Source organism: Nyctereutes procyonoides, unplaced genomic scaffold (assembly GCF_905146905.1).
Source record: "Nyctereutes procyonoides isolate TBG_1078 unplaced genomic scaffold, NYPRO_anot_genome, whole genome shotgun sequence".
NCBI classification, from domain to species: Eukaryota; Metazoa; Chordata; class Mammalia; order Carnivora; family Canidae; genus Nyctereutes; species Nyctereutes procyonoides.
The window spans coordinates 35,382,954-35,452,174 of record NW_026575120.1 but is presented as its reverse complement, the minus strand read 5'-3'; the positions used below and the strand labels follow the sequence as shown (position 1 = coordinate 35,452,174).

The window sequence follows — 69,221 nt, the reverse complement described above, 5'->3', positions numbered from 1 at the left end:
TAAACTTTTCATTCCTATTGTTATCTCCACACTACTGAAAAATATGCTTCCATATCTTTATTCATTAATTAAATTTAGACATTATCAATGGAATTTCTGCTACAATAAAGACCTAGAGAGCACCTCCACGCCCATCTTCTCTTCATTTCTATTTTTTTAAGATTTTATTATTTACTTATTTATCTGAGAGAGAGAGAGAGAGAGAGAGAGAGAGAGAGAGAGAGAATGCAGGTGAAGGGAGGGGCAGAGGGAGAGAGAATCTCCCGCAGACTCCCTACTGAGCACAGAGCCAGTAGGGACTCTGCGATCTTGACCCTGAGATCCTGACTGAGCTGAAACTAAGAGTCACACACTTAACTGATGAACCATCCATACACCCCATTTCCTTTCACTTCTATTCTGAAGACTTCAGGGAGCCAGGAAAGGTAGTGAACAGAGAAGCCCTGTGATGACATTTGCATTTAGAAAGACCAGTCCAGAACCATGGAGGGGAGTGGGTCAAATGAGGAGAAACTGGCTTCATGGTAAACTGGACAACAGGGACCATGGGTTTGCATTAAGGAAGTAGCGCTGTGGATTGAGGGAAAGGATTGTGTTTGAGAGAGAACTGGGAGACTGAGTGAACAGGACCCTGAGAATGAGTGTGTCTTCTATTTTACTGTGCCAAACACAATCTTGGTCCCAAAGCCCTTTCAGAAAGGCCACAAATCCCAAAAACCTTTTAATAGAGACAGAAAATCTTGAATGCAGTCTTCAGACAATAAAATTCTCGAAAATTCAAGGGAAAGTTCATTCCCTGCTTGAGTTTAAGATTTAATTCACAGAGATGATTAATGAAAGTGGAGTTCTTTTTTTTTGTATATTTTTTTATTGGAGTTCGATTTGCCAACATATAGTGTAACACCCGGTGCTCATCCCGTCCAGTGCCCAAGGGGGATTTCTTATTATCAGTTCAATAGATATAAATAAGTCATTCATCAAAATTCAATGCTCCTGTCCATTTTAATTTTTTAAAATTAAAAAAAAATTTGTTATTCATTTATTCATGAAAGACACAGAGAGACAGAGAGAGGTAGAGACACAGGCAGAGGGAGAAGCAGGCTCCCTGCGGGGAGCCTGATGTGGGACTCAATCCTGGGACTCCAGGATCACACCCTGAGCCGAAGGCAGACTCTCAACCACTGAGCCACCAGGCATCCCACTCTTATCCATTTTTAAAATGTGAAAATCTGTCTTAACTTTGAAAAGAGTTATTTATTCTAAACTGAAAGGCAACCCTAAATACATTGGTGTGAAACATTAGATTTCTCCTTAAAACCAAAAGAAAAACAAAGTGGTTTAGAAGCCCAATAGTTCCATTACTTATTCATCTTTATTGAGGTATAATTGACAAAGAAAATTGCAAGGTATCTAAAGTGTACATTGCAATGATTTGGAGTATGTATACAGGGTGGAAGGGTTCCCACCATCTAGTTCATTAATACACTCATTACCTCACATATTTATCTTCTTTGTTAGTTTTTGGTGAGAGCAATTAAATTCCACTCAGCAAATTTTTTTCTTAAGATTTATGTATTTATTTTAGAAAGACAGTACAAGTGGCAGGGGCAGAGAGAGAGAGAGAGGGAGAGAGAGAATCTCATTCAGGCTTCCCACTAAATGCAGAGCCCCATGCAGGGCTTGATCTTATGACTCTGAGATCACGACCTGAGTAGAAACTAAGAGTTGGACACTTAACTGACTGAACCACCCCGTGCCCCTCTCTTAGCAAATTTCATTTATATAATAAACTATAGTCATTAAAATGTAACCATTTTACATTAGGTTCTTAGGTCTTATTCATCTTAAAGCTTTAAAAGTTTATACCTTTTTACAACTTCTCCCTATTTCTTCCATCCAATAGGCCCTGGCAACCATTTTTCTACTCTGTTTCTAGGATTTTGTCATTTTTTTTGATTCCACATATAAGTGACACCATACAGTATTTGTCTTTCTCTGTTGGGCTTATTTTACTTAGCATAATGCTCTTAAGGTCCTTCCATGTTGTCACAAATGGCAACATTTCCTGCTTTCTTGGCTGAATAATATTTTATTGTCTATATACACCATATCTTCTGTATCCATTCATCCATTGATGAACACTTAGGCTGTTTCCATATCTTGACTAGTATGAGTAGTGCTACAATGAATATGGGAGTGCAGACATCTCTTCAAGATCCTGTTTTCATTTCTTCTGGATATATGCCCAGAAGTGGGGTTGCTGGATCATATGGCAGCTATATTTTTAATTTTGTGAGGAACCTCCATACTGTCTTCCACAGTGGCTGCACCAATTTGCATTCCTACAGCACAGAAGAGTTCCCTTTCTCTACATCTTCACCGATATTTTTATCCCCTGTTTTTTTTTTTTGATGATATTCATTCTCTCAGGTGTGAGGTGATATATCACTTTGGTTTTGATTAGCATTTCCCTAGTGATTGGTGATGTCGATCACCTTTATATGTCTTCTTTGGAAAAATACTTATTCAGTTCCTCTGACAAGTTTTTAATTAGATCATTTGTTATTTTTCACTATTTAGTTGTAGAAATCACCATTATTTTATTGCAACTTTTACACATATATATTACCTTTTATTTTCCAGAGAGAGCAATTAAAGACAAAACCTCTACATGAGGGTCTTGTATGGTAGTCTTGGACAGCAGCAAGGAAGGGGGCCCTCAGGAGACTATGGCATTGTGTGGCTTGGTTTAGGGGAGAGGACTTTTGAGAACAGAGTTGTGGAGGCATCTACTTTACGGCAGTCAGATCCCAGTGAAACTGTGACAAAGCTTGGGACACCTCTGTTACTCACTGGTGAACTTGTCCAGAATTCCTACTTGGTTTATTTTTGTTTTATTTGAGAGACAGAGTACAAGCCTGGGGCGGGGGAAGCAGAGGAAGAGGGAAAGAGAGAATCTCAAGCAAACTCCCCACTGAGGGCAGAACCCAGTGTGGGGTTTGATCACCCCACCCTGAGATCATGACCTGAGCTAAAATCAAGAGTTAGTCACTTAACTGACTAGGCCACCCAGGCACCCCAGAACTCCAACTTGTAAAGGAATATGTTAAACAATCAGAGGGGTGGTGGTGAGGGGATGCTCCAGGAGGGGGTGGTGACCAAAACTGTCCCCAACTATCTCCATCAGTTGGGGTTTCACCCTTTCATTTCCTGAGGGAATAGCTGATGCCACTCTCCCACTGTCCTCTAGGGGCGCCGTGATCCCCACAACCCTGGGCCGAAGGGTGGTGTCCTTTTACTTAGTTGAGCCAATAAAAGAAAGGTTGGTGGCAGTTTTCCAGACATACTTAACCAAGATACAAACTTCTAAAAAGAATTCAAAATTTTTGTACAAATATATATATATATATGGCACAGATGCAGTTATTTTATTTCTGCATTTAATGTTATTTTGTTTCCATAGTTAACGTACTTATTATTTATACTACTACTTACTCACTACCTGACTCTCAAAAGGAGTTGGAATGTTTTACAATTAGAGATGCTATAGGAACATGAGGGCAAAGAAGAAGAACGAGGCCCATGAACTGAATTTCAAGACAGAGGTGGGGGGATTCAGTTAGCGCTGAGATTAAAAAAAAAAAAAAAAAAACCAAACCGAACCAAACCAAAATAAACAAACAACCTGTGAGCCGCCTTGGAAGCAAGGCAAAAGGGAAACTGCCCATTAGATGATAAAATAAAATTGACCAGTTTGTCAAGAGAGTATCAATTCTTTAAACAACGAACAACAACGAAGTCACTGAAGTCTAGCCACAGATTGTTAGATCACGTAGTTTACCAGGCACATAGATACCAGCTCTTTTTCTGATCTTTCCTGGTCCCATAGGATTTACTTGAAATATTTCTACCCTCTGTTGGTAAGTCTGGTCCTACTCTTTGAAAAAGGCTATATCCTTGACTTTTTCTGAGCTATCAGTTTCCCAGCAACCATTGGGGGTCTTGCTGGTGGTATCTTCTTTATCTCATAGATCATCTCCTACCACATAGCATCTCTTCCTATTTCAAAGCTATGCCTCTCACTGGACCAGTGACTACACACTTGAAGTAGCCTGCTGAGGGATGCTTAGAGGTTCCAATATATCAGCAGAGCAGAGATGATTAGCATTCCTTATGCCTAATGAGGGATGACATCCCTCCTAGCTTAGATCATCAACTTTCTCGCTGGCCCTAGGGACTCTCAATTCTTTTCTTGGGTGCAGTACTCAGAAAGGTAATCTTAGAGAAGAGAGTTCCACAAAATCTAAAGTGTACCTGAATGTGTTGAAATTATTTGTAAGATTTCATGTGGGGATTATATATATCTGAACATAGTTTTCTGGTAAGAGGATCTACAGTCTCAGTGATACTCTTCAATGCACTCATAACCCCCCAAATGTCAAGAATCATTATTGCAGAATTCTATCACTACACATGTGTAATGTTGTAAGACTTTCTCTGTAAAATCACATGTACACAAGGAGGATGGTCTTTTATCTTGACCTTAGGGCTATACCTTCTATACCCACTGCTGAGGATAAGGCAGGGAACTTCCTTAACTAAATTTAAGCTTTGGACCCGTCCAAAACTAAAATCCATTCAGTGTCTCTAACCTTTTGTCCTGACCTTTTCTATGTTGCCAAATCATAATAAAATCACAACGAATAAATACATCTACAGTGCTTTCTGGTTTATAAACTACATCCAGATACATCATCTAGTATAATCTCCATAGTAACACTGGAAAGTAAAGCATTATAGTCTCCATTTTACAGATGAGAGACCTCAGTCCCAAAGAGGTTTAGTGGCTTATTCAAGGTCTTGCTAAAGCTAGTTGGTTCTGGATCCATTCTGGAATCTGAATTCTGTGATATGTTTATAGTCTAGTCTACCTTCCAAGGACCACAATAAGATTGGAAAAGCTGGACTTTCAGCATCGTTGAAACCATCCCAAGCCACTAATATCTCTTCCTGTTGGTTTAGCCTTCTAAGTTGATGCTCTGAAATGTGATCTCAGCCCCTTGGTACACACATCATAAATTACTGCTCACAATATATATTATAGTGACATGCTGGGGGGGGTGGCTCATGTTATTAGCATGTATGACATATATTAAGCCATGGATACATAGACTAATACCCTGATCACTGAGTTAGCTACAATAATAAATACAATGGTGGGGGTGGGGGTGGGGGCGTGATGGTGGTGATAATAAGAGCTTTTCTTTATCTGGGATGGACTTCAGTTGCTTTAGACCACTTGCCCCAAAAAAGATTTGACTCTCAATCCATCAAAAAACTACTTCTTACCCTGAATTTATCCCTTCAGGAAGCCTATGTGACTCAGCAGGATAAAATCCGTCTGGTGGGGGAATTGGTAACCATCACCGGGGCTGTGATCATCCTGCTCCTAGAGGTGAGGTACAATCAGGGTCCAAGCTGAGGTCGTATACTGGGTTTCCAGGATGAACTGTAGTCCACATTGTCTTTATGTTTTACTGGTCTCTTCCCAGATCCCAGACATCTTTAGGGTTGGTGCTTCTCGCTATTTTGGACAGACTATCCTCGGGGGACCATTCCATGTCATCATGTGAGTGTCCCTTCCTTTCAGTCCCCTGCCTTCCCTTGCCAGAACTACTCCAGATCTCCCATTTAGTCTCCAGGACTTGGACCTCAGTTGACTCTCACCTCCAGGGATTTCTCCCCAGTGGGTTCATATGCATGCTTTCAGTGTAAGAAGTAAGCCTGAGTGGATGCCACCCAAGTTTTCACCATCCTTGAGGGGACCAAGAATATTACCTCTCTCACTCCTTGTTCCCTGCCTCCCCACCACGCCTGCAGCATCATCTATGCCTGCATGGTGCTAGTGACCATGGTGATGCGGCTCTCCAACATGAACGGGGAGATGGTGCCCATGTCCATTGCCCTGGTGCTGGGCTGGTGCAGTGTTATGTACTTCGCTCGAGGATTCCAGATGCTTGGTCCTTTCAGCATCATGATCCAGAAGGTCAGTGCTTTCCCCACATCTTCCTCTGGCTTCAGCTGTAGGATCTTCCCAGACAGAGCGAGGAAATTGAAGCAAACAGGAAAACGCTGCTCTGAGTGAATCCTGGGAAACTAGGGGACCTCCAATCTAGCAGGCTGGCTGCACAGAGGCAGGTGGAGAAGGGTCACTCCACCCTGCCTCCCTTTCCCTTTCCTGTAGATGATTTTTGGAGACCTCATGCGTTTTTGCTGGCTGATGGCTGTGGTTATTCTGGGATTTGCCTCAGGTAAGAGCACTGTCCCCTCTTCTACTAGGTCATGGGGTCCAGTTCTCCTCAAAGTTCGCTCAGTCTTGCTCAGTTCTCATTTGTACTCTGTTTTGCTCCCTAGCCCCGGGACCTCTGTGGAAATTGAGTCAAAAAGCACACTCATATCCATAGGATCAGGGTCACTCAGGTTGGCTTAGACCATGTGCTCTGAATTTATGGGCCAATAACATTCATGTTGACTAATCCAATCACTCTGCAAGATCTTTAAAGAAGAGATAGAAGAAGAGCTTTCAAGAGGGAGAGCCATTAAACAGGAAAGACTGGCCAGTTGCGGATCTCAGAAAACTATGTGAGCAAACAGAGACAGTGCAAATTACTGTGTTTACACTTCAGAAAAAGAAACATAGAGATTCAATAACATGGAACACACTTTTGTTTCTACGTGTGATTGAAGTTGGGAGAAAAGGAAAGAATTCAAAGAGGAGGTACTAAAAAAAGATATTGGAGAGTTTGAGAATGAGAGAGGAAAACAGAAGAAAAAAGAGATACAAAGAGAGATTGGGGAAAGAGGGAGCCCGAGCTCAGTCTCAGCCTAAGCCACTGGTGGGGTGAGGGGAGCCTCAGGGTAGAGAGGGGAGCACAGTCAGAAAATAACAACCAGAGAGAGGGCGATGGAGGGTGAGGGCAGTGAATGAGTAGGAGAAAGTTCTTAGGGAAAAGTGCTAGGGGATGGAAGAGGTAAGATTTGGCAACTTGAGTCCAGTCTTTAATGTCTGCAACCAAACATCCAAAAGACAGGGGGATGTCCTAGTCAGTATTTGAAGATCCCTCAACTCTAAAAGACCATGGCTTTTAGTACAGAGGACACTATTCTTATCTGAGGAATTCCCATTTAATAGGGATTCCTACCGAACAGTAGACTAAAAAAGTCCCAAGATCTGAGCTATGGATGAGTAAAACTGTGGTAATCCACCAATTTGGGATATTCCTTATATATTCTTTCTCCCTCCCTCCCCCCCATCTGCACACATCATAAATTACTGCTCATAGTGTGTGTGTAGTTATATAGTATGCATATGTTGCATATGGTATATGTATAGTATATAGTATATGGTATTGTGACTTACCGATTACAAAATTAGATCATGGTGACAGAGTAGCCTTCTGTATATGTCCTATACCCAGAATCTCTTAAGCCATCTCTTCTTGGTTGTTGCACTTGCTTTTTGCTTCAGTAAATAAAAAAGCAATGCTTTGTCAGAGACCCTATTTCCATTCTTGAGATTACTTTGTATTTCAGTTCCCCATACAGACAGGAGTCTTTTAAAGGTTCTAATTCTGTACTAAAGTTCCAGAATGCCCAGTATTGACTAGTAGGCTCCACACTGAGCAGGAAAACCTTCTCCATAATGGTCCGAGTTCACCCAGGGAATCTCAGAGTGATGGGTGGTTATCTAGAGGCCATTGAGATTTTTTTTTAAAGGTGCTTTTCTTTTAGCCATTTCATATATTGGTTCTTTGAAATTGTTGAAGATTCTATGCATTCTTGTAACAAATTGTCTTTTAAATATTCTAAGTTGTAAAAGCAGTTAGGTCACTTATTTTGTGCATACATATATAAAAAATCATATATATATATATATATAACATACATACACACACACACTTTATATACACATTTTGTTAAATGGCTGAGTATTAACATTGTCCAGAGTGATGAACTTGGTCATTTGACATCTCAAGGTTAGCCAGGTCCAAATGTAGAATGGGACTTACATGTATACAGTCACATATGTACATATGTACATTGATGGGCGTATATGTGTGTCTGCAAGTGTGTAAGTATATGGAGCTATGATTAGGCCCATGCTTATTGTGATAACTCCCTGTTTCCCCAACTCCATGCCCACTCTTGGGCGGAGCAGCGTTCTATGTCATTTTCCAGACAGAGGACCCAGCCAATCTGGGGCAATTCTATGACTATCCTATGGCACTGTTCAGCACCTTTGAGCTTTTCCTCACCGTCATTGATGGGCCTGCCAACTACGAAGTGAACTTGCCCTTCATGTTTGGCATTGTCTACTTTGCCTTCACCATCATCGCTACACTGCTTATGCTCAACCTATTCATCGCCATGATGGGTGACACACACTGGCGGGTGGCCCATGAGCGGGACGAGCTCTGGAGGGCCCAGGTGAGTTTATTAGTGTTAGTCTTACTAAGGGGAAGAATATGAAGAGAAAAATCACAATGGAATATGTTATGGTAGACGACTCTTAGAAGAGTCACAGAATAATCCAGTAGGGTTGTCATCTCAACAAAGGAACATTTGGGTAGAGGAAGAGACAAAAGGAGGGTAAAATGGTATGATGGGGTAGATTCAAGGGGAGGTATTGATGACAGGGGCAAAGTAGATCTGACTGACAGTCAACCTTGGGTCCAGTGAGAACTAGAAACCGTCTTAATCTTATATATTCTAGTTTTTATTTTTTAAAATTATTTATTTTTAAAAAAAATTTGTTATTTTTAAGTAATCTCTACACCCAACATGGGACTTGAACTCACAACCCTGAGATTAAGAGTCTCATGCTTTATCGATTAAGCCTGCCAGGTGCTCCTGCATATTCTACTTTTTAATGTAGACCTTATCTTCTATTTGCTTTTCCCTGTTTCTCTATGATTTTTTCTTTATATCATTGAGGATAATACAATTTTAGAGTTGGAAGTACCTTTAGTGGTCCTCTAATTGAGCTCCTACCCAGTGATTAATTGTTCATTGGTCAAAGGGTCATTTAATATCTACTTTAATGCTCATTAGGACCTTATTATATGGATTTGGAGAGTGGTTGGGAAGAGGAGAGATTTTCCATATTCCAAAAGTTTTTGTTGCTACAAATGTCCATGTTGCTTTGAGCTGAAAGCCATCTTTCTACAATTCCATTCTTTAGCCCCAGTCTTTTCTTCTCATATAACACAGAAAACACTCTTCTGTATGACCACCATTCAGACTTTTGGATACAGCCATCATTTATCCCCTCAGACTTTCCATTCACTTAAAAATGATTACTTAGAGGCTATAATGTGTCGGGAAATGTCTAGGAGCTGGGAACGCTGGGATGAACACAACAGATGGCATCTGTGTCATCATGGAGCCTACAGTCTGTTTGGGAACTCTGCCATTAAACAGTGGACTTCCCGGAAGCCTGTACAGTGAAAGTAGTAAAAGTATCACAGAGAAGTAGAAGATGCTAAGAACAGGAAACAACAGAGGAGCATGATAGGAAAGTCAGAAAATGCTTTCCTTTTTTTTTTTTTAAGATTTTATTTATTTATTCATTAGAGACATACACAAAGAGGCAGAGACATAGGCAGAGGGAAAAGTAGGCTCCCTGCAGGGAGCCCGATGTGGGACTTGATTCCCAGGACCCCAGGATCACGACCTGAGCTGAAGGCAGATTCTCAACCACTGGGCCACCCAGGCATCCCAGGAAATGTTTTCCTGATGGAGTGACATTTAAGATGAGTCCCTCAACATTGGTAAGAATTAACCAGGAAAGAAGAATCAGAGAAAGAGATGAAGGTTAGAGGTTGTATCAATCAAGACTCCTGGTTACAGGGACAGAAAACCAAACTCAGACAGACTTGAAAGAAAGGCACTGGGTGGAGGATATGTTGGTTCCCATCACTGGAAAGTTTAAAGAACTAAACTAGCTCTAGGCATATCTGGCCAGAGTCTGTAGCTCTATTTCCCACGTGACATCAGCTTCTCTGTCCTGCTCTCCTATCCAGATTCTCCTAAGTCAGTCTCTCCCATCATGTTGGTGAGATGTCTTCTAGAAGCTCCGAATTCCCAAAGGAAGGAGCAAATGTACTGCACTGCACAATTCCAAGGGCCCCTTTCCTGTTGTATTCTGCATGCCTCCTAATGCTGTGCCATATGTACCCCCTCAGAGAGCATCTTTCTTCTGAGAATCCAGTCTAAGTTCCATCTCATTGCAACAGGTTTGAGCCATAAGTGCATCCCTGAATTTGAGGTGAAGGCCAAGGACTGGAGAGGGGTGATGATGGTGGTGGAGTTTAGGGGAGATTAGGCTAATTAGCCAGGCCTGAGTGCAGTCCAGTCCTCCCTGACTGATGGACAGGGTGGTAAAGGGGTTATGCTCTAAGTGTAAGAGGTTCTGTTACCAGAACAAGGTGGAGGGGCTAACTGATGGCACAACAGGACACATAAATGTCCTTTCCAAAAAATATTTTATTTATTTATTTGACAGAGAGCACATAAGCTGGGGGAGTAGCAGAAGGAGAGGGAGAAGCAGGCTGTCTGTTGAGCAGGGAGCCTGATGGGGGGCTTGATCCCAGGACCCTGGATCTGCATCCTGAGCTGGAGGCAGACACTTAACCTACTGAGCCACCCAGGAGCCCCTTAAATGTCTCCTTCAAGATAAAGAAGGAGAAGAGCTATATAGGGAAAGGGAACAAATGATTGAGCGCTCTGACATTGGCAGGAACTTGGTGCAACTAAGAAATCGAGAAGAAGAATATGACATGGGGAATGGGGCTACTTTAAGCATTACTAATGCCTCCAACTAACCAGGACTGTATATAGTCCTTTCAAAACTAGAGTGGTCCTAATAGGATTGAGGAATCCAGCATAAATCATACCTTTCCTTGCTTTGGACACTACAGTATAAATGGTACCTCAAATTGAGTCAGGTGTCTTAGCAGACATACCATATACCCTTACCAAGGTCATGATCAACTAGAACCCCTGCATCTTTGTTATGCAACTTCATTCGTGAAGCCCCTTTGCTGTTTTCCTGTACTTACACAGGTACTTTGGGTTTAAACATAAACAGAGGACCTCACATTTGGTTCTCTTAAATTTCAGATTATTGGTTTTTGACCAGCATTCCAGTCTAGTGAGATCATTTTTATATTGCTTCTGTCGTCTCACATTTTATATATCCCTCCCCTTTTGTGTCACAGGCATATTTGATAAGCTTGTCTTCTATGTTTCATCTAAGTAATTAATGAGGGCTGGTCAAAGGACAGAACATGTGACGTGCCCCTGGAACTTTCCCTGCCAAGTTTACAGTCATTAACCTACTCTTTTTCTTTGTAGGATATGGGTATTTAATTTGCTGCAAATTCCCTGAACACTGGTAGCATCGCTTCATTCCCCATGATCATAGAGGTTCTGTTTAATCATTTTATTTAAATCAAGATAGCTAGTCTATGGCTTGACTTTAAAAAAGCAAATGAAATGAGTTTGGAGTGACTCATTTTCTATGAATGTGAATAGTAATGTAGGGGTCACAGTTTTATTGAAAACACTCATAAGATATTCTCTCTCCTTTTACGATGAATGATGAGTAAAGCACGTAGCAGGATGCCTGGCATGGGCTAGGGCATGGCTAAAGGACTGTCATCTTCCCAGTCTCTGGTGTCCGTATCTGACAGGTTTTTCTTTGTTCCCTATGTCGGCAGCCTCCAGTGTTCCCTGAAACCTCGTGACTTTCTGAGTCTCCTCTACCTCTCACTCCTCCCAGGTGGTGGCCACCACGGTGATGCTGGAGCGGAAGCTGCCTCGCTGCCTGTGGCCTCGCTCTGGGATCTGCGGGTGCCAGTATGGGCTGGGGGACCGCTGGTTCCTGCGGTGAGTGACTGTGTGTACGTGTGAACTGCCAACAAGTGTGAGGTCATGGGAGTAGGGTGACCAGTTCCACATCTATTACGCACCTTTTCATTCCTAAGATCCCCAACTGGACCCAAAGAAGACATCACTCTATAAAGTGAGACTGCATTAACCTGTTAGGAAAGGTGGGTGGAGCCAACAAGGAGGATGACAAGGATGACAAGACCCCTGATAGCTGATGCCAGGCTCTGGGTACATCAGGGCAGTAATATCTGTGAGGCCATATATGTGTCCGTGCTCAGATGTGGGCATGGGCAACCCAGCTTGCTCTAGGTTTCTTACTACCTGACCCTCGTTTCTAGTATATTGTTGCCTTGAAGCTAACCTTCTCCATACTCTACCTTCAGCTCCTGACCGGCTCTCCCCCCTCTCTCATTTTCTCTTTCATGTTGACTATCACACACACACACACACACACACACACACACACACACACACACGCCCCACTACCCTCCAAATCCTGACTGCTTACCTCTTTGGTCTCTATCCCACGTTACCCTCCATTCTACTGAATTTCCCTCCATTTGATCCTGGGACTCTGGTCCCTTCCTTCCCCTGTCCTCTTGATTATGTTTCTTTCATGCATTCTTTCCACCTCTCCTTCTCATCACGGTCCTTTTCTCTTCACCTCAACTGAGTCCCTTCCTCTTTGCCCTCCTCAGAGTCGAGAACCACCATGATCAAAATCCTTTGCGAGTACTTCGCTACGTGGAAGCTTTCAAGGGTTCAGACAAGGAGGATGGACAAGAGCAGCTTTCTGATAAACAGCCCTCTGTTTCTGTGACTGAAAGTGGGACCCTAGCCAGAGCCTCTCTGGCACCCCCCACCCCTTCCCTGTCCCGGACCACATCTCACAGCAGCAGCCACCGGGCTGGGAGATCCTTCGTCGCAACACCTTGGGACATGTGAATCTCGGGCTGGACCTTGGCGAGGGGGATGGAGAGGACAATATCTATCATTTATGATGAGGACCCGTGTTACTGTTGGCCTGGCAAACAGGTGGGCCTAGATGGGGGGCAGTATCTAATGTTCATGCCTCTTAATCATGGGGAGGGGCTCAACAGAATAATTCTTAAAGGCCATGTCTCACCCTTCACATCAGCATTTCTGGAGATGGGCAGTGGGCATCTGTTGCCCCACATATCTCCCTGGTTCCTGGAAGTCCCACATCTTGAGAAAAGAAGGTATCTCTTCAAGCAAAGTTGGACTTGGCCATCAAAGACAAGAGGTAGGGGTACTAGACTGTCATGTGAACCATCTCTCTCTCTGCCTCACACAGGCACTAGAACCTAGTAAGCTGTGAAGCCTGCCTGGTCCCACAAGGCTTACCGTGGGAAGAGCCAGGTGTGGCACTAAGGTCCGTGGCCCTTCCCTTTGCCTTATACCCCTGTAGGACTCACTCCTTACCTAGCAACCAAACCCCAACTAGAAAACTTCAAGAAGAAATGTTCTTTACCCTTGTCTTATTTTTAAAATAATTCTATTATGGGAAAATACAGATAACATAAAATTTACTGTTTTAACCACTTCCAGGGATACAATTCAGTGACATTAAGTCCACTTATATTGTTGCATCACCATCACTACTCTTCATCTTCAGGACGAGTTCATCATCTGGAACCGGAACTCTTGTACTCCTTAAACATGAACTCCCCACTATCTTCTCCGCACAGCCCCTGAAAACCAATACGCTACCTTGTGTCTATGAATTTGCCTCCTCTAGGTGCCTCATGGAAGTGGAATCATGCATTACTAGTCCTAGTGTGTCTGTTTTATTTCGCTTAGCGTAATATTTTCAAAATCCATCCATGTTGCAGCAGGTATTAGAATTTTATTCCTTTTAAAGGCCAAATAATATTTCACTGTATGGATAGACCATATTTCATTTATCCATTCATCCCCTGATGTCGGGTTGTTTCCACCTTCTGGCTATTGTGAGTAATACTGCTAGGAACATCGGTGTATAATTCCCTTCAAGTCCTTGCTTGCAGTTCCTTTGGGTATATCCCTAGATGTGGAATTGCCGGATCTTATGACAATTACTATTTAATTTTTTGAGGAATTGCCACACTGTTTTTTGTTTTTCTTTTCTTTCTCCGTCTTCTTCTCCTCCTCCCCACCCTCCTCCTCTTTCTTCTTCTTCTTTCGATACTAGCCATCCTAATGGATACGGAGTAGTATCTCATTGTGGTTTTGATTTGTATTTTCCCAATGACGAATGACAATGAACATCTTTTCATACGCTCGTTGGCCCTTTGTATATTTATTTTTGGAGAAATAGCTATTCAAGTGCTTCAGCTATGTTTGAATCGTGTTTTTTGTTGTTTTTGAGTTGTCTTATCCTTGCTTGTTGAGGTTCACAGTCTAAAGTGTTTGTATCTCATGTGTGTTCAGGTGTATGTTTAAATAAGTGTGGTAAATTATGCCTTTCTGTGCTTGAACAGCTCAATCATTTCTTTTATGGGACTGTCCTGGGTATGTCCCTCAGGTGGCTCATTAGCAGCTCATCATCCTTGTGTTAGCAGGCTCCTGGCTCCTGGCTACGTCTCCTGCAGCAGCCAACCTGAATTGGCTCCCCCTGCCCCTGTGCTGAATTGTGGGGTCGCAGCAACAATGCAGGGTGGGCCATCCCTCTCCAGGGTGGAAACTGGGAGCCAGTGTCCAGGGCACCCAGTACCGGGCTTATGGCAGCCTCCCTCTTGTCTCCAGTCCTTTGCACCTCACCCCAGCCCTATCAACACCCTCACGCAAAAGCCATAATATCTTTTAGGAAGACCGTGGTCTGGAATAGCCAAGAGGTAAGTGGGATTTGTGAAATTGCCAGGTTCATGTAGGTACTCCTACAAAGCACAGATGAGTGTGGAACAATGAGGGATCACAGGAATGCACAGGCACAGGGTTCTACACGCTGGACCACAGGCAGGGTTTCTAAAAGTGCTCAGTCATCACGATTCCTCTTATTTTCCTTACAATAGAAGCACTTCCTCTCTTGTGTAAAGAGAACTCCATCTGAGTTCCACATTCAGTTTTCTTTCTCTCTCTTCAGACGGCCATGTCCATCACCATCCTCTTTTGTGTATCTTCTCATTTGTGTATCGCACCCCCTCCCTCTCTGCTAGCCCTGGGGGTCAGCAAATAACCAAGCTCTATTCTTTCCCATCTTCAAAGGAAAGGCAAACACCCTCCCTCAACCCTTCTCCCTCCTTCCAGCTATTGCCCTATCTTTTCTACTCCCTCTTCAGGGCCAAGCTTCTTAGAGAAGCCTCCATTGTCTACTGACCTCACACTGAGTCCTCAAGCCATTGTGATTTGACCTTGCCTCTCCATGCTGCTGCCATCTCTCATGTTATCTACCTCCGGCTAAGCTCGCCAAACAGTTTCAATCTTGCTTGAACTCTCAGTAGCCTTCAGACTGTAGCCGGCCACTCACCACTGTGATCTCACCACCTTAGTGCCACACACTCCTACCACGCTGGCTGCTTCTCTTCCACAAATCCCTTAAATATTTTTGGTCCACAAGGCTCTCTGTTTTTCTCACCACCTGGGCAGTCTCATTTGCTTCTGCAGGTTGTATTAACATGCACATGTTCATGACTCCCCACTCCCTATCTTTGGTTCAGATCTGTCTCCTAAGCTCCAGGCATGAACAGCTTGGATGCCTATCAATTAGACAGCTGAACCTGGATATTTTACAAGCACCTCAAACTCAACATGTCCCAAACTGAACAGCTTTTTTTCCTCACCAAACCTGCTCCTCCACCAGAGTTCCCGACCAAATGGTAGGCAAAGTTGCCTCAGCCAGAATCCGGGCGTCATCTTCAACACATTTCTTTCAACTCTCAGATCCAGTAAATCTCAAATCTTGTGGATTCTGTTCCCTAAAACATCGACCTTGAAAAGAATTCATTTTGATTAGATAATACACGACATAGCACAGAATTCAAAGGGCACATAAGATATACAGGCAAAAAAGGCTTTCCTACCTCTGTCTTGGCCCCTCTGGTATTATCTCCAGGGACATTCATCAACCAAAGTTTATCCTTCTAAAAAGACTCTGTGTATACCCAAGCACATGTATGTAGGTATCCCCCTTAGAAATGCATATAATGGTACAGTTTATTAGAAAACCAATTTTTGCTCTTTTTTTACTTAATACATTTTGAAGACTGTTCCATACCAATATAAAAATCTTCCATTTGTCTCTGCCTCTCAGAACCCTTCTGTGTTCCAAGAGTAGGTTTCTAACTGCTCTCTTTGCCTGCGGTCTCAGTCTTCTTTAACCCATTGTCCACACTACGCCAGGAGGGTTTTTTTGTAAGAGGTGATTCCTGTCCCAAGTGTGGTCTTCTGGAAACCCTCCATAAGCCGACCCTGGGCAACCCTCCAGCCTCCCCACACCTCTCTTCTCTCAAGCTTTTATTTCACTGCCCTGGATTTCTGTTAGTTCCTGGATAGTGCCATGTTCTTCTTCTTCTTGGCCTTCACAATCTCTGGACCTTTCTACCTCCCTGCACCATTCTCCCTTCCATCTTGCTGACTTCCAGTCATCTTGTTGGTCTCAGCCTCATGGTCGTACATCGGTTGTGTGTGCTTGTGTGGGGGTGCTGGCCCGTAGGCTAGTTAGAGTCCATCTGCTTTACGTTTCCAGGCTACCTACATTTTTTTTTGCATATGCATCCTGCGTCTTATCTGTACTTATTTGTTTCAATGTCTGTTTTCTTTAGTAGACTGTAAGCTCCACAAAGACAAAGATGGTGTCTATCTTATTCATCACTGTGTTCCCAAAGTCTGGCATAATTCCTAGTACAATGTAGTGTGCAATAAATATTCATTAACTAGATCTATGAATGATTGACCGGTTTTTATTCTAAGCTCTCTCACTGGCCATGCTTGAGTTTTTTTCCATCTGTCAAAGGTGGTTAAAAAAAAAAAAACAAAAAAAAAAACAAAAAACCTGCCTTTGAGTGGGGTTGTAATAATCAAGGTAAGTACATAATATGGGTAGAAACACTTTGAAAAAGATAAAAACCAATGCAAATGTGATTACTGGGGAAATTTTCAGGTTAAATATACTTCTGTGTGTGTGTGTGTGTGTGTGTGAGAGAGAGAGAGAGAGAGAGAGAGAGAGAGAGAGAGAGAGAGAGAAGAGAGTGGGAAGGAGGAGGAGGCTGAGGAAGAGATGTGGAATATCATAAGGAAGAGGGAAAGGAGGGAAGAACCCCAACAGCAAAGCCCTGGAACAGATCTTACTGAACCTCTGGTATGTGGCACCCTCTGAAAGAAGCATTCAAGGCAATAGACAAGATTCTGCACCTGCCTCTGGAGCCCAGGTGAGAAAGGGGAAGCAGCGTGCACAGACATCGATGTACTGCACAGCAGACGCAGCAAGCGAACTGTGTGCGTGTTAAAATAGTCGGCAGGTGTTTTGTGCTGCCAAGCAGATGCCAGGTTCATTTACAGGCTCCTGGGATGGGAGATGGGGAACAGGGCAAAAGAGATGCTCATGTTCCTGTCTCAGGAATTATTTGGGTACCCCCAAACAGTTCGCATTCTCCTTCCCGTCTCCTCCCGCCCCGGATGTGGAAAACTCTAGCTCCTGGGCACCTTGGAGAGGAGGGGCAGGAAGGCACAGGAGGTTTTGCTGCCGAAGAAGGCATCACTGGACTTTACAAAAGCGTCTTCTAGCTTGTTTGCAAAGCATTTTATTGACAGGTTTCTGGGTTCTGGTAGGAATGGCTGGGTAGCCCTTGAGGAATGGGCCGCCTGCAGCCTTGGAAGGAAGGGCAGAGGTCGGTTCCCTCCCGCCTGCTGGGCTGGAGGACTGCAAGATAAGGTGGGGCGCTGGGACGCAGACGGGGCGGGGAGAGCCCCAGCACAGATGAGGGAAGTAAGTGCTGGCCCCAGGGTCCTGGAGGGCGGATGCTCCGGGTGTCGGAGAAGGGGCCCTGGAGGAGGGGTGGACTGCAGCGTCCTCTGGGCCCTGCCCCCCCCCACCGGAGATCACTCAGTGGGTAGCTGAGAAAATGCCTCCATGGGGTGTCAAGAAGCCTAATGAAGGTGAAAATGAGAAATGTGCAAGGAAAGGAATACTTGAACCTGTATCACCCCAACAGGAGAGGCTGGCCCCCTGTCTCCGCTAGGGAGAGGGGGGTGCGGCCAGGTAGAAGCCACCTGGGGCAGGACCGGACACACCTGCCTTTGTTTGTGCCACTTCTCTGTTAACCCTGGCACTGAGGAGGCGGCGGTTATGGCCACTGGGGCCCGAGGGAGGGAGGCTTGTGCAAGGCCTGGCTGCAGCTGGAGGGACGGAGCGTGGGTCCCCAGCATCCCCAGGCCGTGCAGGGCTTCTGTGAGGGGGGATCTGAGCCTGCGCTCGTGCCCGGTGATGGGTGATGGTTGCAGCCCCGCAGGGCTTCGGCTTCTTCCCATCTGCTGCTGGATGTGCTCCAGAACAGCCTCGTGCCCGGGCTGTGGAGCCCTTTAGGGATGACAGGTGCAGGTAAAACCCAATTTCAGTTCCCGCACTCCGCTGCAGTATTAGCTGAGGCCTTCTGCGTCGTCCACCTGCCGCGGTTGTGACAATAGTAGCGGCACACGCCTGAAAGCACGTGGGCCACCGAGGTCTTCCTGATGTTACAAGTTGGCATGGCAGTTGTCTCGCTTCTCTCATGCTCTCACTCCCTCTGCTGTTCCTCAACCCTCACCGAGTGCCTCCTCCTGCTTCAGAGACAAGAAGGTAAGGGAGAGAGAGAAATTGGTGACTGTGGCTCCATTAGGTGACTGACCTCTGACCAAGTCCTCAGAGACTCCACCCGGGGTCAGAGAGCATCACTCCCAGATGGATGAGGGCTAGTCCCTCCTCCCAAGGACTCCCAGACTCCAGCCCTTCTCACCACGTAAACCAGGCCCAGAGAGGACAGTGGCAAATTGTTCTTCCTTTGCCCAGACATGAGGAACTGTCTGCCTCTTCACCTTCCCTGCCCCTCCTCGTGTGAACCTGGTGGACAAGAAGACAGCTCCCAGGCCCCGTGGCTTCTGTCCCAGACCTTCTGGGTCTTAGGTCAGGGGTCACTGCCTCCCCCGGGGTCCTGGGCCAGCCAGGAAGGGGTCCTCAGGATAGGAGGGTGGGCTGGAGGGAGCGGGGACAGCCCTAGGTGCTTCAGTGTACACCCCCGCCCCGAAGCTGCTCACTTCACCTTCCAAGGGCAGTAGTCATTCTCTCTGTGGTGTGCGCTGGGGATTAACAAATACCCCCTTTCCTCCCAGGGGACACACACACACACACACACACACACACACACACGTGCAGGGTCCCCTGCCACCTCCCGTTGTTCCCCTGTCACCTTCTGGGCCGCTCTCCTGCACACCGACCCACCTTTCCCTTTGGGGCCTAGGAAAGAAAATGTACCCACTATCTTCAGTTTCCTGGGCGCAGATCATTCTCCATAAAACACAATTCAACATACACTCTACACCAGCTGCTCTGATGGGGACAAAGAAGACACGATGTGCTTTGACCTCTTCCTGTGAGGCTCCGCCAATGGGGGAGATAGGCAGGTAAGGGGACAATGTTAATGCCGTACTCTTGCTCCGCACAAGGGCACAAAGAAGGGAGATCGGGCACAGAAGAGGCGGGACCAGGCCCCACAGAGTGACGGGGGGTATAGGGGGAAGACAAGAGACGATGGGATTTTGACTTCCGCTTCAAGGGATGAGCTGGAGCCTGTGAGCCAGATAATTAATCTGAGGCCTCTCCTGAACTGGGGCAGGATTGTCGTGGTCACGGGGCCTGGTGTGAGGGAAATGCCACAGACCCTATTTCCTCCCTACTCAGTTCAGTGGTGAGCCAGGCAGTTCAGTTTGATGAAACTGCCTCTTTGGGAGGGACAAGGGGTGAGGTCTATGAGATGAACCATATGGAAACCCATCCTGTGCGGGCGGCAACAGGTCAGCTCTGCTCTGGTCCCATGAGGGGGACTGGCCCATGGGAGGGTAAGCTGGTTACTGAAAGGGCTCCAAGACACAAAAGCAGCAGCAGAAGAGAGGGACAAAGGGCTAGAAACAGAGGCTCTGACTGTGCATTTGCTGTGGGCCAGGAGCCTCACGCGGGTCACCTCCTCACGAGGGAAGGGGAGCTCCTTGCCTGAGGTCACATGAGTATGACTCTGCTCATTTGGTGGACAGGAAGCTGAAGCCCGAGCGGTGGCCTCCTTTGCCTGAGCTCAACTAGTAACCAGCAGGGTCTGACTTCAAACCCAAATGCATTTGGTCTCGAGGCACGTGCTCCTTCCCCTACAAGATTCGGGGTCCCTGAAGCAAGAGAGTCTAACATTTCTACCAGAAAGTGATTTCCTGGCTGTTTCAATTTCAAAGACTCCCACCCAAGCAACAATGATAAAGCAAATGACTTGTATTCATGCGACACTGTACATAGCGTCTTCTGAGTCCATTATCCTCTCTAAGCCAAAGAACCACCCTTTAGAGTAAATAGGGCAAGATTTCTATCCTCACTTTACAGATAAGGAAGCCACTTCTTGGAGAGATTGTGTGATGGAGGTTGCTGATCTCTCCAATACTGGGCAGGACGATAATCCGGGCTTCCGGGCCCCTGGAGAGACCTGTCACCACAATAGCTCCCTCGATATCTTGTGTGGACAGATGGGCAAATCCAGACCCAGGTGGGAGGGGCGCCACCCTCTACACCGGCCTGCAGAGGATGGAACTCAGAGGCCCCCAGGCGTGATGCTAGCTCACGGCACTTGCATACCTATGACGGTACATCCACGGCCCCTCCCGCCCCCGGACAGCGTGCATTTTAACTTGAGTCACATACTAGCACCTTCCACATAGGCTCCGGTAGGCAGCCGTGTGCTCTGACGTCTCCTGTACTCTGGTCTGTGTGTAAGGCTTTTAGGCCCAGCCCTGACTGCGACATGGTTCCTGGACTTCCCTGTAGCCTCCTGGACACATCAAAATCAGCTCTTGGAGCTGGGAGCCTCAGCAAGGCCAGGAGAAGGGGGAGGGACCAGGGAGGGCAGCCAGGGGCCTGAGAACTGTCCCAGGGGCACAGCGTGTGGATGGCAGCGCTGGTTCCCTGGGGCCTGTGACCAGATCCCTATCAGGAAATTCCACCGCGTGTCCCCCTGCAGGTACCAGTACCAGCCACACGCCCCATGTGCACCGGGTCCTCCACACGGAGGGCGCCGTGTTGGGGGAAGCCTATGCGTTGTGGGCTCAGGTGGCTGGGGAGGTGCCCGACAGCAAAGAGCTTTTTATTTCCAAGTGGCTCCTAACGACTTCAGGCTCTTGGGGCCTAGGAAGGTCCAGAATTGCCCAACAGCCTTCTGGAGAATGCTCCTCAGTCCCTCCCTTGTACCTGCTGGCCCCCTGGCCCCTGCCTCTCCACCTTGCTCTCAGCCTCCCACCACGCCCTGCTCAGGTATCTGCCCCAGAGTCTGCTTGGCCACGTGGGGAGGCCTCCCCTTCTTGCTGGGGTCCATCCAAGCCCAGCTTTGGGAAGAGGAGTCCCAGCTCCTGCCCAGATCTGCCTCTCAGGGTCCTGGGCTCGAAGCCCAGCCCATTTCTGCCCTCCCCGTTCAGCTCTGTACCCAGCTGCTCCTTGAGTCCTCACCCCGGGCTCCCAGACCAGCCCTCAGGAGGAGGCAGACTGTTTGCCCTCACCTTCCCTTCCCGGTTTGCGCGTGCCCGTATGTATGCATTCAACAATGGCCCTGCTTTGAGAACAAGTCTGGCATTTTGCTTGGTTTTTATGACGAAGGTGCTGGGGTGTCTGCGTGAGTGCTTGAGCTAAATAAATAGAATTTGAAAGAGTTCTTATCACGGCCCATTGCCCTTTCACTGAGTTTGTTGGGGTGGGGACGGAGAAAGAGTAAGAAGTGCAGGTGGGGTCAAATCTGGGGGAAGATCGCTGATAAAGGGCTGCCACTGAGGGCTGCTGCGGCCCCCAGTTTGAGCACATGCTTTTGATTGGGGGTGTTTAATAACAGTGATCCGATTTGGGATAATGGCTATGTAGACCCTTTCTCCTGAGCCCCAAACCAAGGCTGTTTACTCAAGGCCCAGCGGCCCCACGGCTCCTTCCTTGCACACCCTGAGCCCAGCATGGGGAACGCTGCCCAGAGTGAAAGAGTGGAGTGGAGAGCCAGCCCCTTCCCACCCTGGCGGATGGCCGCAGCCTCGTCTCTGGGTGTCAGCGCTCTGGGAATTGTGGGGGGGGGGAGCTTTACCCTCTCTCCACTTACAATTTGGGTGGTCACGGGATCCTGCCATTTGTAAAGCTACAGGGTGATCAGAGCCATGTGGCCCCAAGTCCTGCCTGCTGACCTTCTCTTTCTCTTCTCTGCTTGAAAGAGCATCTGCCCCAGTGACACAAAGAACACACAATCCCCCCGGAGAGAGAGGAGGTTGCTCTGAGCTCCATCCTGTCCACACCTAGGAGGTGAGAGGGGCTCCCTGGGGAAGCCGAGTGTGGAAGGGAACAGGAAAACTTGAGAACTGAAGAGTCCTTATATTTGCAGATCAGGAAACTCAAAGGTAAGTGACTTGGCCAAGGTCCCACAGTGATTTCTGGTCCAACTGGGATTGGAATGCAGCTGTCTTGGTTACACATCTTGCTCTCTTTCACCCCTTCCAGAAACCAGCCTCATGGCACATTTGGCATATTTGGGAAGGTCTTTGGGGCTGCACACCCTCAGCCTCTTTCGCAGTTGGCTGCAGCACCTGCTGGAGAGGAACCTCTCGGTTCCAGGTATGGTGGGACAAGAGAGGGTAGGGCAGGTGGCTGAGCAGAGGGGTCTGGGTTTGGGAGGAAGAGACCTCAGGGTCTGGGGGAGGGGAGGAAGTGCAGGAGGCTGGGACAATGTGGCCAGCAGGAGGGCTGTGGACTTTGACACACTCTTGCACACTGCCCTATCTCCAGAGGGGCTGGCCCAGGCCTTGGGCCATAGGACTCCAGTCTCTAGAGGCCTCAGGGGAGAATCAGAAGCAGCTCAGGCTCCTTCTAAAGCTTCACCTTCCAGATAGAGGGTTTAGGAGACAAGATGCTCTGAGAAGGTGATGGAGGGGCTACCAACCCAGGGAAACCCCCCAAGGCTGGCTCAGAAAATCTTTCATTCAAGGAGGTGGGGTGGGGGGAGGGGAGAATCTGACAGTGGAGGGACACGGGCATGGGTCAAGAAGGATGTTCCTTCCCTTACATCCCATAGTCCATATGCCCACCTTTGAGCACATTCTGAAAGGGGGTCATGGTCCAGGAGAACCAATGGCTCCTACACCGGAGACACGGGAACACAGATGCACATGCACACACACACCACAACGGCTCTAAAATCTTGCTATGAGGGGATCCCTGGGTGGCTCAGTGGTTTAGCGCCTGCCTTCGGCCCAAGGCGTGATCCTGGAGACCGGGATCGAGTCCCACACTGGGCTCCCTGCAGGGAGCCTCCTTCTCCCTCTGCCTGTGTCTCTGCCTCTCTCTCTCTCTGTGTCTCTCATGAATAAATAAATGAAATCTTAAAAAAAAAATTTCTCTCTCCCTCTGCCCCTCTCCCCTGATTCTCTCTATATATTAAAAAAAATAAACTCTTGCTATGACCTACTGGTTCATTTGACACCAGGATTCCTTGCATAAATACATGCCAGGTGCCGTGTGCATGCCTAACTGAGGAGGTGGAGTTAGCAGCAAGCTGCTGTTGGTCGCAGAAAGGCCAGACCTTTCTCCTGGCCCCGTTTCTGCCACCAGCTCTGCTCCCGACCGACCGTGTTCCCCTGAGCCCTGACCAGATGTCTTCAAGCCAGCAGAGGCTGGAGCTCCTGCACAGCCTGCCGCATGGCGGGGGCGCTTAGGCCGGCCCAGGCTGGACGTGCAGGGCACGAGCGCAAAGGGATGAAGCCACAGTCAGCAACGGGACAGAGGGGGCTGGGGACGAAGGCTGCATTTTGGCCAAAAGTAAGTGACAGTCGGCAACAACATAGACCTCCTGACCTACGAAAGCTGAAGGAACTCAGGTAACTCCTCTTTGGTTAGAATCGCAGGATGAGGGGCACCAGGGCGGCTCAGCGGTTGAGCGCTTGCCTTCGACTCAGGGCATATTCCCAGGGTCCTGGGATCAAGTCCTGCATCGGGCTCCCCGCAGGGAGCCTGCTCCTCCCTCTGCCTGTGTCTCTGCCTCTCTCTGTGTCTCTCATGAATAAATAAATAAATACAATCTTTAAAAAAAAAAAAAAGAATCGCAGGATGTTTGAGTTGAGAAGAAGCTTGGAGGGCTTCTAGCACAAACTGCCCCCGGGGACCCCTGATCCAGCGCTAGAGCCCAGTGCATCTGGCTCCCAGTCGGGCTGCTCAGCCCACCACCATCTGCAGAGTCCCTGGGCGGCGCTGGGCGCCTGCCTGCGGGGGGGGGGGGGGGGGCGGGGCAGGGGTGGGGAAAGGGCATGTGCGCGCACTTGTTCACCTGCTGACCGGCCGCCCGCTCCCGTGCAGCCTTCATGAGCTGGCACACGGGGCTGTGAACCCAGTGACTGGAACAAACTCCAGGCTGAGTGAGCAGCGGCTTTGACCTCCCTGCCCTGTGCCGCCTCCATCCTCACAGCCTCTCGCCTGCTTTTCCTTTGTAGCCAGGCCGGCATGCACCGCACACCCTCACAGGGAAGGAGACACCCTCCTGGAAGGTATGGGCAGCAGGCGTGGCGTGATGTGGCCAGCTGGACGAGGACACAGGGAGCAGAGATGAAAGAGGAAAAAGAACCAGGGGATCCAGAGAGGCCACTCAGAGTCGTGGACACACACAGCCCATGTCATAGACCACCGCTCACACACACATGCACACCCCCCCATACCCATCACACACCACAACCACACACATGCACACGCACACTCATACCACACGCACATGCACACAACCCACATCATAGACTGCTGCTCACACATACGCACCCGCTTCACATCATACTCTACAACCACACACAGACCACACACGCCACATCATAGGCCACCATTCACATACCATACACACATGCACACACACACACAAAGCATATCATACGCTACAACCCCACACTTACCACATGCACACACACCACATCATATACCACAGCACACACTTGCATGCACACCTGCACACCTGCACACCTAACATACACATGCACATAGACCCCACATGTGCTACTACACAGTCTAAGACCAAGGGAGGAGATACAATTGCAAAGAGAGCCAACGAGAAAGGAAAAACAGAAACAGAGAGACATAGAATAAACAAAAAGGGACAAAAACCAGAAAAAGAGAAATAGATACACGCGTTTGCCCAAAATCAGTGGTTCTCAATGGAGAGTGATTTTGCCCCCCAAGGAACATCTGGCAATGTCTGAAGGAAAGGGGATCCTCCTGTCACCCAGTGAGTGGCAGCTAAACATCCTGCAGTGTGTGGGATGGACGCACATAAAGAATGATTTGTTTCAAAATAGCAGTGGTGCCCAGGCTGAGAGGCCACGCCTGAAATGCAGCCACAGGCAGCCCAGAGCCCCAGCCGGCTGTGCTCCTGTCCTGCTTGCACTGATACACACGTCATCTCCCCAGCCCCCTCCAGCCCTGCCGGTGCGGTGCGGAGTGGGCTGGGGAACCCTGCGAGGCTCCGCAAGACAGAGGAGCTTCAGGGCATCCTCCCTGCCCCTCAGAGCCAGCAACCCCCAGGGGAACAGGGGATGGGGCTTTCAGATGTGAGAGGACCTGTGCAGGCAGGGTCACCCAACCCTAGGCCCACTTCCCCACCATCCAAGGACATGACGTCAGGTCCAAGAACTGCAAGGGCCCTATTGACAGAAGTCTGAATCCAGCAACCTGCCCCCGCTCCTCCCAGCCCTCTATGCCCATTTTTTAAAAAGATTTTATTTATTTATTCATAAGAGACACAGAGAGGGGCAGAGACACAGGCAGAGGGAGAAGCAGTCTTCCCTCAAGGAGCCTGATGCAGGACTCGATCCCAGGACCCCGGGATCATGCCCTGAGCCAAAGGCAGATGCTCAACCCCTGAGCCACCCAGGTGCCCCCTCCATGCACATTTTGAATCTGTTCTCAATTTCCCAGAAGGAAGTCGTGGCGCCCCTCGCAAAGGCAGCAGCAGGTGGAAGAAGTGGAGGAAGGAATGACTGTCCTCGGCAGCCTCCCTCCTCCACAGGACAGATGCCTCATTGCCTTATTCCCTTTGCCACCTGGGACTGACCTGGGGTCTTTGCCTGGAGCTGAGCAGTGTGGAGAAGGTTGGGGGTCAGCGGGTGACACACGCTGGTTTAATGGGCACAAAGTTCCCAGTTGAAGGTTTGGGTCCCAGCGCCTCCCCCCGCCCCAACCTGAACCCACTGGCCCCTGAGTGGGTGGGGAGAAGCTAATTGAACTGCAGTGTTTGCTCAGGGCTCTATGGCCTGGCCTTGGGCCCAAGAGCAGCGATGGGAGAGTGGCTTTCCCTTAGATTTGAGGGCGGCCCTTCTATACCCTGCCCACAGAGATACCTCACCCTGCACCCAAGCTTCCCCCTCTCTCCTACACATCCACACCTGTGTGCACACACACACACACACACACTCCTCACTGTGTCCTCCAGCTCTCTGAATCAGAGACAAGTAGGAAAAAAAAAAAAAACCAGACTCTGAAGCTAGGGAGTGACCCACACATACCAGTGACTGGAGATGCCCAGACACCCATGCCCCAGGCCATCAGGTCCCTGCTTTGCCATGGGACTTTGCATAATCCAAGGCTTTGGTCTCTCTCCAACCGGAAGGCTGAACCAAGTGACCAGGATGGCTCCCAAGCTGTTCCTGTCCGAATTCCATGTGGTGGGACCAGGACGGGCTGTGCTTTCTGTTAACCATTCGTCCCAGAGTCTGTGCAAGCCACCTCACCTCCCTGGGCCTCCATCTACCCACCCACTGGGGATGTGGGAATGGGTATGAATCTGGCCGCTGCCGCTAAATTGGCTAAATTGGCTATGTGACCTTGGGTGATTTACTTTACCACTTTGGACTTCGTTTTTTGTTTTGTTTTGATTTGTTTTTAACCTGTAGGATGTGGACAATAATGCCTGCCTTGCAAGTTCATTGTGAGTTTACAGGGGAGCATTTAGCTGGGCCCAGCAGGCTGGAGGGGGTGAACCCCTGGGGGAGGTTGCCAGAGAACATACTTGCAATACTGGGAGCATATTTATACTAAAAAAAATTCTTCATTGTTTATCTGAAATTCAAATGGAATGGGACGTCCTGTATTTTATTTGGTAATCCAATACATATATGCCATGTTGGGGGAGTGTTCTAGAACTCGGGGGTGGGGGGGGTCTATGAAGTCCAGGGGGCTAAATCCTGCCCATGGCTCCGCTTTATGCCCTGGCCCCTGAGCTAAGAATGGCTTACACATCCCTGAAGGGCTAACAAAACAAACAAAACAAAACAAAACAAAATTAAAGCCTGTGTGTCAGAGACCATATGCCTGTAGGTGGCCTGCCAAACTTAACATATCTTCGCGTCCTATCTGGCCCTTTACGGAAAAGGTTTGCGGGGCACCCTGGGTTTTCTTTGTTTATACCACCTATTCTGGGCCAGGCTAGAGACTAAACCGCAAGCGTGAAGGGAAGCTCAATCTCCAGGAGGGCCAGACACAGAAAAGACCCCAGGGAGAGAGGTGAGCTCCACTCACTCCTCTATCCCCTAGGCCGGCCTGACTCCTCCCCTCCTCCCCTGCTCCCCTCCTCCCTCTCCCCAGGCCCTCAGGCTAGTCTGACCTGTCCAGGCCTTTCTATAAAAGGTCACCAGGTGTCCCAAAGTCCAAGGGAGGCCTCTCCCCTCTTTGAAGGCCTCCCCTTCCTGGACTGGCCTGGGGGCAGGGAGAGAGACCCAGGTGTGGAAGGAGTTGAAGCCAGGCCGCAGATGCAGGGCAGGTCAGCTGGCCTGTCTCTTTAAATCTCAGGTAATTTGGGAGGAGGGAGGGAGTGTCTGCGGGCTCCTGCTCACTCCCAGGAGGAGCTCCCAAGGAGGAGCCAGAGGAGGGAGCCCCAGCTCTGTGGAGGGTAAGAAACTCCGCAGCCCTCTGCAAGCCCTGCCCTGGCGCCCCACGGAGACTCGGCGGGGGACCCGGAAGGCAGGAGACGGGACCTCTACAGGGCGAGGGCAGGCCGGCCCTTGAGGGGGCTGATGTGGCCCCTAGGCTGAGTCCGTTTGGGGTCTGGCCTCGGCCTCAGCCCCCCAAGGAGCCGGCCCTGCGCTCTATGGGGTTGCCGCTGCCCAAGGAGAAGGGGCTCATTCTCTGCCTGTGGAGAAAATTCTGTAGATGGTTCCAGAGACAGGAGTCATGGGCTCAGAGCCGAGATGAGCAGAACCTGCAGCAGCAGAAGAGGTAAGCCTCAATCTGCTCCCTCTGCACCCCCCAGCATGTCCCTCACCCCCCCCAGCTCCTCCTTTCTCCCCCTTCCCCCTCCTCCCCTCCTCCCACCCCATTCCAGTCTTTGTCTGGCATCTCTATCTGAACAGATTGTGTTTCTAGGCCTGGCTCCTTGGGATCATTTTGTCTCAAAGGTGCTGGCCCTGTGGGGTTAGCACCCCAGGATGTCAGGGGTAGAAGGGAGGAGGCTGGCAGGGGGGCACAGGTGCTCACTATCTTTAAGATCCTATTCAATTATGCAAGCCTCTTGTACTTCCCTAAAGGCCAGCCAGCTCCCTGGGCCTTGGAAAGATCAAGGCATCATGAAACCACCACCCCAGAGGTGCTGGTGGGTCCGGACAAAGCCTGATATCTACTCCCTACCCCTAGAGCAGTGTTTCCTGCAGAAACATGTAACACATACATGTATGCATGTAGGCCTGTGGGAGTGAATGAATGAGGCAGGAAGGAGCCGCAGACGCCAGTAACCACAGAAGACAAAAATGTGACCATGGTTGTCATTCCTGTGCACGATCACCATCACCAGCCATTGCCCAGGGCCCTGCTGAGTGCCAGGCATGTGCAGGGCAGGGGGTGATATGGAGCCCAACAAAGCTGGGACCCAGCCCTGGGGCTCACTACTGGGGAGGGGGGCATGGTGGGTGCCCAGGCGCAACACCAGAAGTGCTCACCCACTCTCTCATTGGAGCTGAGGAATTTGAGAGGCTCTAAAGTTTGAGCCCCAAGGAGATTGCACTTGTTGCTTCCAGCCCCTGAAAATGTCCCACCCCAGGAGGGAAAGGAAAGGAGAGGGAAAGCTTGAGGCCATCCCTGGGTGCGATGCCCTCTCCAAAGACTCTCTGGGTCTCCCCACCAGATGCTGGCACGCTGGCAGGAAGGCCCCCCAGGGTCCCTAACTAAAGGCAGATAATCCATGTTGATTCAGAGAGGAAAGCGCAGGGTTTTTGTATCTGAGGGTCCTTCTCCAACTCCGAGAGCGGAGGCCCACCCCAGCCTGACTGGGAGTGCCTGTGTTTCTTCTCCCTTCGCCCCAGGATTCAGCACTGGCTTCCCCGACTCTCACACCAGCCACCCACTTCTCTCCCCCCAGGCCTGGGAGAGCAGGGGCTGAGTGCATGTTTGGCTGATGACATCTTAAGGCACAGAATGGCGCTGTTGTTGGAGAAGAGGCCATCCCTGGTTCCACCTCTCCCTTCCCACTCAGGACCCCGGGGCTGGGGGAGCCAGACACAGAGCACAGAAAGGCTCAGGGCTTGGAAGGGGCAGCAGAGCTGCCCTGTGTGCCAACGAGGCCAAGGCAGAGTGAAGGACCGCAGCCTGGCTGCTTCCACTGTCCTTTCTGCCCCTAGTTTTCTCAAGACCATCGAGTGGGCCTCCTCTTGCAGCCCCGGTCCTGAAGGCCCGATGTTGCCACGTTGAGGGATTCTCCTCCCATCCTGACCTCCGTGCCTGTGTCCACAGTTTCTCGGCCCCCCTCCTTCCCACCCAGAGCCTGGAGTATTGATCTGCCTCTGAGGGGGCACTCCCAGGAAGGACACTGAGATGGCTGGAGCCGAAGTGTCCCAGGCTGCGCGGTGAACCTTAGGGAAGACTTGTAGGCAACTAGGTAAATAGAGAACCATGCAAGTGAGGACAGTAGTGATGGGTGAGGAGGCAGGCTGATGGTGGAAAGCCGTGAACAATGTAAGGAGCACCTACCTTATCTTCTGTAACCCCAAACCTATGGGAGTCAGGGCCTGTTATCCCCCGAAAACGAGGCAGGCCCGGAGTAAGCAAGTGCTGAAGTCAGGATTCAGCCAACAGCTCAGAGAGGGCATCTGGGTGGGGTTGGGGGATTCCATGAGGGTAGAGAATGGTCCAGTGAGAGTGGAAGACTTTATAGGCTTGCCAAGATGGTCAGGAACCCAGCATCTCTCTCTCTCTCTCTCTCTCTCTCTCTCTCTCTAGCAGATGAGTCTTGGGTCTTCGCCTCTCTATGCTTAAATCCACATTGTCAGACCCAAACTGAACCACTACCTTTCTCCCATTTCTTCTTCCGCTCTCCCTGGACCTTGAATTATCTTATTTCCTGAGATCCAATGTATTAACTACTTACCGAGCATAGAGCACTCTGCTAGATTTGCAGAAAATGAACGTGACATCCCTGCTCTCAAGCAGCTCACGGTTCTCATGGACAAAATGTACCAATGTGCACCTACTTGGGTGACAAGTGAGCTTGGGGAGTGTCCTCACCAAGAAGGGTATAAGCGAGTGTCGTGAGAGCACAGAGGAGGATGCTGTGGTATCTGCTTCTGCCTGGTGTGGGGTATGATGGCCAGCTCCCAGAGGCCCTCACCCGACCCTGTTGCTGGCACCTTCTCCCTGCCACCAGATGCTGGGAGGGCAGTGATCACTGGAGGTTTGGATAGATACCTGTATAAGTACATGGGAAGTGATTGATGTGTCTGGAAAAGTAAGCTCTGGGGCTCTCCGGTATACTGGGACCCCTGGCCTCAGTAAGTACAGTCAGACAGGCCTGCTCGCAGGCACATGTGCTAGAGCTGCAGCAGAGAAAGCAGCCTGACTCCAAGTCTGCAAACAACCACTACTCGCCGCCCCCCCCCCAGCTCTGGCTTCCGCCTCTGGTTGCCAAGAACCTGAGCTGGCGGGAAGTGGCCCACGCGTGGCCGGTGCATGCCTCCTCCCCACACATGACTGCTCTTTCCTTCATCTGTGATCAGTCTTCTGGGCTCCCCCTGAGAAAGACTGGAAAGAGCCATAAAACTAGAAGAACCACATAACTGAGTGGTAGGAGCCTGAGGCTACGTTCCTGGCCAAGCCTTCTGCTTGTAACTGCAGGATCTCCTCCCAGCGATTCGGTTGTGCTGCCTCAGTTTCCTTTTCTGAAACATGAAAGGATCATTTGGCCTGTGTCACAGGGTTGTAAGGAGCAAAAGGGATCGTAAGGGAGATGCTGCTTTGGAAGCTGAAAAGCACATTTAACAAATGGGATTACTGTGATGAAAACAGCCACGGTGGTCAAAAGGCTACGCCCGATGTTGGCGGGAGGTCAAGGGACTGGGCTCCTCCTCCTGGCAGAGCCATTCGCACCCGGGAACCTGTACATGGGGTGAGCCCTCCCCTTCCCAAATGGCCCGCTTGTCTGAGGGGGTGCTTGTGGAGAAACCAGTGGCACCCAGGCCCGTGGACACAGCAGCCCCCCGTGTCTCTAAGCCCTCTCCAAAGCCTGATCAACACAGAGAACTGGGACAGAGAATCGGCCGAGGGGGTCCTGGTGCCAGCTCTGAGTCCGACTTGTTTGGCCAGGTCGCCTCGGGACTCCGGGCCTCTTTCTCCATCTGTAAAAAGAACAGATAGACCAGATTTCTAGGAACTTTCCGGCTCTAAAATTCTGATTTGAATTCTCCTCCAAGGCACTCTGGATTCCATCTTGTTTCCAGCAACCAAATAGAACACTCTGCCCGTGCGCACACAGACATGTGCACATCCGTGTGCACATCCGTAAGAAGGAGGAGGAGGAGAGGGGAGGACGAGGAGGAGAGGGGAGGACGGAGTGTAGGGAACCGGCAGAAGGAAGTGAGACAACCTGGTGTGGTGGCCCAGGGGGAACTGCAGGGGGAAGATCAGGCCAGGGACTTGTTTACTCTATTTAAAAAAAAAAAAAAGGGCTAGGGTTTGCAAGTACAGTTTTGACCAGTCTTACATTACACTAAATCATTCAAGTTTATAATTAATTGTGCGGCGAAATAAAACATTCTGAATCCCGAAAACAGCTTCCACCCCGCTAGAGTTTCAGCTTTTCTCTGTGATTTCTTTTTGCGTCTCGATCCGTGAGTGTTTAAAAGGCTTTACTTTTTCGTTTTCCTCTTATTTTTTTTTTTTCGTTTTCCTCTTAAATATTTAACGATGTGTGAGCAAACACAGAGAGGGGACTTCTCATTGTTTTTAATGTGAAGAATCTTTTCTTTAAAAAGATGGTTGGTGGATGATTCTACCTGTAGGTCAGAGTTTCCCCACCTTGGCAGGACGGAATAATTCTTCGTTACAGGAGGCTGCCCTGCCTAAGATGCTTCTTCTTTAATTTTTTTGATTATTTATTTATTCATGAGAGACACAAAGAGAGGGACAGAGACACAGCAGGCTCCATGCAGGGAGCCCAACATGGGACTCGATCCTGGGTCTCTGGGATCATGCCCTGGGCTGAAGGTGGCGCTAAACCCCTGAGCCACCCAGGGGTCCCAAAAATGCTTCTTTTTTTCCCTAAGATTTTATTTATGTATTCATGATAGACACACAGAGAGAGAGAGGCAGAGACACAGGCAGAGGGAGAAGCAGGCTCCATGCAGGGAGCCCGACGCAGGACTCGATCCCGGGTCTCCAGGATCACGCCCTGGGCCGAAGGCAGACACCCAACCGCTGAGCCACTCAGGGATCCCTAAGATGCATCTTAAGAGCATCCCTTCCCTCTCCCCTCCGGATGCCAGTAGCACCCCTCCGCCCCACACCACCAGTTGTGACAACCAAACTTGTGTCCAGACATTGCCAAGTCCCCTGGGGAGGGGGAAGGGACTCCCCCCTGGTTGAGAGCCACCATTTATGAATTAGAGATTCCGGCCAAAATATTAAGTATTCTACTAAACAAAGTGAAACTTTCCCCTGGAAGGGAACGAGTATAATTTAACCGTTCAAACCAGGACATATTTTTATCAGTATCTCCTCTTCTTCCTGGACGAAGGAGGTGTCTGGCTGAGACCTGGTGACGATGCGTAGGTTTTGCTCCAGATCTAAACTTCTGGGCTGGGGTGCTATGGGAGGGCCTGCTTGTATCTCGGGCATGGGTCTTTGGATGAGTCTGCTCTTGTGCCTTTTTTTTTTAAATAAATTTATTTTTTATTGGTGTTCAATTTGCCAACATATAGAATGACACCCAGTGCTCATCCTGTCAAGTTCCCCCCTCAGTGCCCGTCACCCAGTCACCCCCGCCCACCTCCCCTTCCCCCACCCCTAGTTCGTTTCCCAGAGTTACAAGTCTTTCATGTTCTGTCTCCCTTTCTGATATTTCCCACTCATTTTTCTCCTTTCCCCTCTATTCCTTTTCACTGTTTTTTATATTCCCCAAATGAATGAGACCATATAATGTTTGTCCTTCTCCGATTGACTTATTTCACTCAGCATAATCTTGTGCCTTTTTTATGGGTCCCAAGAGTAGTCAGGTTTTGGGGGGTCAGCCCAACAGCCAAGTTGACTGAGGGCTTTCTCTGCTGCTCCCTTGTGGCCCTAAGATGCCATTGCATGTAATGGCTCTGCTCCCCTCGGAACCATTCATCTACCCTGCCCTCTTTTTGGCTAGATTCTGGAGTTTGCCACCCAGAAGAGACCAGTTCTCCACATACTTCGCTGGGCTGGGTCATGAGCTGATTCTTCACCCAGAGTGTAGTCTGACTGGGGTTGCCAGACAAAGTACAGGACGTGGAGTTACATTTGACTTTCATATACGTGATGAATAAGCTCTTAGCAGGAGTCTGTCCCAAATATCATGTGGGCCATAGTTATATTAAAAATTATTGGCTGTACGTCTAAAATTAAAATCTAACGGAGCATCCTGTATTTTTATTTGGCAAGCCCAGATGGACAGTAACTCCATCCTTCCCAGGCCACGAGGGCAGTCGGCAAGGCAAGAAAAAGAACACAGGAATGGAGGCTTGTGGGGGACATTTGTGGGCTTCGGAGATGTGTGGGGACCCAAAGGGGCGTCTGCAGGCCGGCCACCAGCTAGCCTCCCCACTCATCTTAGGAAGCAGGGGGCAAAACTCTGCACATGGGTTAGAAGCCTCCTTGGATCCAGTTCTAACTTTGCCATTAACTTTAGTCAAAATAGGGCACCTGGGTGGCTCAGTGGTTGGGCGTCTGCCTTTGGCTCGGGTCATGATCCGGGGTCCTGGGTTGAGTCCCGATGGCAAGCTTGCTTCTCCCTCTTCCTATGTCTCTGCCTCTCTCTGTGTGACTCTCATGAACAAATAAATAAAATCTAAAAAAAAAAATTAAAAAAACACAAAACTTTAGTCAAAACAGGGCGTAAAGCTCATTGAAGGAGGGCAGAGAAAGGATATAAAGATGAGAAAGTGACTGACCCCTGCTCTAAGTACCCCTAATGCAGAGGAAGAGACAGTATAATCACAACACGCAGTGACAGATGCAAAAATAAAGGACCAGAGGATAGTGTGGGAAACTGCCTGGGGAAGGTGTGTGTGCGTGTGTGTTGGGGAACAGAGTGGGCTCTAGAATATTTATAGAGGAGGGGTTTGGGCATATTGTCAGAAAGGGCGGCGGCGGTGGTGAAGGGGGTGTAGAAAATTTGCTTTGCAGCTGCGTTTGTATATCAAGCACACTGTTTTTTCCTTAGATTATGTTTGCCTGAGGTTGGCTTAGGGGGTGGCCGATGGAGATAATAAGGAGGGGCAGTAAAGCCAAACTACCTTCTGGCACTGCTACAAATTCATTCATTCTGCAGATAGTGGGAGAGTGTCTGCCCCACGCGGGGCACAACCCTAGGCACTGGGATCACGGAATAGACAATGACCAGGGTGAGGAGGAAGTGCTGGGTTCCAGGGGGGAGGAGCGTTCGGTGCAGGCTTTGGGAGAATGAGGTGTTCTGGGGGTGCTGAGGCCGGAGCATCAGGCATGAGGAGTGAATGGGAGGAGGAGAGAGTGGAAAGGCAGGTGCACAGAGGCTCGAAAGGACCTCCGTGTTCCTTTTATGTGGGCATTTAAGGGCCGACTTCTCTGAGCCAGGATGGTATTGCCATTTAGAGGGGGCACTTTGGCGGCATGCAGAAGGATGGACTGGGGGTAAGGAGCACATAGGGAAAGTAGTTGGAGTATTTCGGTAATGAGGGGCAGAACAGAGAATGAAGAGCTGGACTGAGGAAGGTCAGGAGGGACGAGGAGGTAGGGATTGGTTTTGGGGGGAAGAACACTCAACGTTGAATTGGCAGGGCCTGGTGGCCGCCCATGTGGCATGGGGGTTGGGGAGCTGGTGCCAATGTTTGGGGAGGTGTGAGTCTGGTGCTCATTCCTCCTCTCCCGATCGCCCTCCCATCTCAGCTCCTGGAGTTGGTTTCCTGCCACCACCAGCACTTCAGTGCGCGAGTCCCATTCACATAGTTCCTAGCTGGCCATCTATGGCTAAGTGGTCTTAGTTCATTTAGCTCCCATAAAAAGACGATGGCTTGGGGCCAAGAGAGAAATGGAATAAAGGGGGCCCCATAGGTCTTAGACCCATAGGTCTTAGTTGGGCTAAATTTTGATTATGATTTAGGTTTTTAGTTCATTGTAGGAATAAGATTCAAGAAGGGATCTGGTGAGTCACAGAGGACGATTTTTTTTTTTTTTACCCCAAAAACAAGTGAGAAGCAGACAGGAAGTAGGAAGAGAGTATACTCTGACTTAGGGTCAGAACAAAAAGGATCTGCTGTTGCTTTCCGATTGAGCTCTGAGGATGCTGTTGTCGGGAGGAGAGTGCCAGGATCAATGGGCTTTGCTGAGAAGGTCTAGAAAGGAGAGCATCGCTGCTCCACCGGAGGAAACCTGCTGGCCTCCACGTGTTGACTTGCTTCACAAATATGAGGGAGGAATTCCTTGTACCCTTAGTCCATGAAAACAAGGCTTATCTTGGGGGGTAATCACAGGGCACTTAGTGAAGCTAAGCAGGGTTGCTCCAGAGGTCAGCAGGTCAGGAGGTGAATGAGTACTTAAGTGAAACTCCTCCCCTCCATGCCCCATGTGCACAGATAACACCTTCACACACATTCTGGTCCCAGCCCCCAGGGGAGGGGAAGCCAGTCCTGGTGCTCCCCTACACACACAGAAAGGGGGGGAAGTTGGCTTGGGTTAACTAACTGGAAGTGCTCGTGTTTGCATGTGGGGGAGGGGCCCTGCCATCACCCCCTCGCTGCACAACGGGGCAGGCTCAGCATCGCCCCCTTTCTGATCCCATTCCCTTGTAGGATCTGGGAGTCTCCTCTCCTTCTGGCTGCCAAGGAGAACAATGTCCAGGCTCTCAGCAAGCTACTCAAGTACGAGGCCTGTGAGGTGCAGGAGAGAGGTAAGAGGCAGAGCCCTCACACCCGTCAGACCCCCTCCCCCCGCCCCCTCGGCTCCCAGCCCAGCCCAGCCCAGGCCCTTCTGCTGTGGCCACTTAGTCCCTATTGTCACCGGCCCGGCCCCATAGAAGCCATATAACTCTGCTTTCTGTCAATGCCAGGAGGCATGGGGGAGACGGCCCTGCACATAGCAGCCCTCTACGACAACCTGGAGGCCGCCACGGTGCTGATGGAGGCCGCCCCGGAGCTGGTCTTTGAGCCCATGACATCCGAGCTGTATGAGGGTGAGGGGCCACGGGGCCCAGGACGGAGGGAAGGGGCGCCCTGCTGCATATTTCCAGGCAGTCTGGGGTGGATGATTTGGGGAGGGAGTCTGAGACTCCTGCTTCTCATGCTTCTCTATCTCCCCTGCCTCCTGGCCACCTCACTGCACCCGGTTAGAGCACCAGGCCCCTGCGGTGCAAGGGGTCTAGGATAGGGAGAGAAGGCAGCAGCTGGCCTCCCTGGGGACCTGCAGGCCAGGGGCTCCTCCCCCCCAACCCCCGCCCCCAGGCTCAGGCTGCCCCCGGGGAGGAGGATGGGGTGTGGATAGGGGAGGGACCCCCGGCAGGATCCTGGGGACAGGCCCCGTGACTGAGGGCTCTCTCCGGGCCAGGTCAGACTGCACTGCACATAGCCATCGTGAACCAGAACGTGAACCTGGTGCGCGCCCTGCTTGCCCGCGGGGCCAGCGTCTCTGCCAGAGCCACGGGCACCGCTTTCCACCGCAGCCCCCGCAACCTCATCTACTTTGGTGGGAGCAGGGCCCGGGCTGGGAGGAGGGGCGTGGGGAGGGCCCAGAGCAGGGGACGGTGGGCTGAGGAGGGCTCCAGGCCTGGGGAAGCGGAGGCCCAGAGCCAGTCCCCCCCGGGGCACTCGCTCCATCCCTGCCCCTGGTGGCGCTGACGAGTGTCGCCAAGCCCAGAGCTGAGATGCGGCCGGTGCCCCTCCCACCGGGCACCTGTGCCAAGGAGCCCCGTGTGTCCACAGGGGAGCACCCCCTGTCCTTCGCCGCCTGCGTGGGCAGTGAGGAGATCGTGAGGCTGCTCATCGAGCACGGAGCTGACATCCGGGCCCAGGACTCCCTGGGTGAGAGCCGGGCTGGGGGGGAGCCGGGGTGCTGGGGGCCGGGGGGGGGAGGGCAGGGCAACGGCAGGGCCCGGGGTGCGGCGGCCGTGTGACCCCCGCGTCCTCCCCCAGGAAACACCGTGCTGCACATCCTCATCCTCCAGCCCAACAAGACCTTCGCCTGCCAGATGTACAACCTGCTGCTGTCCTATGATGGGCGCAGGGACCACCTGCAGTCCCTGGACCTCGTGCCCAACCACCAGGGCCTCACCCCCTTCAAGCTGGCCGGCGTGGAGGGCAACACCGTGGTGAGGGACACTCGGCGGGCCCCGGGGGTCCTGCTTCTCCCCGGCTCCCCTGAGGTCGCCCTGCGCAGCCTCAGCCTCTGGCATCCCTTGCCGGGAGGCTCTGAGAAGGTCCTCCCAGGGTGTCGGCTCTGGTCACCCAAGTTCTGGTCCCTCTGCCTGTCCTTGTCCTCGTCCTTCAGATCTTTGTAGGGTTGGTGGGGAAGACGGGTGAGCAGAGACGGGGGCTCGGGCGACGGAGGTGGGGCCCGGGGTCGTTGGGGCCGGGGTGGGGGGCAGCAGCCCTCCCAGCGGAGTGGCTCCCGCGGCCGCTCCTCACCCTGACCCCGGGCTCGCACCGTGTCCCCTCAGATGTTCCAGCACCTGATGCAGAAGCGGAAGCACATCCAGTGGACGTACGGGCCGCTGACCTCCACTCTCTACGACCTCACGGAGATCGACTCCTCGGGGGACGAGCAGTCTCTGCTGGAACTGATCGTCACCACCAAGAAGCGGGAGGTAGGGGCGGTCAGGTCAGAAAGCAGCCGGGGAGGGCGGGCCGGGTCCCGAGCCGGAATCCAGTTCCTTCCTGCCGCAGGCTCGCCAGATCCTGGACCAGACCCCAGTGAAAGAGCTGGTGAGCCTCAAGTGGAAGAGATACGGGCGGCCCTACTTCTGCGTGCTGGGGACCCTGTACCTGCTGTACATCATCTGCTTCACCATGTGCTGCGTCTACCGCCCTCTCAAGCCCAGGACCAACAACCACACTGGTCCCCGGGACAACACCCTCCTACAGCAGAAGCTCCTCCAGGTGAAGCCCGAGGAGCAGCAGAGCTTCGGGGCCGGGCTCGGCTCCCTGCCCTTCCACAGGCCCGCACCGTGGTCCTGTTCTATGGCCCGTGTTTCTCCCTTCACCCAGCTCCCGAATACCCAGGCACGAACCCAACAAACAGTCACACGGAAACACACGTGGGCTCCAAGAGCAGAGCCTGGGCTGGCCAGACCTAACACAGATGCCCTATGCACGGGACACTGACTGGTGCCCGCGGGCGGGCGGGCAGGTGCACGGACGGCCTGCCGCCTCTGACCATGTTTCCCCCTCAGGAGGCCTATGTGACCCCCGAGGATGACATTCGCCTGGTCGGGGAGCTGGTGACCATCATTGGAGCTGTGATCATTCTGCTTGCAGAGGTGAGATGAGAGGGGGGCAGGGTTGGGGACGAGGCTGCCTGCCCCAGGGATCCAGCCAGAGCCCCAGGCTACAAGTGCCTTTGTGTCTTCCTGGCCTGCGCCCAGATTCCAGACATCTTCAGGGTGGGGGTCACTCGCTTCTTCGGACAGACCATCCTTGGGGGGCCGTTTCACGTCCTCATGTGAGTCTCCGTTCTCTCCCCCCCAATCCTTTCCCTCAACTCCCTGGATTCCTGACCCCTGGACAATCCCTGGAGAAAACTAACTCGAGGTCCTTCTCCAGCGGCATGTGTGGCCGCGGGTACTGAACGTGCGAAGGCCAAATCTGAGTGTGTGGGTGTTGCGTCCCCCAGTCACTCCTGCTCTTGCGTGCCCAGGATAATCCCCGTCTCCTCTCACATCCCCGTCTGCTCCCCACCCCCAGCATCACCTACGCCTGCATGGTGCTGGTGACCATGGTGATGCGGCTCACGAACACCAATGGGGAGGTGGTGCCCATGTCCTTCGCCCTGGTGTTGGGCTGGTGCAATGTCATGTACTTCGCCCGAGGATTCCAGATGTTGGGCCCTTTCACCATCATGATCCAGAAGGTCTGTGCCTCCCCCCAAGCTTTCTAGAGCAAGGTGCTAGAGCAGGGGCTGCTGCAGACATTTCTGTAAAGGGCCAGATGACAGATTCGCAGGCTTTGCAAGACCACATGTGGTCTCTACTGCATATTTTTTTTCCTTTCCTCCTCCTTCCTTTGGTTTCCTCAAGCCTTTAAAAATGTCAAAGCCACTCTTAGTTCTGTAAGGGCTGTACTCGAACAGGCCAAGTAGACTCGGTGTGCACCATAGTTTCTAACCCCGGGAGGGAGGAGCTGCTGGACTTGACGGGGTTCGACGCAGGAGAGGCTGCAAGGGGCAGCCGCTCAGGGGACCCCTGAAGAAGTATTTTCCTTCCCTCCTCCCTTTAGATGATCTTTGGCGACCTGATGCGGTTCTGCTGGCTGATGGCGGTCGTCATCCTGGGCTTTGCCTCCGGTAAATCACGGGTCTGGGATGGGGCCCTGGAGGGGAGAGGTTGGAGGAGCCTGGGGAGTCCAGAATGGCTGTAGAGAAACCCGGGGGAAGGTGGGAGCGAGGGCCAAGACACAGGGCTGTAGGGTCTGAGGATGGAACGTCCCTCACAGGTGAGACAAAACGGGGAGTGTTGTGGAGACGTGGCTCTGGGGATCGGGATAAGCCACACTGAAAATAAGGGAATATCAGAACCCAAAGTACGGAGCCACGGGGGGCGGGCCTGAATTGGGCAGCGAAGGGCTGGCCGTGGTCCAGCCACGTATATGGTTGCCATGGTAACTCTCCCCCCCTTGGGTGGAGCAGCCTTCTATATCATCTTCCAGACAGAGGACCCCGACGAGCTGGGCCACTTCTACGACTACCCCATGGCACTGTTCAGCACCTTCGAGCTGTTCCTCACCGTCATCGACGGGCCTGCCAACTACGACGTGGACCTGCCTTTCATGTACAGCATCACCTACGCTGCCTTCGCCATCATCGCCACCCTGCTCATGCTCAACCTCCTCATCGCCATGATGGGTGACACTCACTGGCGGGTGGCCCATGAGCGGGATGAGCTCTGGAGGGCCCAGGTGAGCCCCTGGCGGCTGGGTGGGTTCGTGCCGGGTACTCCCTCCCAGCCAGGGACCCGGCTGAGCTCACACAGAAACAGGATATTTTGACCCGACATATGTTGACATGGTCACTGCACGGTACACCGGGTAACGCGGGGTGCACAGAAGCACGGGATTGGCAATCCAACGGAGCAGGACTTGGATGCCTGGAAACAATTCCTCCCAGTTTTCTCAAAAATGAAAACCTCAGGCTTTTCTAGGAGAGTCAACAAGAAAGCGACCGACAAGAAATAAAGCCAGTGGTGGCTAAAAAGTGCATTTAGTAAATTAGTCTGTAAAAAAACGTGACCCAGAAAAATCGGACAGGTTAAAAAAAAAATGCTACAAAAACTTCCCAGAGTAGCAGCAGTCATCCTCAGTCAGATCGTCACGATGGAGACAGAAGGCCGTTCGATGAATCAAATCGTTTGAAAATATACTTAGAAAATTATTTCTCTCAACAGAATTAAAAATGAAAACCCCCCAAATTGAATGGCACTTAACTGTGCTGTGTAGAAAACAGAGTTAAAAGGCCCTAAATTGGCTAAATGGGGTTTGCTCAGGAAAATATGTTTTCCATGCAAATGTATTGATATTAGATTTCCCAGTAGGATGTTAGCATTTATAAATGGCCTTTATGTCTGTAGGGTCAAAATATCCTGTGGCCCCGAGGATCCCTTTCTGTTTGCTTTGCCCTCCTTCCTGTCTCCTTGGAGCGAGGTCTCTCAACCTCCTGCAGGAACGGCGTGGATGTCAAGTCACGGAGCAAAAAATTGCAGGACTTGTGTCCCACTGACTGTTTCCCGCAGCAGAGGGTCAGCCAAGCGGACACCACCACCCTCGTGCTCGCTCAGGGTGTTGTTGGTCCCTTCTTGGAGACCCCGAGCCCCTGCGTTTCCGACCTGTTGCTACGCTGTCCTTCCTCTGCCCCGCACCCTCTCCTCTCCCCATCCTTCTCTCCATCTGCACCCGACCCCTGACGGCCCCTCCTGTCCCCACGCGCAGGTGGTGGCCACCACGGTGATGCTGGAACGGAAGCTGCCTCGCTGCCTGTGGCCTCGCTCGGGGATCTGCGGGCGCGAGTACGGGCTGGGGGACCGCTGGTTCCTGCGGTGAGTGACCTTGCGCCCCTCTGCTCAGACAGCCTCCAGTTGGGGGGGGGAACGTGCCCAGTGACCTGTGTTGACCTGAAGTCCCCACACTGGATCCCCGCTGCTAAGGGAGCCCCCCCGCCCTTGCCAGGTGCTTGGGGCTGGAACCCAGCCCTTCCCTGTGCCCACACCAGCTAGCTGCACAGGAGCAACATCGCCAGTCCTGGTGGGAGGGGGTGCGCATAGGACAGAGGCAGGGTCCCCAGGACCAGCCCGTCCGCCCTCGGCTGCCTCTCATGTCCTCCTTCTGCACAGGGTGGAGGACAGACAGGATCTCAACAGGCAGCGCGCGCGGCGCTACGCACAGGCCTTCCACAGCCAGGGCGCCGACGACCTGGACAAAGCCTCAGAAAAAGGGCAGCTGGGCCACCCCTTGGGCCTCCACCTGGCCCTCCCGACCCCCTCGGTGTCCCGAAGTACCTCCCGCAGCAGCACCAACTGGGAGAGGCTCCGACAGGGCACCCTGCGGAGGGAAGTGCGGGGCCTGGCCAACAGGGCTCTGGAGGACTGCGAAGGCTGGGAGTACCAGATCTGAGCGCTCGCACTCCACTGGGCCATCGGGCCCCTGCAGCTGCTCTCGGCTCCCTGGGGCCATCGGGGCGCAGAACCGAGACACCCAGAGGTCCAATCTCCCTCCCGGGTCCCGGAGTGGGTGGGAAGCAGAATGAACACCCAGGCACGCCGGTGGCAATAACTGCCCCGGGATCCACTGCTGGGTTCCGCTGCTCCCCCAGCTCTGGGGCGATGGGAAACCACGGAGGGCGGTGGCCCTGGCCTCACCCCGAGCACGGGCCGGGGCCACCCAAGCACTCTGCACTGTCAGAGCAAAGCACTTTAAGGACAGGCTTGCCGTCTCTACCCCAGTGTTACGGTGGGAAGGGGAGAGCCCTTCCCAGGGTGCTCCAGACAGCTGGGAGGGAGGCTTGCGGACAGCACACAAGTGAGGGGGGGGGGCAGGTACCGCTTTCGGGGTGGGGTGAAGCGGGTGGAGTCTTGCCACCTTCTACCTTCCAATAAAGTCACTCCCTGCTCTGCGCCCCGTGCATTCGGCTGGGTAGTGTCGCCTCTGGCAGTGGCCCCGCGCTCCTTCCGTGGCCTCCTTCCCAGCCCTTCCTTGCAGACTGAGGTCTCACTACACCTCCGATTTGCAAAGTTTCTTCTTTCCCTTTAATGCGGGGGAGGGCGGAGGAGGGCGGAGGACTAGGGAGTGAAGCGTCCAGAGGGTTGGGTGTTGTGTGGCAGGCGTGCCTCTCTCGCTGAGGCCAAGACAGAGATGGTCTCTGGCGTCCCAGGTGTCGCTCCTGGACCGAGTGCCAGGGCGGGGACAAAGGCCTCCCGAGCTCACAGCCGCCCGCCCAGGCCTCAGACCTCCACCGAGCCCAGCTCCCTCAAGTGCTGCCGCAGGAGCTGGACGTTGTGCAACAGCTTCTTCTGGTGGCCAGCCAACGTGATGCCCAGGGCGGGCAGGTCTCTGGTGGGGAAGGAGTGGGTCAGGTCTGGGCCAGCTCCTCTGAGATCCCAGGTGGGACGCCTTAGCCTAGGGCCCAGAGGGACCCCCACCCCGGCCCTCCCTGCTTACTCCGAGCTGAGCTGAGCCACATCACTGAAGGTACAGAGACCAAACTTGGAGAAGTTGTCTTGGTAGCACTCTAGTCCGATAGCCAAAAGCCAGGCCTGGGGTGAGTCCAGAGAAGGAAAGTCCAGGGCCACAGGGTTCAGGAGGGCCTGGGAAGGTCTAAGTGGGGGAAGGGGGGGTGTCAAAACCTCCCCTTCATCTTAGCCCCCTCTCCTCAGTCCGCTTTCCGGTTTGCATCTACCCTCCCTGGTTGTCCCGGGCTCCAGCCCCAATATCCAGACCTGTCCCCAGGGCCCCCGTCAGCCTGCAGAGTGTCTGGCTTTCGGATCATCTTGTCAAACGCCGCCACCAGCTGGTCAAAATGAGGCCTCTGGGTACGGTCCTTCTGCCAAGTGTCTAGCATGAGCAGATGTAGTCCAGGAGGACAGCCTGGAGGTGGGGGAAGCCGGAATTCCTGCTCTATTGCATTTAGCACCTGGGGGTTAGTAGAAGAACATGGTGATGGGAAGAGATTGGTGGCGGAAAGGAGCGTTCCGTTAGGTCAGTGGGTGGGCTGGGATTGGGTGGAGCACGCGGTTGGAGGGGGGGAAGGAAGCCAGAGAATTTAGAATCTGAGCAGATTAGAGAACTAAACTAAGAAGCTGAGCATGGACGAGCCTGTGAGGCTGGTGGGTTGGGAGGACGGGGTGGGGAGCCCACAATGTCTGCGTCAAGAGCTCACCTCCTGGTCACTCATGTCCCAGTAGGGCCGCTCTCCGTAACTCATCACTTCCCACATCACTATCCCAAAGCTCCAGACGTCGCTGGAAGTCGTATGTTTTCCGTGTGCAATGACCTCTGGGGCCGCCCAGCGAAGCATACAACCTGGGCCCTGGGGGCGGGGGAGGGTGAGAAGCAACGATAGCAACCACTGCGGCCGCGGTCACACGTGTCGAGCCGGGATGTCTGCCCAGGGTGCCCTCCTGGATGGCGCACAGGCGGGTTCCACTCCGTCAGATGCCACGACACGCCAGCGGCGGTGGGCACCCCGGCCCCCAGCTCCGCCTCCAGCGCCCTCTGGAAAAGCCTGAGCCTGCGCCTGCGGGGCTGTGCTCTCACCTGAGGACTGCGGCCCAGACGGGCCACTTTGCACACCAGGTGGCTGTTCACCAGCACGCTGTGGGCAGAGAGCGCGCGGTGCACGAAGGCGAAGCTGGACAGGTACTGCATGGCCGCGGCCACTCCCCGCTGCATGGCCACCAGTTGCAGGCTGCTGAACTGGCCCTCCCGCTGCTGAGGGGCCGGGGGCAGAGGTCAGCCAGCAGCAGCCGGCGGGGGGGGGGGGACCCCCAGCTACTGCATGCAGACCTCACCACGGAAGGGCAGGGGGGTGGGGAATCAGAAGATGGCCTGGGAGTGAAGGAGACCAGGGGAGGTGGCAGCAAAGACAGAGGGCCCTGTCCCCTGCCTCTGGGACGGCTGAGAACGGCAAAGCTCCCCGGACCCAAGGCCCCCCGCCGCCCGCCCGCCCGCTGCCCCCAGGCCAGACCGACCCTGAGGAAGCTGTCCAGGGGGCCCAGCTCCATGAGCTCCGTCAGCACCATGAGGGGCCGGCTCTTGGTGACCACGCCCTCCAGCCGCAGGATGTTGGGGTGCTGGAACTGGCCCAGCACTGCAGCCTGGCCTAGAAAGCTCATCTGGAGGCTCTCGGCGCCTCCAGCCCACAGGGCCTGGATGGCCACAGCCTGCTCCCGCCGTCCCCGGGGCTGCAGGCGGCCCCTGCGGACTTCTCCAAAGGAGCCTGGGAGGACAGGTGGAGGTCAGGGGGTATTGAGGAAGGACGTGGGCTCTCGGTGTCCTGCCATGTTTAGGAGCGATCCTAAACGCGGGGCTCCGGTCCCTCCCGTGCCCTTCCTCTGCCCCTGCACACCTGCCCCAATGACCTCCTCGATCTTGATATATGCAGGATCCACCTCCCGGGTAAATTCTCGGATGGCCTGGCAGGGGTCCTCGTATGTGGAGGGATCGATGTAATACTTCACCCCAAGCCCTGTAGGCAAATGGGGTGCCTTATGCGTGGGTGGTACAAGGCCAGGCTGCCCACACACCCCAGCATGCCCTCCCACTTACAAAGGCAGGGCCGAGGAGTTCCCCTCGACCTCCGGGGAACCCAGCCTTGCCCGCTGTGCTCAGCCCCATCCGAGAGCACCCCCCTTCCCGATCCCGATCCCACACCTGGGCTGCTGTACTGCTGCAGTTGCTCTGTGTAGCCTGTCCCACGCCGCTTCCTGAGGACAAACCAGAGTCCTGGAGTGACACTCCCACTTTCCCCCTTTCGGCCCCCATGTGCACCACTCTCCAGCCAGGGCTTTGTGGGGTGAGGGCTGCTGGATCCCTCCTTCCACCTCGCACCGGCCCAGGGGCAGGGGCCTGGTGATGGGAGGTGGGCTCTGGGGGGCCGGGGTTTCTGCAGTGGGCTTCGGGGCTGCCACGATGTGGGGTTGTGCTGCGGGGGGAGTGGCGTGGGGACACGGCTGGGAGGGGCTCACCTCTGGAAGACCACGGCCAGCACGGTAATGGCTGCCAGCAGGAGGAAGGCCAAGGCTCCCAAGATGGACCCAATTACCAAGGAGAGTCTCTCCGGAAGCTGGGTGGACAGCTCACCTGAGGAACCAGCCACCCAGGATCACACGTGGGCAAGGCTTCACAAGCCTACACCCCTCCATGTACCCACTCACACCCACTTACACCCCCCATGCACCCACTCATGCCCACCTACACCCCCATGCATCTACTCACGCCCACCTACACCCCCATGCACCCACTCACACCCACCTACACTGCCCAGCACCCACTCACACCCACCTACACTGCCCAGCACCCACTCACACCCACCTACACCACCCATGCACCTACTCATGCCTACCTACACCCCCATACACCTACTCATACCCACCTATACCGCCCATGCACCTACTCACACCCACCTACACCCCCCATGCACCCAGTCACACCCACCTACACCACCCATGCACCTACTCACACCCACCTACACCCCCATGCACCCACTCACACCCATCTACACTCCCCATGCACCCAGTCACACCCACCTACACCCCCCATGCACCTACTCACACCCACCTACACCCCCCATGCACCTACTCAACCCACCTACACCCCCATGCACCCACTCACACCCACCTACACCCCCATGCACCCACTCACGCCCACCTACACCCCCATGCACCCACTCACACCCACCTATACCGCCCATGCACCCACTCACGCCCACCTACACCCCCAAGCACCCACTCACGCCCACCTACACCCCCCATGCACCCACTCACACCCACCGACACCCCCATGCACCCACTCATGCCCACCTACACCCCCATGCACCCACTCATGCCCACCTACACCCCCCATGCACCTACTCACACCCATCTACACCCCCAAGCACCCACTCACACCCACCTACACCCCCCCATGCACCCACTCACACCCACCTACACCCCCATGCACCTACTCACACCCACCTACACCCCCCCATGCACCCACTCACACCCACCTACACCCCCATGCACCCACTCACACCCACCTACACCCCCATGCACCTACTCACACCCACCTACACCCCCATGCACCCACTCATGCCCACCTACACCCCCCATGCACCTACTCACACCCATCTACACCCCCAAGCACCCACTCACACCCACCTACACCCCCCCATGCACCCACTCACACCCACCTACACCCCCAAGCACCCACTCACACCCACCTACACCCCCCCATGCACCCACTCACACCCACCTACACCCCCATGCACCTACTCACACCCACCTACACCTCCCATGCACCCACTCACACCCACAGACCCAGAAGCCAGCTGTTTTGCATGAGAGTATTCCCTACAGCCGCCTGCCCCACATGGCCTCTGGTCTGGAGGGTGCTAGATGAGGGTTCAAGGCCTGAGGGCCCCTGGGCCTCTCCTCACGAACCCCCCCCACCCCCGGTGCTGCCTCTGTCCCATCCAGGCCTCCTCTCACCTTGAGGCAGCGTCTGGAAATAGACCTTGCCCCCATAGGGGCCGTGGCCTGCCGCTGTGCGCGCCCGCACCTGGAAGCCATAGATGTGGCCAGGGCTCAGCTGTGTCACGGTGGCCGTGTTGGTCTCGCTGGTCAGGGTGAAGGAGTGGGATTCATCTTCTGCCTGGGGGTGACAGCCACTCACTCCCTGTTGCTCAGTCCCAGCCACCGACCCCTGCTCCCACCCTCCGGCGTCTGGCACCTCTCTGTCCTGGCCCTGGCCCACCTCCCGTCTCCCCCACCAGCCCTGCTGGGCACCCCCACCCCCCCCACCTGGTCGTAGTAGCGGAGCTGATAGTCCAGGATGTTCCCGTTGGTCTGGTCGGGCTGCGGCCAGGACACCGTGATGCTGTTGGATGCCCGGCTCACCTGGTGCAACGCCGGGACTGCGGAGGGAACTGGGGTGGGGGAGGTTAGTGGGTGGGTTCCCAGGGGCCCTGATGGGTGGCAGGAAGAGGGGAGGGCTCCCAAGGAGGCAAAGCAAAAGGCTCACCTGCGTGGCTGGTGCTGACATTGATGGCAGCAGCCTGGGGAGGGTCGGGGCTGAGCTCTGACACCCCGTTCACAGCCTGCACCTCCAAGATGTAGGGCACATGTGCCCGGAGCCCCCCAACCAACACTCGGCTCTCCGTCAGGCCCCTCTGGCGGGGGTCGAAGTGCACCTCATCCCTGCAGCGGCGACAAGCGCCCCCGCTGCCCGGGGCCGGCTCCTGGTGGCCTCCACACTCCTTGCACACCACGTTGAAGAGCAGGTCCCCTCGCCCCCCCAGCTCCTGAGGCAGGCGCCAGTGCAGCATGAGCACTGAGCCCTGCACTTCGAACCAAAGCTCCCGGGGAGCCGATGGAGGCCCTGGGGAGGCCGGGGGGGGGGGGGCGGTGGGACGGGCCAGGAGACGCAGGAGTGGTGGGGTGATGGGGGGAGGCGGGAGGCAGGCCAGCGTGGATGGGGTCCGGTGAGAAGGAGGTGAGTGGAGGGAGAAAACGAAAAGGAGAAAAGTCACTGCGAATGCAAACCAGCCCCACTGTAGTGCCCTCTGGCTCCCTTCTCTTCCCGCCCCTAGTCCTGTTTCCACCCCTGGGGCTGGTGGGGGACTCACCAGTGCACGGGGCCTCTGGGGGGTCTGAACTGGCCCTGTAGAAGCCCTCCAGGCAAGGGCAGATGGGGGCTGCAGGATCGGGGGCGTGGCTGCGGGCAGGGCACGGTAAGCAGGGGGTGTTCCCAGCCACAGCCTTGTAGGACCCCTCAGGGCAGGCTGGGGGCAGAATGGGGCAGAGACATTAGGCTCACCCCACCCTCCACCTCCTGAGCCCCACCACAGCCATCCCACAGACATGCCTCCAGCCTTCCATTCTCCAGGGCAATTTCTTCTGTCCCCCTGAGACCTATCGGCCACCCCCACCCCCACCCCTCCCCTTCCCTCTTTGCCTCCCTCAGGCAGAGATTACTTCCATGGCCCGCACTTCCACTGATGGAAAAAGTGAGGTGCAGTGGAGGCTATGAGCAGGCCAAGCACCCCTAGAGGTGTCTGGCTTGATTGTGTGACCTCCCTGTGCAGAGGCCTTCCTCAGCCTCCACCCTGCAAGCCGAAGGATTCCCCTTAGCTGGTCTCCACTGCCTTCTCCTACCCGCATCCTGGTCACCTGGCCCGGTGATGACCCCTTCCTAACTAGACAGCAAATGGGGACAAAGGACCCATTGCAAGATAACCCAGGAGTTTAACTCCCTTTGACCTCTATCACTTCTCAGGCCTGCAGCCCTTGGATGCTCAGCATTGGCTGTGGAAGTCTCCAGAAGGCTCTAGAAATTGGAGATGAGCGCATGACACCAAACCTGTATGCTTTAGAAAGTAAATCTGGAGATAACAAGGGTCCTTTCCTAAATAGCTTATTCCTGACCTTCTGGGGGGACAAAAGGAGTCTGGAGCGTTCAGGAGAGGCGTGCCCAGGTTGGGGGCCGGGTGGGCAGGTCTGGAGCGGAGCCTCACCTTGGCAGGCCTTGTCTCCGCGGGCCGGCTGGTGGCCCGGCTGGCAGCGGCAGCCCCCGACGGCTACCATCCACTTGCCTTCCCCGTTGCAGTGCAGCCTGGGGGGGCTCCCCCCTGCCTGGCCCCCGCCTCCATCCTCCTCCGGCTCCGCGTGGGCCACACAGGTGCCCACGGCCGCCACCAGGGAGGCGCCCCCGGCCCCGCTGGCCTGCGTCTCAGGGAAGGAGGCGAAGGCGCGGAGCACGGAGGGGCAGGTGTAGGAGAAGAGCTTGACGGCCACGAGGGCCAGGCAGGCCCCGGTGTCCTGGAAGGCCACGTAGAAGCCGCGCTGCGTGAGCGGCCCGAAGCTCCTCTCCTTGACGTTGAGCTGCAGCCCGGCCCGCTGCCCGGCGCCCTGGGGCCCCACCGCCCAGGCCGAGGAGCCGGGGAAGCTCTCGTCGGCCGCGATGGTGTCCACCTTGGTCCAGCGCTTGAGGTGCCAGGCGGGGACGCTGTCGGGGCCGTCGGGCTCCTCCGCCTGGCGGTAGTAAAGGGTGAAGGTCTCCCGGCAGGTGCCCCCGGCCGCGCCCAGACTGGCACAGGCGCGCACGGAGAAGTGCAGGCGGATGTGGGCTCTCTGCGCCCCGCGCCGCTCCACGAAGTGTGTCTGCAGCCAGTTGTCCTGCCCGGTGCCCGCGGGGGCCCCTGCCACGTGGCATGCCTCGAAGGTCCGGGTCAGGCGGCGCTGGTCGTCCAGGACGCTCACTTCATCCCACTGCAGGGAGGCGGGGTAAGGAGAGGGCGAGGTCCGGGCCTCTGGGGGGGCAGGAGCCTTATTCTGCTAATCTCCACCCAGGGCTTTCTTCCCCAGGGCGCCCCCAACTCAGGGAGCAGGGTGGGGAGGAGCACCGGGTGGGGGATGAAAGAGTGACACTCACCCCACCTGGGGGGTAGGTGAGCCAGCCAATCTCAGATGTCTCTCCAGTGGTGTCCAGCAGGACCTCTGCCCGGAGACAAGAAGGGGAGCTCAGCGGCCAAGCCCCCCGCTAGTACTGCTCATCGTCACCCCATCCCTTGGGGAAACCAGAAAGATCCCTCCCTTGTCCTTTTCATTCACCAGCAGGGGCACAGCTGTCTTTCAGGAGCCTTTCTCTGGAAGCTTCCCCATTCCTTTCCCCTGCTTGATGTCTTCAGGCTTCTCAGCCTTTTCGGAACCTTTCCCATCCCCACCTGTGCTGGCAGGTGGGGGTTCTCCAGTCTTCCCTTCCCTCTTACCTTCCAGAGCCAGAACTGAGGACACCAGCACCAGGACCCAGAGACTGCACAGCATGCCCGCCGCTCTGCTCCCTGCCCGGGCAGCCCCCTCAGCAGCCATGGGGCATCTTCGGGGCTCCCACCATTGCCCTGGCCACCACCCTGCTCGCAGGCAGGGCTGCTGCTTTGTAAGCCTGGGGTCTGCAGCCAAGCTGGCTTCCTAGGGAGGCACACAGGACCAGAAGAGGCAGGTGGCAGGTAAGTACATTGCTACGTGGATGGCCCAGACTCCCAAACCTGACTCTCTGTCTCGTCCTACGGCTCTCAAACCACCCCAGCGCCAACTACAGGGTAAGGGCCTGTCGGAAGCAGACTCTCTCCTGACCTGTGCCAAGTCCACCACCTTAGAGGGCCATGTAGTAGGTGAGTCTGTTCCTACGTCCTGCAGATGACCCATCTCTGGGCATCCCTTACAGCCCTCCCTCTTAGAGCATAGGATATAGTTCTAGGCCAATCTTACCCTTTTCTTCTGGAAGGAGCTATTTCAGGTCTTTCTTTTCATTAACTCTCCCGTCCTCTTCCTCCTTGAGCCACCCTGTATCGGAAGTCAGAAGATTCTTCTCATTAAAACAAGCAGAGTAGAAGCTACGCCTTCCCTTGGGACACACGATTCCCTCTCCCCAGCACCTCCTCCCTCACATCAGATCTGGACACTGAGAGGAGCCGCAGAAGAGAGCTGTGGGGTGTGACGGAAGGGAAGATAGGAGAACAGGAGCAAGAGGGACCTAGGCGTAGGTCCCTGCCACCCCATCTGATGAGTAAGCCAGCACAGAGTAGAGCCGCCTGGGTCTGGCATAACTACATTTTGTGAACAATGGTCCTCCCTCCACAAGGGCGCATTTCTTCTACAGCTTACAGAAAGATAAAAGTGTGCCTTCTATCTGTATCTGGAAAAAACGCTCCTGGTTTGCTCACAACTAGAGGACAGCAGCAGTGGCAGGCCACCTTGTCCTATGGGATTAATAGTGCCCCGGGTTCAAGAAGGTATGTGGGATAGGCTCTCTATATCCACGGTGCTTACGAGTTCAAACTGGGGTGTCTTGTGGGAAGGACAGGTGGTGATGTCTACCTAGCAGCTGCCCTTCAGGTGCTGCATCCTTGGATCTGTTTGCATGGATGTTCAAACAAGGATGGGTGTGGCCGAAGTGTTTGTAAAGGGAAAAGACTGTAAAGTAGCCGTCCATCAATAGGAAGATATCCAATAAAGCATGGTACAACCTTACGAAACGGCAAGGGCAGGTGTTTTTTTTTTTGCACTGATTATGAACATACTTTCCAAGGGAAAGCAGTCCGTGCAGAACAGTGTAAAGTGTGATCCCCACTGGTTAAGGTAAGAAGGCCATCCATATACAAGCACCCGCCTCCTCCAGCTCACAAGGGCATGACTGGGGGATGGGGGGCACAGTGAGGACCCAAATGGGTTCAGGCCTTCCTCTGTTCATTGGTCTAGAGATTAGTGGTGACCCATCTGTCCCCTTGGGACTGAGTCTCAAAAGTCCGTGAGTTGCACGAACAAGAGCAAGTCCATTCCATTTATTTCTGTTGAGGAGAAAATAAGAGGCAGGTTGTTCAAAGACATGATGCTGAGAGGGAGAACAAAGACAGGAGTTGAGAAATGGAGCCTATTTCCTCCATGACAGGTGCGGCCAGGCGACCCACAGCCATCCTGAAAGCTGCATGTTTCACGATGCAGTCCGAGCCAAACTATTAAACCATTTAACTTCGATAAATCAGAAAATCCTAATTTGTGTCCTGCTAATCTAATTTTTCCCAGTAACACTGGCTCTGGTGCAAGCCAAAGCCTTCGGTGTCCCTCCGCATGGCCATCACAAAAAGGCGCTGCTTTTAGAGCTGGGTGGGCTGATCACATGATGGGCACTCGCCCACCAGCCCCTGCAGTTCACCTTCCGTGCCCCTAGAACCCTGCTCGCGAGGCGGAGTTTAACTTAGAGCATGTGGAGGCAAGCAAGAAGCATTTCCGGATCACCAGGTTGTATACCTTAAACCTACACTATCTTATATCTTATACATCAGTTGTGCCTCAATAAAGCCAGAAAAAAGGGAAGCATTTCCCTATGGCAAATTATTCCTAAGAAACAGAGGTTTTGCAAATACACTCCCGAATGATGCTAGCGTCATTCACAGATGAAATGCTTCAAAGAAGAACAAGGAGACTGTGAAGTAAAAAAAACACGGCCCCATCACCAATGCTGTTTAATAAATATCCTGAGGCAACGTATGCTGTAGGCACATCCCCCAAACGCTCAGTGGCTTAATTTGGAGACACACTTGACACACCAGGGCAGACCAGACTGTCCAGAGCCAAAGGGTCTTTAGGAATGCTGTTATCAAGAACTGAAAATGCCAGCAAAATGTCTTTAAACAATAAAAGCTATTATATCATTTGCTCAGCAGATATTCTCTAAAATAGCCTCTTTCAGTCAGAAGATGGATGGATCCTGGATTCTGTACAAAAAGAAAACTGTAAGCACTGTGTCTTCCTAAACTTATAACAAGACAAATAATCATGGAGAAGGCGTAATAAACACTTTGGATGCATCTCAATGAATTTTTTTTTTTTTTTTTTTTTTGGAGAGAGAGAGACAGCAAAACAAGAGGGAAGAGATGTACTGCAGATCCTATCAGCTGTGCACTATGGAACATTCTAGGGGATGAGGAATGGCAAAGTATTTGCTTTGATGACCCACAACACAAGCAACACAGTCGCTTGTGGCTGCAGCAGGGCGTGTATGCATAGCCTCAGCATGCATCTTAATGACAACATGAAGCTGGCCTCTCTCCAGAGGATCCAGAAAAGAGCAAAAGCAATTAGGGAACATGTTAAAGCCACTCAGCAACTGTCCTCAAGAGGCATCAGAAAGAAAAGAATTAAATGGAGACATGGTGTGTGGACTGCCGCTTTCATAATCGCTCAAAATTTTTTTTACCAAGAACAAAGATGTTCATTAAAAAAAAAAAAATGGTGGAGGATTCTCCAGTGCCCAGAAGTGTTCCTTGCTGTTTGAAGGGACCTCTTTTAGATTTGAATCCAGAAGACTGAAGGTTATAAACAAGTTTCTTCAGGAAAAACAACAACAAAAAAAAAAAAAAAATAGAAAGAAAGAAAAAAAAACTGTGGTCGAGTGAGACTGGGAAGCGAGGCCAATCCCTGCTTATCAAACAAAACATAAATGCAAATCTTTTCTTTTTTAATATATAAAAAGAACCTGGGTGTACCTCTACGGCAGGAATAAAAACAAGGAAGGACGAAACTTTAAGATACGGATGAAACTGCTGTCAGCTAATTCCTACCGCTGCAGATTCTTTTGAAACAAGTTTCAAAGGCAGAAATATAAGTGACAAGAACACGCAGCTCCATCCACATGCCTGGAATACTGAACAAGAGAGACTCAGAACTTGGTTTTCAAAGGTGCCTTCAGTGGTTGAGGCCTAGGACATCTGCGTGCGCTTAGTCTAGGGGCGCATCCTGGAAGCTGCTGAGTGCGTCCCTTCTGCAACACAGAGGGGGGCAGGCCGGCTTCGGATCCCCCTCTCCTCTCCAGCTCCTGAAAGGCATCGGTCAGTGCTTAGAAATCTTCTACCCCGTGAAAGAGCAGAAGACTTCTCTCAATCAGGAAAACATTCAAGTCTCAGATGTGTACATGGTTTTAAAAATATAACACACCAGAAGCAGCAGCAACGTGGATGGAAAACGGTAGCTCAGAAAATAAGCCTCATTTCACAAAATTTCAGATGACAAAAATTGCATTCTATGACTTCACATTTTTTTTTCTCAGCTTCTTCTCTACATATATCACTTTACATCTTTTTGCTCCAGTAGAGACACTGCATCCGCAAGCCTGCTACATTTCTTTGGTTTATAAAAATATGACAGTCCGTAGGCATCAAAATTGTGTTTTGTTTCCAGAAACTGGCAAAGATTAAAGATGTGTAGACTCTTAGCTTATAAATTGTAGCTTCTGAGTTCTGTTATCTATAAAAATGAAAGATTTAAAAATAAATTAAATGAGTAGATCTGTAGGAATTTAAAAAATTAACTGTCCTCAAATTGAAATGTTAAATGTGATAATTTATCAACAAACTGAGATGGTTAAAAATAGTTTATGCACCTCAGTCCACAAAATGAGTTTTTTTTTTAATTAAGTAATATAAGCCAAATAAACTTGGAAGAAAGGATGGCAGAAAATGTACCGGACATTAAAATTGGTTACTGCAGGAGGGAGAAATGAAGGATGGTGGGGGGGGGGGTATTAATTTTGTCTTATGTATATTTGAACGGGTTTTCGTGTTACAATGAGCATATCTTATTTTTCCAATTAAAACAAAATCTCATAATTATCATCTAAACAAAAAAGAAGGAAAAGATTTTTAAAACCTAGACTAGCATAGCATATGTTTACATTTTATCATCCCCTCCCATTTCTCTCTAGGTTTCAAAACAATGTAGAAATTTCCACGTATAAGGAGAAAGCAGAGATAAAGAGGCAGTAGGAGTCGGGAATGAATGAGCAAAATAACTTTTATCTCTGGATTTTCTTTAGGCTGCTCTCCAAAGAAGTTCAAATTGCCCCCACTGATAATATCAGGCTTCTCTTGCTCTGTGTTAAGCGAAGGACTGTGGCTTTAAAGGGACCAGGGAGACCAAGAGGGCTGTACACCGGGGACACATGACAAGGGCCTCGCTGCAAAGTGAGCCCAGGCAGGGACAGTCAGAGAGGCGAAGCAGGCTGCAGGGCCCAAGGGGGGACGGGGGGGTGGCAAGGAAGGTCCCAAGGGCAAAGGGGCCAGTGGTTAATGTGCGGTGTGGCTGCTGAGCTGGTCCTCACACCTGTTAGCCACAGGGTCAGCGTGGGAGGGGTCAGCACCATAGGTCCTGTCCTCTGTCCTGTTCTGCAGCTGTTAAACGCCCAGGAAATTCCAGTATAATCCTTGCTCAGCTTAATGCTGCTACCCTTTAATCTCCACCTTGGATATGGTCTCAGTCTCAGAGCTCCATCCGCCTGCCTTGAAAGGGATCCCATCAGCCCTTACAGAGGCATCCAGAGCAGACAGTGAGGAGGTGGCTGCCCTCCCGTGCTTCTAGCCCCTGCTGCCCTGGCTCGAGAAGCCAATTTGTGGATTACCTAGCAGAGGAGAGTCCTGTGTCCCCCGAGGCCTCCAGCCTCCAAGAATGGTCCCCAGAGCACGCAGATGCAGATGAATGTGCCTCCCACTCCCAGGCTGTGGAGCTGGGGGAGGCTTTTAAGATGCAGGCAGTGTCTGGGAGTGGCAGACAGCCACTTAGAATGAGCCACTCTGGCTGTGCACTGACCGGGGACATGTGTGGCTTTGGAAAAGGGCACAAGGGAGGGTGTTGGGACAGTCAGTACGTGTCTGTGAGAGATGAGCAAATGGAAGACCGCAGAAGCCCCCAGGAGCCGTGACCAGTGCCTGCGGGAGCAGGTGTGAGAGTGTGTAAGGGAGTGTGTGTGAGGTGAGATGGATATGGAGCAGCACACATGCTGGGAGAGGTGTGTGTGTGTGTGTGTGTGTGTGTGAGAGAGAGAGAGAGAGAGAGAGAGAGAGAGAGAGAGAGCATGTACATCAGAGCAGAGCCAGAGTGCTCCCCATACTGGAGACAGATGCCCATGAGCCCTTCTCACCCTGGGTCTGTCCCTGCCCTACCCTGAGTCAGCCCCAGGCATTGCTGCTGTAGAAACATCTGGGCTGGGAGAGGGAGCTGACCAGGGGAGCAGAGAAAGAGGAACCTGAGGCTCCCTGACCCCCAAACCCCACCATCCCCCTTCCCCCTAGTGGGCAGGCCAGTAGGGGGACACAGGACTCTGGGCCCAGCTCAGGAAATGGTGATGAGCTCGGAAAGCAGCTGGTCCCGAGGAGGAATGTTCTTGCCCTTTCCATGCTCAGACCACCGCTGCCTGTTGCTCCTAGGCACTCCGGTGACACAGTGGTCACTGCACCCTGAGTGAACCAACAGACTCCAAAGGAGTCCTCCTCCCTTGGCCACTAGGTAGGTACACAGAAGCCCCTGCCCTAATCTCCCCGCAAGGAGAAAGGTCCACTGCCCTGCGAGAACCAAATGTCCCCTCTGCTAGCGCCCTCCACGAGCGACCACTCTCAATCCTGCAATGCCCAGTACCTGGACGTTCCCCTGCATGGCCACCACCAACGCCGAGCTCCTTCCCACCCAACCAGCGTCTCCCCTTCTAGAACCTGAGTCAAGTTCTCCTGGCGGGGCGGAGGGCCTGGCCCTGGTTAACTTATTGGGAACAGGCCCAGCCGCTTCTCTCCATGGGCACTGCCAGGGACATTACAACATCGGCTATGCTGGCCCCGAGCCAGCTCCCCCAGGGATGGGAGGAGGGAGGATGCCAGACAGCCAAGATTGGTGGATGGGGGTGTAGGGCAGGTAGGGCCAAGCACCCAGATGTAAAGAGCAGGGGGTGGAGCTGGGGCAGCAGCGCAGCCGACTTTGGTCGCAACTTGGGGGTTATGGCTGGGGAGCATGAACCAAGCCTTCTCTCCACTCCAAGGCTTGTGCGTGATAATGGGGGTTGGGGTGCGGGGGGGGGGGGCCGCGGTGTGGGATCAACCTCCTTGCTCCTCCCAGCTCCGCGGGGATTGGAGAGATGCCACCGGAGTCATTAGGGTGGGCGGTGGGCGATCCTTCTCAGAACGCGGGGAGTCCGGCCTTGGCGAGGGACCCCGACACCGGGACCCCCGAGCCGAGCGCGCGCGGTGGGCGGAGACGCGGTGGGGGTCGCAGCGGCCGGGGTAACGGGGGTCGGGGAGCCAGGCACCCGCCAGGAGCCCACCGCCCCGGGAGGCCCCCGGGCATCCGCAGAGGCCCAGTCCGGGGGCCCCTCTACTTTTGCGAACCTCGGTGTTCTGCCCCCGGGCACGCCGCCCCACGGCCCCCACCCCCCGGCGCCCCGGGCTCACCTTCCGCCGCCGCAGGCTCCGCGGGTCTGCGCCCCCCAGGCCCCGCGATGGGGCCGCGCCGCCCGCGTCTCCTCCCGGTGCGGGGACCCCGCGCCCCGCGCCCCGCCGCCCGGTGCGCCGCCGCCGCGCGTCTCCGGGGCTCGGGGCCGGCCGGGGGCGGGGATGCTCTGCTCTGGAGGCGGGGCGCCCGGGGATGGCGCGGGGCCCGCCGCCCGCAGCTCGGCTCCGGCGCGGGCAGGGGCGAGCGCAGCCCGGCCCGCCCCTCCGCGCCCCTCCCAGCCCGGCCCCTGCGCCCCCCCCGCCTCCCCCTTCCGGGGAGCCGAGCCCGCCCTCCCGGCCTGGGCGGCGCTGCGCGGCGCGGGGCTCGCCCTCGGGGGCCCCGGGGGACGCGCTGCCGGGCTGCAGGGCGGCGGGTTCGAGCCCCGGGCCGCGCGCGGGCGGCGGTCCCAGCAGCGAGGCGCCCAGCGCGGGGCGGGGCGGGGCGGCCAGCTGGGGCCCCGCACCCGCGCCCTCTCCCCACCCCTGCTTCTCTGCTTCAACTCTAGGAACTAAACCCACAGTGTCAGCTCCTGCTCAGGTTTGCACTGAGGTGGGCGTGAGCTGGGAAGAAGAGAAAGAAGGAAAAGAAGGGGGTGGAGGGAAAGACAAACTGAGAAATCTCGGAGGGTTCCGGGGGTGGGGTGGGGAGAGGAAGCGGCTGGGACTGTGTGTGTGTGTGGGGGGGGCATCTGGGTTATGAAAGTGGCCCTGGTGTAGCCCTACACTCGTCTGCCTCCCGGTGGGTGCCCCCGGATCTGGTCAACGTGGGGGCTTCGGCTCGCACCCTCCCCAAAGGGCCGGGAAGCCTGGGGCTCAACGGGGAAGGCCAGATGCGGGGCGCCTGCCTGGCTGTGCATTGCCCGGGCAAGTCGTGCACCTCCGGGCGCCTCCTCCCCCTGCCCCGCTCCCCGGGATGAGGGAGGGGGCACCTGAGGCCCTGGGAAGTGCTCAGCAGGTGCCTGGAGGGCTTGAGGAGCCGGGGGGCGCCGCCGGGACAAAGGTTTCCGCCCGCCCCTAACCTCTCCTCCCTCCGAGGACGGGATCTGGGGTCTATTGTTCGGGTCCTGCGGCGCTGGGCTGGGGCCTTCCCTCGAAGTGCTGCTACCACCTGCTGGTTCTTTCCAGGAGCACAGGCCGCTGCTGGAGCTCCCTCCGGCCTCCCCCCCCCCCCATACCTCCCGGCTGCATCTTATTCTCCCACTTACTTCGTTTGTCCAAGACGAGGTAAAACACTCCCTGCAAACGGGCTGATCAAAACTGGTATTTCTTAAGGAGCACTCAGAAACCAAGGAAAATTGTGAAAGAGATCCGTGAGCCAACAAGCACCATAAGCAAAACAATGCAGCTCATTAGGAGGCACCTGGGAGAAACAAACAGGCTTTAATGAATTGGCTGAATGAGTGATGGAAACCGGCGGCTGAGCTGGTCCCCGCTTGGCAGAGGGATTGTTCACTCTGGAGATCTGCAGTCAACTAATAAGCCTAATGATGTTCAATGATTCCGCATTTGGGCACCTTTAATAAATCCACTTGCACTGGGGAGTCTAGCTGTATCTTTGTTTCTTCCCCTTGCCCTCAAATTCACTGATGGAGAGCTGCCTTCCTTTCATTTCCAAACCAGTTCTCTCCGAGGCCTTGAAACACTTCTGCGAAGAAACCTGAATTTACATTGTCTGCGATATTATATAACTCATCCTAGTTACAGTAACAACAGGACTGCCAGAAAGCTTTGGGTAAATCTGATGAAATTATGTTTAAAAAGTACCAGCAAAACAAAAACAGCAGTTACTTTATAAACCCCAGAAATTTCGGTGGTAATTTGCAATGCATCATCTATTGACATTATAGTAAAAGTATTTATTCCTTTCCCTCGTCTGATAGAGCTCATTGTTTACACTGCCCGTAAAGTACCTATAATATGAAATTAAGTTCTTGTTGTTCCAGGCTTATGTAATGAGTATTTTTCTTTTGTTGATAACATTGGAGAGGCATCCAGTCTTCAAAGAAAGCTCCATTGTACTCAGGAAGCAAAGAGGTTTAAATATGTGATTACAATTGGCCCCGTATCATCATCTCCTATGTGTTAAACCAAGTTTTAAAGGTAGGTGGATAGCACAGAATGCATTGTTAAGTTATGCTGCCATCTGCAGCTATTAAAAAGCAAAGTAATGAATCCCTTTTTAAAGTTGAACATAAATCTTTGCTATAATTTGTTCAGAGCCTGGCACGCATCGGGTACTTAGAAGTGTTTTAGAATAAGTGAATAAAAAATAATAGTATTTAAACTTGTTCTGTGCTGAGGGGCAGGACCCAATAAAGTCTGTGGCTCACAGAATTCATTATCCTGAGACACAACCATCTATAATGTGAATTTGGAGCCAAAAGAAGCTCCAGAGAGTGCAACGCCAGGTGGCTTGGGATGGGCCTTTGATTCTGCCTCTTCGCCTTGTCTGTTTTTGCTCCTTCTCAGGCTTTTCCATTTCCGCATCTTTTAAATCCCCAAGGATGCTCAATTTCTTCTTTCTTCCTTATTTCCCTGTAGAACGACTAATGCAAGCTGATGTTATTATAAACAAAGAGCTTTATAAGTAATTTCCATGATTAGCATTCTAGTAAAAATCAGTAAAGGAATTTGCAAAACCCCCAGATCTCTTATCCCGAGACATTAGTTTTGGCTCCATGTACACAACCTCACAGGGACCCAGGCACCTCCCCGAACTGTCTCGAGGTCCTGTGGCCTCTAAGTACGGTTTTATTTCCCAAAAGCTGGTGTCTGATCTCCAAATATTTTGCCCAATAAAAATGTCAAGTGCCCATTTATCCAATTCAAACTCCCCCTCCCGCCCCCCGTCCAGAAACTTCTAGAGCATTCTAGGGTTTTCCTACAGGACAGGTTTGTTTGAAGGACAAACCTAGTCTGCAAGTGATTTTTATTTTATTTTTATTTTTTATTTTTTTGTTTTTTTTAAAGATTTACTTATTTATTTATTACTGAGAGGCAGAGACACAGGCAGAGGGAGAAGCAGGCTCCATGCAGGAGCCTGATGTGGGACTCAATCCAGGGGCTCCAGGATCACACCCTGGGCTGAAGGTGGTGCTAAACCGCTGAGCCACCCGGGCTGCCCTGCAAGTGATTTTTAGACCAATGGTGATTGATATCCTGGCTGCTCACTGAAAGTGAGTGATCCTCAAAGTTCCCCGATGCGAGCCTTACACTTTTGAGTGTAACCTTAACCATAACCTTAACCAACCTTAACCAGGCAGTAATCAAAAGGCATTCAGAAGCATTAGTACACAGAGAGAAAAAGGAGGGCTCTTGTCTCGTAACAGAATGTTTTCTCACTTAGAGATTGGCTTCAGCTGCTTGAGACAGGAGCAGAGTTGTACAGAACAAATGCAAAAAGTTGGACAGCCATGGTTTAAACAAATCGAGTGATCCAGGAATGCTATGCAAGTCCCCAGGTCAACAAGACTTAGGTTCTTATAATTCTGTCTTCCAGGACGCCTGGTTCTCCAGTTCTCTACATGTGAGCAGAGCTCCAGCTGTAATGCCTGTTAGCTTCAGCTCAGAAAAAGAAGATGGACACAAAACCAAGAGCAGAGCTTTGGCTGAGCTAGCACCCTTTAAAGGACCTTTCTGGAATCCCCACCCCCCCCCCCCGCCCTCTCCTTGTATTGATTGGCCAGGACCCTGTTGCTTGACCACCCCTGCCTGAAAGGGACAGGGAAATGCATGCTGCACCAAATAAAATTCAAGTTCTGTTTGTGAGAGAGGAGAAAGAATATTGGACAGGCGGCCAGCAGGCTCTGTCACAAATGAGCAAAGATGATCACAGTTCTGTGTATCTTTGCCTGCAATCTAGAAAAACAGCAGCTTTTTGTAAGGCATCTTTGCTGGTTATTTTTCTCCCGGACCATCATATTTAATGCATCTTTTTAATGCTCAAAGGTGATTCCTAGGAAGTTACTGTAGTGAATGGAAATGCTAAGAGCTTCCCATCACTAAAATAACTATGACATCATCTCAAAAGAAAAATAACAAATCCCCCGCAATTACTCTTATAAACACTCAGAGTTGGAAATATTCTACATTTTTTTTTAACATTCTACATTTTAATGGGAACCGGGGCAGTCCCCATGGGCAGGACAGGGTTGATAAGCACTGCATGCCACTTCCTTTGTCTGCTGTGTCTTCGTTCTTCAGATCCAGACAGGAGATGTGATGATCCACAACATGGAGCAGATGAGGCCCTCGACTGCTCTTCTCACCACATGCAGTCTCGTCCTCTCACTCTGGTCCTGGATAGTGTTCTCTAAAAACACCTGCATCCCCCTAAACGGGAAAGGTGATCTGTGTGACTGCAAAATTTGCCTCCAGCCCTAGATGTGGCTGGAACATCTTCTGGTTGTTGGGCTGTGCGGGCGTTCCCCTTCTTAGATGGTAGTTTATATATTTATACAGGATTCTGGAATCTCTCACATCAGACCTTGAAGCACCAACAAAGGAACAAGTCAATATCAAGAATGAGTAAACAACACCCCCAACAAAACTTGAGCCTTTTAAGAAATCTGAGGAAAAGTAGAAAAGGAGTAATGGTGTAAGAGTTTAAAGAACATGTTTTCACCTTATATTCTTACTGAGTTAAAAGCAGACTCAAAAAACTATTTTAAAAGGTTGGAATAAAAAAGGAGTGGGGAAAAAAAAGAGAAAAGCACAATAGCCAAAATAAAATCTTAGTCATGCAGAAAGAAAAAAATGACAAAACTCTGGGAAAAAACAAACCATGTTACATTACATGAACCTGGAAGGCTCAAGAAATGAGACATCAGTTGATTAGTTTTTAAATAACAGAGAAGGTAAAAGGTTTGTAAAATACAGTAGGGAATTCTAACCTTAAAATAACAATAATTCCAGAATGGGAGAGATCAAATACACAAAAAGGAAAAAAAAAAAGAAAAAATTAACAAAATTTATTTTAGCATCTGGCACATATTAAGAACTTAACAAGTATTTATTAAATAGTTGAATTAAGTAAAAAAAATCATGAGACTGAAAATGTAGAGATTTTGCCATTTTTATGCAAAACTGAAAAGCAAAAATCAATGCCAACAAACATTCTGGAGAAAGTTTTCCAGTGAATACCTTATGTTATCCACACACACACAGTATTTATATTTAACAATAGTGAAAATCAAGGTGCCTTCCTGTTTCTCCTCTGGAGCATTGATTAATGAGAAGGTAGTCAATAATACCTTCAGAGTTTTTAGAAGGAAAGTATAACACTATTGGTCCATTTCTCAAAAGCCACTCTCAGCTCTTCTTAGCTCCCCACAGGATTGAGGTGAGGGGCTAAATATCTGCCCTCCCGGCCTTTCTTACAGTTAGGGGTGGATACCAAGCCTGACCCTGGTTCTTGAGAAGAAAACAGAATTCTGCTGACAGCACTTCTGAGAAAGCCTTTGGATTTCTATAAAGAGCTGGAGATTTGACCGATGTGGCTCTTTTGCCTCCGCCTCACTTTGAAACCCTCCCTTGGACATTGTATAGGGATATTGATGCCATAAAAAACTTAGTGGCTGAAAACAACACAAATATTACCTTACAGTTCTGGAGTTGGGTCAGAAGTTCAAAATGTGTCTAAATTGGGCTTTAAAAAATCAAGGTGAGGGGCACCTGGGTGGCCCAGTCTGTTAGGCGTCTGTCTTGGGCTCAGGTCATGATCTCAGGGTCCTGGGTCAAGCCCCATACCGGGCTCCCTGCTTAGCAAGGAGTCTGCTTCTCCCTCTCCTTCTCCCCACCCCCCTCCTTTCTCTCTCTCTGTCAAATAAATAAAATCTATTTTTTAAAAAAATCAAGGTATAAAAAAATTAAAAAATAAAAAATAAAAATAAAAAATAAAAAAAATCAAGGTGTAGAAAGGCTGTGTTCCTTGTCCAGGCTCTAGGGTTTTCTTGCCTTTTCTAGTGTGACTTCTAGGGTCTACTGCATTCCTTAGCTGATGTTCTCTAAGCTCAAAAGCCAGTAACATTGGGCTGAATCATTTTGCTGACTCTCTCCTGTCTCTTTCTCCCACTTCTAGTAATAGCGAGTCCACCCAGACAACCCAGGATAATCCCCCTACCACAAAATCAGGTGATAAGCAGCCCTAATTCTATCTGCAAACTTAATTCCCCATCACTATGTAAACCAGCATAATTTCCTAATTCCAGGGATTAGGATATGGATATTTTGGGGGATCCCCCCATTATTCTGCCTACCACAGACATGATGCTGGAACGTCAGTGTCCGTATTGGCACCTGAGCCAAAGCCAGCAATGACATATACTTTTTATGTTACATGAGAAAAAATAAACATCTGTAACTGTGTTTTTTTTGTTTGTTTGTTTGTTTTTTTTTACCTGTAGCTTCATACAGCTGTATTGGGTTAGACTCAAACATTACATCCCCAGCTAAGGGCTTATTCTTTTTGAACATCAAGCTGGGGTCATTCTCAGATCTGTAAATTTTTGGAAGATTTACCACTCAAGACTGTTTTCCGGCAAGACACACAACAAATGTACTCTGAATAATTAAGAGATGAATAAGCAATTGCATTCTTCATTAGGGAGGTTGTGATTGAGAAAAAGTGGCTATAATCACTGAAACTATCTAAAATTGTAGGATGAAATTGTAGGATAAGTAAAATACAAAACAAAATATAAACTTGCAAAACACTAATAACAACAGGAAAATTCAGTAATTGAGGGTAATTATGGCAACCGAAGTAAAATACTCAATGTAAACATAAAAAGAAAGTCTTTTTTTCTTAAACGAGATTTTAACTCCAATTTAGCAGCCTGCAAAATACGAAAGGGAGATAGCAAAGATGAGGATATCATCGGTGTTAATTTCCTTGATGCCCATCAAAGGAAGTCAATAGTTATTGTTGACATAATTAGGCAAAAAGAACTTTAATGTTTTAAGATAATCACATAAGATTATCTTTAAAAAAGAGTGTTAACCTTACAAATCAGAGATAAAAGCTAAAAACAAATGGATATATTTCATTCATCCAAGGAAAAATAGATAAAAAATCACAAGGAAGCATTAAAACATAGAAAGGATAATTAAAGTGACAGATGTCAAGCCTAGTACAATGTCCTAATAAGCATAATATTCTAGAACAATTTCTATGGTAAGTCAGTGGAATAAGTACGCTGTGAAATTTCCTCATGCAGCAAGTAACAGAGTCTCTTCCACATTTTATAATACACTGAAATGAACTATTGTCTCTTGCATGCCTAAAAATATTTATATAAATGAGACAGTATTTGGAGATACTTGACCCTTTTTTCTCAGATGAAAGTGGAACTATTGGTGATAGTACAAAATAATACTGTTAAAATTAAATATATAATTTTGAAATATTTAAACCAAGGAATTAAAATACACACACACACACACACACCAGGAAGGAGAAAATTGCCATCTTTTCTGTTTCCCACCCTCCCTCTGATTTCATCCTTGCACCCTCATAACCCAAAGAGAGATGGGAAGATGATGTTGACTTGTCTACAGAATTGATGGTTTTTTTGTTTTGTTTTGTTTTGTTTTTTAGGATTTTACGTGTTTATTTGAAAGAGAGAGAGCTCACAAGTGAGGTGAGGAACAGAGGGACAAGTAGACTCCCTGCTGAGAAGAGCACCAGCTGCAGGGCTTGATCTCAGGATGTGGAGATCATGACCTTAGCTGAAGACAGATGCTTAACCCACTGAGCCACCCAGGTGCCACTGATTAGGTTCTTATAAGCAATAACTTCCAAGCTCATTCCAGTCTTTGTGTAGCTAAAGTAGCAATCATGAAAAGAGATAAAACTTAGAAATGAGCTTCCTTTTTATTATAATATACCCAAGAGGATGCAGTGTGAAGGTGAGAGATGATTTTTTTTTAAATCCTAGTATAGTCACATTCAAATTCAAACAAAATATAGGCTTAAAGACTTTAATCACTTTATTTTTTTTAAGATTCTATTTATTTGACAGAGAGAGAACGCGCAAGTTGGCAGAGTGGCAGGCAGAGGGAGAGGGAGAAGCAGGGACCTTGATGTCCGCGGGGCTCGATCCCAGGACTCTGGGATCAGGACCTGAGCTGAAGGCAGGTGCTTAAGTGACTGAGCCACCCAGGTAGGTGCCCCAAAACTTTAATCACTTTAAATTAAAACATGGAATTATTTCTGTATTGGAAGATAGAGTTCACTCCTTAACTGGATTATATTCGTTCATTCCATTGAAAGTAAATTAATGACATAAAGACATTTGACGTGTAAAATGTTAAATAAAACTAATAAAAATTACAGAAATTTCCCATATTAACTCTCATTAAATCTCTACTGACAATACCAACTTCGCTCTTCCTCTCTCCCGCAGTCTTATTGCCCAGAAGCAGCTTTGCTAACACTGCTCTTCATAAGAGTGTAATTACTCATTTTATTACAGGCAAGGTGGGCTTCACTAATTGTTAGATAATTAGGTTTTTCCTCCTTATAATTTTGTTCTGTACTATCTATGAGAATTAATGTTTGGCCTTGTGAGTTGCGCTTTTCTGAATCACTGCTACCTGTTGGATACTAGAAGGAAAAAAAAGTGGCATAGTAATGATTCATGTTGGTTATAAGATGAAGGAAAAATGGGTTTAGTATCACCTTCTTTATTGTTCTCTTAGAGGCCCCAGAGTAGAGTAAATAATTCAGGATTCCCCCCAAAGGAGATTTTTAAATGCCAGATTAATTTAGTGTAGTATATGAAAGAGGAATAGAAAAATAATACACTCATGCATGCATTTCTTAAAAAGAAAATCATACTTTTGCTCAAACTAATGGTTCTACCTAGGGAGACTTTCTCTCTTTGGTCAGCTAGTTACCTCCTGTTTATTCTTAAAAATCTCAGCTCACAGACCAGAAATAAATCCTCACAAACATGGTCAACAGGATGTATACATGCAAAAGACTGAAGTTGGACCTTTATATTAGAGCAGATACAAAAATTAACTCAAAATGCAGCAAAGACCTACACTTAAGAGCTAAGACTATAAAAATCTTGGAAGAAAACAATTGGGAAAATCTTCATGCCATTGGATCTGGCAATGATTCCATAGACATGATACCAAGAGCAGAGGCATCAAAACAAAAAGCAGAGGAATTGGACTTCATCAAAATTAAGAACTTTTGTTCTCTAAAGAACACATACAGATTACCAATAGGCACATAGAGAAGATGCTCAACCTCGTTCATCAGTCAGGGAAATGCAAATCAAAACCGTAATACGATATCACTTCACCCTTACTAGGATGGCTAGAATTTAAAAACTGGACAATTACCAGTCAATACTGAGGATGTGGAAAAATTGGAACCCTCATGTATCACTGATGGGATTGCTAAATAATGCAGCACCCGTGGAAAACAATTAGTCGGTTTTCTAAAAAGCTAATGTGGAACTACCACATGAGCCAGCGACTTCACTCCTAGGTATAGATCCAAGAGTCCGAAGCAGGCACTAGAATAGATGTTTGTATGCCCATGTTCATAGCCGCGTTCTTCACAATAGCCAAAAGGTGGGAACAATCTAAGCATCCGTTGATGAATGGATAAACAAAAATTGGTATAAACACATGATGGAATATTATTCAACCAGAAATAGGAACCATATTTTGAGGTATGCTACAAAGATGGACCTTGAAAATATTATGTGTAGTGAAATAAACCAGATCCAGGACACATACTGTATAATTCTAGCTTTATAGGGTATCTAGAATAGACAAATTCATAGAGACAGAAAAATAGAATAGAGGCTACCAGGGGCTGGGATGGGGAAGGGTTATTGTTTAATAGGACAGAGTTTTTGTTGGGGAAGATGAAAAAATGTTTGGATACACATAGTGGCGCTAATCACATAGCATTGTGAATGTATTTAATGCCACTGAATTGTGATTAAAATGATGAATATTGAGTTACATATATTTTTACTACAATTAAAAAACCCACCTCAGCTCACAGATTGCTGTTTCAGGAAAACCTTCTGAAATCCTATTACACTCACAGGGTCTGTGTTTTTTTTCTTTCATCATATTTACTCTTGTGGGTAAATATGTATTTATTTGTGTCATTTTTGAGAATGTCTTTCTCTTCCCGAGACCATGGGCTCCATAATGATTTCCATCTCAGGCTTGGTTACTTATCTCCGGACAGTGTCTAGCCCATTGAAATAATTTGGTATAAAAGCTTGTATTGGATGAATGCTCCTAGTATTAGAGGACACTACACTACAATCTTGAGTATCACACACATTGCAATTATCTAAATCTTTCTTAGCCATGACATTTGTAAAGTTGACTAAGTTTAATAGGTCATATAAAAATATCATTTAGCAAACGTGGCGTGACGAGGCCACACACAAACACAGGGCAACAAGTCTAATTATTCTATTGTTACATCACGTAATTATCCATGATCAAATTACAGATTGTAGAAGGGATAATTATTCCTAATGGTGTCCAAAAGCCATCATTTTCTTTCACTCGAATTTAGTAGGAACTGAGTGAGGTAGCTAACTAGCAAAAGGCACAGCAACACATTCTGATTTTTGGTAATTCATACTGAAGACGAATAATCATGGCACATGAAGTTTCCTATGAGAATCTATGTGCTTTGTGATGGATTTCAAATAAACTAGCAGAGCGGGACGTATTATAGAATTCTATACCCAATAGCCTGCAATAGCTTTTCACACAATTGCTAATAGTTTAAGAGTTGAACGATAACAAAAAAGAGTGAGATTTGCTCTTCTTTTTCTTTTTCTTTTCTTGTTTGACTCAAAAATTTAAGATTTTAGGATAGCTTCTTTGGTGAATGCCTTAGATTCTGAATATCCTGAAGAAGATTGACTTCTGAGAACACCCAGGAGAAGAGTGACAAAAGTTTATCCTATCAGCGTATTTACAAAGCAATTCTCCTTCTACTTTTTCTTTTTTTCCCTTTTTCTTTTTTTTTTCCGTAGTGATAGTATAAAGGACGGTGGATTCAGTGCTACTTAAAATGGGGAATTACTCTAGTTTACATTAATTATATTGACATTATTTTACTGTGTGTCCATTCCTATGTGATCTGCTTTGTTACTGATAAGCGTATTCTTCACTTACATCACTTAGTCTATTTTTCCAAAGGAAAACACTTTCATGTCTTTGTAAATAAATGATTAAGGCCTTTAAGACTGTTTTTGTTGAGACTGGTAAGTTTGTGTATGATTATGATGTGTGCCTTTCTCTGTGATCTATGGTTTTTCCATCTGCTAAATGCCATTGAATAATTCCTTAAAAAAAGACTGCTAAGAAACTGGTTGGCAGAGAGACA

At 51.0% G+C, this 69,221-nt stretch overlaps 3 protein-coding genes and 1 long non-coding RNA gene across 10 annotated transcripts in view; 3 read left to right on the top strand and 1 right to left on the bottom strand.

The window, feature by feature from the left end:
* Positions 1–12,897, top strand: part of TRPV5 (transient receptor potential cation channel subfamily V member 5) — a 25,863-nt gene extending 12,966 nt beyond the window's left edge. The window contains exons 9-15 of the mRNA XM_055335276.1: positions 5,369–5,455; positions 5,553–5,629; positions 5,881–6,046; positions 6,245–6,311; positions 8,219–8,487; positions 11,843–11,949; positions 12,651–12,897. Of these exons, the coding sequence (XP_055191251.1) occupies positions 5,369–5,455; positions 5,553–5,629; positions 5,881–6,046; positions 6,245–6,311; positions 8,219–8,487; positions 11,843–11,949; positions 12,651–12,897 (1,020 nt within the window). The remainder of the gene's footprint in view (positions 1–5,368; positions 5,456–5,552; positions 5,630–5,880; positions 6,047–6,244; positions 6,312–8,218; positions 8,488–11,842; positions 11,950–12,650) is intronic.
* Positions 12,898–27,967: 15,070 nt separating this feature from the next.
* On the top strand, positions 27,968–42,932 carry TRPV6 (transient receptor potential cation channel subfamily V member 6). Of its 2 annotated transcripts, XM_055334637.1 has the most exons (15): positions 27,968–28,384; positions 36,436–36,533; positions 36,693–36,815; positions 37,187–37,324; positions 37,561–37,659; positions 37,771–37,946; positions 38,295–38,441; positions 38,521–38,733; positions 39,027–39,113; positions 39,219–39,295; positions 39,538–39,703; positions 40,069–40,135; positions 40,478–40,746; positions 41,773–41,879; positions 42,174–42,932. In XM_055334637.1, exons 1-15 carry the CDS (start codon positions 28,257–28,259, stop codon positions 42,451–42,453), a joined length of 2,175 nt encoding a protein of 724 aa, XP_055190612.1. In that variant the 5' UTR covers positions 27,968–28,256; the 3' UTR covers positions 42,454–42,932. The 2 variants fall into 2 exon arrangements, with proteins under 2 accessions (XP_055190612.1, XP_055190613.1); XM_055334638.1 differs by lacking the exons at positions 27,968–28,384; positions 36,436–36,533 and having other exon boundaries at positions 36,708–36,815; positions 37,192–37,324.
* A 125-nt stretch (positions 42,933–43,057) lies between these two features.
* EPHB6 (EPH receptor B6) lies at positions 43,058–59,462 on the bottom strand. Of its 5 annotated transcripts, XM_055334634.1 has the most exons (20): positions 57,800–57,906; positions 54,525–54,833; positions 54,077–54,405; positions 51,300–51,374; positions 50,801–50,999; positions 50,464–50,528; positions 49,547–50,300; positions 48,659–48,814; positions 48,055–48,411; positions 47,835–47,959; positions 47,523–47,685; positions 46,023–46,137; positions 45,709–45,761; positions 45,404–45,523; positions 45,027–45,274; positions 44,593–44,766; positions 44,216–44,365; positions 43,776–43,969; positions 43,498–43,653; positions 43,058–43,389 (listed from the first exon to the last, which is right to left on the bottom strand). In XM_055334634.1, the coding sequence occupies exons 5-20, from the start codon at positions 50,898–50,900 to the stop codon at positions 43,281–43,283; spliced, it is 3,039 nt and encodes a 1,012-aa protein (XP_055190609.1). In that variant the 5' UTR covers positions 50,901–50,999; positions 51,300–51,374; positions 54,077–54,405; positions 54,525–54,833; positions 57,800–57,906; the 3' UTR covers positions 43,058–43,280. The 5 variants fall into 5 exon arrangements, with proteins under 5 accessions (XP_055190609.1, XP_055190608.1, XP_055190607.1 ...); XM_055334633.1 differs by lacking the exon at positions 57,800–57,906 and adding an exon at positions 59,044–59,462 and having other exon boundaries at positions 54,077–54,833; XM_055334632.1 differs by having other exon boundaries at positions 54,077–54,833.
* On the top strand, positions 58,087–63,573 carry LOC129515653 (uncharacterized). 2 transcript variants are annotated; one of them, XR_008665619.1, is made up of 4 exons: positions 58,087–58,376; positions 59,459–59,570; positions 59,824–59,938; positions 61,338–63,573. It is a non-coding gene; the product is annotated as an uncharacterized LOC129515653 (long non-coding RNA). The 2 variants fall into 2 exon arrangements; XR_008665618.1 differs by having other exon boundaries at positions 58,087–58,388.
* The last annotated feature ends 5,648 nt before the right edge of the window (positions 63,574–69,221 follow it).

What these genes read in the sequence shown, in the direction of transcription:
- TRPV6 (XM_055334637.1), top strand. Translation starts at nt 28,257, where the DNA reads ATGGGGTTGCCGCTGCCCAAGGAGAAGGGGCTCATTCTCTGCCTGTGG. An exon ending in TCACCACCAAGAAGCGGGAG is followed by an intron (nt 38,442 to 38,520) that starts GTAGGGGCGGTC and finishes TTCCTGCCGCAG; the next exon opens with GCTCGCCAGATCCTGGACCA. An exon ending in TCACCATCATGATCCAGAAG is followed by an intron (nt 39,704 to 40,068) that starts GTCTGTGCCTCC and finishes TCCTCCCTTTAG; the next exon opens with ATGATCTTTGGCGACCTGAT.
- EPHB6 (XM_055334633.1), bottom strand. Translation starts at nt 50,900, where the DNA reads ATGGCTGCTGAGGGGGCTGCCCGGGCAGGGAGCAGAGCGGCGGGCATG. An exon ending in TCACCTACCCCCCAGGTGGG is followed by an intron (nt 50,301 to 50,463) that starts GTGAGTGTCACT and finishes GCCTCCCTGCAG; the next exon opens with TGGGATGAAGTGAGCGTCCT. An exon ending in GTGGCTCAGCTCAGCTCGGA is followed by an intron (nt 43,390 to 43,497) that starts GTAAGCAGGGAG and finishes CTTCCCCACCAG; the next exon opens with AGACCTGCCCGCCCTGGGCA.